This window comes from Phacochoerus africanus, chromosome 3, assembly GCF_016906955.1.
Source record: "Phacochoerus africanus isolate WHEZ1 chromosome 3, ROS_Pafr_v1, whole genome shotgun sequence".
Taxonomy (NCBI): domain Eukaryota; kingdom Metazoa; phylum Chordata; class Mammalia; order Artiodactyla; family Suidae; genus Phacochoerus; species Phacochoerus africanus.
The window spans coordinates 63,136,105-63,208,193 of NC_062546.1; the positions used below are offsets into that span (position 1 = coordinate 63,136,105).

General features: G+C 40.1%; 1 protein-coding gene and 1 pseudogene across 1 annotated transcript; one reads left to right on the forward strand and one right to left on the reverse strand.

Annotated features, from left to right (window-relative positions):
- Positions 1 to 42,836: 42,836 nt before the first annotated feature.
- Positions 42,837 to 49,295, reverse strand: LOC125121907 (casein kinase I-like). The gene is given in 3 exon segments (XM_047770212.1): positions 42,837 to 43,273; positions 43,275 to 43,520; positions 49,129 to 49,295. Coding segments are annotated over 3 exon segments (753 nt in total). The 3' UTR covers positions 42,837 to 42,933.
- A 6,237-nt stretch (positions 49,296 to 55,532) lies between these two features.
- Positions 55,533 to 57,455, forward strand: LOC125121908 (ATPase WRNIP1-like; annotated as a pseudogene).
- The last annotated feature ends 14,634 nt before the right edge of the window (positions 57,456 to 72,089 follow it).

Below are 72,089 nucleotides of genomic sequence, written 5' to 3' on the forward strand. Positions count from 1 at the left end.
TCTGTGTTCTCTGTTCTGTTCCATTGGTCTGTAGGTCTGTTTTGGTAACAGTACCACACTGTCTTGATGACTGTGGCTTTGTAATATTGCTTGAAGTCTGGGAGAATTATGCCTCGTGCTTGGTTTTTGTTTCTCAGGATTGCTTTGGCAATTCTGGGTCTTTTGTGGTTTCATATAAATTTTTTGATTGTTTGTTTTAGTTCTGTGAAAAATGTCAGGGGTAATTTGATAGGATTGCACTGACTCTGTAGATTGCTTTGGATAGTATGGCCATTTTTACAATATTAATTTTTCCAACCCAGGAGCATGGAATATCTTTCCATTTCTTTACAACTTTAATTTACTTGATTAATATTTTATAGTTCTCAGCATATAAGTCCTTTACCTCCTTGGTCAGGTGTATTCCCAGATATTTTATTTTTTGTGATGCAATTTTAAATGGTATTGTATTTTTGTATTCCTTTTCTTATATTTCATTGTTAGTATACAGAAATGCCACTGACTTCTGAATGTTAATCTTATATCCTGCTAGTTTGCTGAATTTGTTGATCATTTCAAGTCATTTTTGGGTTGAGTCCTTAGGGTTTTCTATGTATGGTATCATGTCCTGTGCATACAGGGACAGTTTTATCTCTTCTCTTTCTATTTGGGTCCCTTTTATTTCTTTTGTTTGTTTGATTGTTGTGGCTAGGACTTCCAGTACTATGTTGAATAACAGTGGTGAGAGTGGACATCCTTGTCTTGTTCCAGATTTTAGTGGGAAGGCTTTCAGCTTTTCTCCATTGAGTATTATACTGGCTGTGGGTTTGTCATAAATGGCTTTGATTGTGTTAAGGAATGTTCCCTCTATACCCACTTTGTTGAGAGTTTTTATCATAAATGGATGTTTGACTTTGTCAAAGGATTTTTCTGCATCAATTGAGATGATCATATGGTTTTTGACTTTTGGTAATGTGGTGTATGATGTTGACTGATTTGCATATGTCGAACCATCCTTGTGCATCTGGGATGAATCCCACCTGGTCATGGTGTATGATTTTTTTTATATATGTTGTTGGATTCGTTTGGCTAAAACTTTGTTGAGAATTTTTGTGTCTATATTCACCACAGATCTTGGCCTATAGTTTTCTTTTTTGGTGGTATCTTTGCCTGGTTTTGGAATTAGGGTGATGGTGGCGTCATAGAATGTCTAAAAAATAGTTTTAAATGATGCAACTGATAAGGGCTTAATCTCTAGAATATACAAGCAGCTTATACAAATCAACAGCAAAAAAGCCAACAACCCAATTGAAAGATGGGCAAAGGACCTGAATAGGCATTTCTCCAAGGAAGAGATACAGATGGCCAACAGCACAGGAAAAAATGCTCAACATCCCTGATTATAAGAGAAATGCAAATCAAAACTACCATGAGATACCACCTCACACCAGTCAGAATGGCCATCATTCATAAGTCCACAAGTAACCAATGCTGGAGAGGGTGTGGAGAAAAGGGAACCCTCCTGCACTGTTGGTGGGAATATAAGCTGGTATAGCCACTATGGAGAACAGTATGGAGGTACCTTAGAAATCTACATGTAGAACTACCATATGAGCCAGCAATCCCACTCTTTGGCATATGTTCAGACAAAACTTTCCTTAAAAAAGACCCATGCACCTGCATGTTCACAATAGCCAAGACATGGAAACAACCCAACTGTCCATCAAAAGATGACTGGATTAGGAAGAGGTGGTATATATACACAACGGAATACTACTCGGCCATAAAAAAGAACAAAATAATGCCATTTGCAGCAACATGGATGGAACTAGAGACTCTCATCCTGAGTGAAATAAGTCAGAAAGAGAAAGACAAATACCATATGATATCACTCATATCTGGTATCTAATATATAGCACAAATGAACCTTTCCACAGAAAAGAAAATCATGGACTTGGAGAATAGACTTGTGGTTGACAAGGGGGGGGTGGGAGGGAGTGGGAGGGATTGGGAACTTGAGGTCAATGGATGCAAGCTATTGCTCATGGAATGGATTTACGATGAGATCCTGCTGAGTAGCACTGATACTTATAACACAGCATGACAACGGGAGAAAAAATTATGTATACATGTATGTGTAACTGGGTCCCCATGCTGTACAGTGGAGAAAAAAAAGTGTGTTGGGGGAAATAACAATAAAAAAATAAATTAAAAAAAAGAAAAGAAAAAAGAAATGATCATGTTACTGATATTTTATTCCATTAATATGGTGCATTATATTGATGTACTTTAGATGCTAAACTAACATTTTGGATCATTTTCAGCCTATTAATAGTGATGATATTGGGGGCACACACCTGGGCTGTACCTGTACTACTTGTGGCAGCCCTTGCAAATAATTCCTAGACCAGAGCCAAGGTGTGGGTTTAATTATGATCACAGATGCACCTCAGCAGCAACTAGATAGAACTTTGAAAAGACAAAGTTTATTACTCACAGGTCCTAGAGGCAAGGTCACAGTAGAAAGGGTGAGTATGGACCTGGGGTTCTGCCTTTATTGAGGTTGGGGTGAGTCCTAGGGGTTTTGAAGGTTCATTCTAATTTTTTTCTTTTTAGGGCTGCACCCACAGCATATGAAGTTCCCAGCCTAGGCGTCAAATCAGAGCTAGAACAACACCATATCTAAGCCCTGTCTGTTACCTACACCACAGCTTATGGCAACGCCAGATCCTTAACCCACTGAGCAGGGTAAGGGATCAAACCCATGTCCTCAGGGACACTAGTCAGGTTTGTTACTGCTGGGCCACAGTGTGAACACCTGAAGGTTCATTTTTTATTGGTGAATTTTAAATATAAGAGCAGAAAATAAAGCACAGGAATGGAAAAGTAGAGTCACTCAAGAAGTCAATTATTTAAGTCACCCAGAGCTTTCTTTTTTAAAAAAATTTCATTTTACATGTTTTTTTTTAAGTATTGTTGATTTACAATGCTGTGCCAATTTCTGAAGCACAGCAAAGCAACCCAATCATACATATCTATACATTCCCTTTCTTATGTTATCTTCTGTCATGATCTATCCCAAGAGACTAGACATAGTTCCCTGTCCTACACAGTAAGACCTCATTGCTTGTCCATTCTAAATGTGGTAGTTTCATCTACTAAACCTAAACTCACAGTTCATCTCCCCTCCCACTGGACTCCCTCTTGGAAATCATAAGTCTGTTCTCTATGTCTGTGAGTCCATTTCTTTTCTAAAGATAGGTTCAATATTTTAGATTTGACATATAAGTGATAATGATATGTTTTATTTTTCTAACTTCATGTAGTATCAGACTCTTTAGTTGCATCCATTTGCCGTGAATAGCATTATTTCATTCTTTTATATGGCTGAAGAGTATCCCTTTGTATATATGTACCACTCCTTCTTAACCCTTTCATCTGTCAATGGACATTTAGGTTGTTTCCATGTCTTGGCTATTGTGAATAGTGCTGTTATGAACATAGTGGTACATGTATCTTTTTGAATCATAGTTTTGTCTAGATATATGTCCAGGAGTGGGATTGCTGGGTCATATAGTAGTTCTACATTCAGTTTCCTGAGGAACCTCCACACTGTTTTCCATAGTGGTTGTACCAATTTACATTCCCACCAACAGTGAAGGAGGGTTCACGTTTCTCCACATCCTCTTCAGTATTTGTTATTTGTAGATTTATTAATGATGGCCATTCTGACTGGTGTGAGGTGGCATCTCATTGTAGTTTTGACTTGCATTTTTCTAATAATTAGTTATGTTGAGCATTTCTTCATGTGATTATTGGTCATACATATGTCTTTGGGGAAATGTCTATTTAGGTCTTCGGCCCATTTTTTGATTGGGTTGTTTTTTTGTCATTGAGTTGTATGAGTTGTTTGTATATTTTGGAGATTAAGCACTTGTCAGTTGTCTAGTTTGCAACTGTTTTTTCCCATTCCATAAGTTGTCTTTTGGGTTATTTTATGATTTCTTTTGCTATGCAAAAAAGGTTGTAATTTGTTTAGATCCCATTGATTTATTTTTACTTTTATTTCTGTTGCTTTGGAAGATTGAACTGAGAAAATATTTGTGCAGTTGATGTGAGAGAATGGTATGCCTATGTTCTCTTGCGGGAGTTTGATGGTGTCTTGTCTTATAGCTAAGTCTTTAAGCCATTTTGAGTTTATTTTTGTGCATGGTGTGAGGGTGTGTTCTAGTTTCGTGGATTTTCATGCAGCTGTCCAGTTTTCCCAGCACCACGTGCTGAAGAGACTGTCTTTTTTTGCATTTTATATTCTTGCCTCCTCTGTCATAGATTAGTTGGCTGTAGGTGCATGGGTATGATTCTGGGCTTTCTATCCTGTTCCACTGATCTATATTTCTGTCTTTGTGTCAGTACCATATAGTTTTGATGACTTGCTTTGTAATAAAGTCTGAAGCCCAGGAGCCTGATGCCTCCAGCTCCATTTTTCTTCTTCAGGATGTTTTTGGCTATTCTGGGTCTTTTGTGCTTCTGAACAAACTTTAAAGTATTTTGTTTGAGTTCTGTGAAAAGTGTCCTTGGTAATTTGATAGGGATTGAATCTGTAGATTGCCTTAGGTAGTATAGTCATTTTGATCATATTAACTCTTCCACTCCACAAGCATGGTATATCTCTCCATCAATTTGTGTCATCTTTGATTTCTTTCATCAGTGTCTTATAGTTTTCAGACTACAGGTCTTTTGTCTCTTTAGGTAGGTTTACTCCTAGGTATTTTATTCCTTTGGATGCGATGGTAAACGTGATTGCTCCCCTAAGTAATTTATCTTTCTGGTCTTTCATTGTTGGTATGTAGAAATGCCATCGATTTCTGTGTATTAATTTTGTATCCTGCGACTTTGCCAAATTCATGGATGAGCTCTAACAGTTTTCTGGTAGAGTCTTGAGGATTCTCTAGGTATAGTATCATGTCGTCTGCAAATAGTGATAGTTCTTCCTTTCCAACCAAAAAAACAAACAACCCTATCAAAAAATGGGCAGAAGATCTAAACAGACAGTTCTTCAAAGAAGACATACAGATGGCCAAAAAACACATGAAAAGATGGCCAAAAAACACATGAAAAGATGTTAAACATCACTCATTATTAGAGAAATGTGAATCAAAACCACCATGAGGTACCACCTTACACCAGCCAGAATGGCCATCACCAAAAAGTCTACAAACAATAAGTGCTGGAGAGGGTGTGGAGAAAAAGGAACCCTAGTACACTGTTGGTGGGATTGGAAATTGGTGCAACCACGGTGGAAAGCAGTATGGAGATGCCTCATAAAACTCAAAATAGAACTGCCATTTGATCCAGCAATCCCACTCCTGGGCATCTATCCAGAGAAAACCATGACACACAAAGAACATGTACTCCGATGTTCATTGCAGCACTCTTTTCAATAGCCAAAACATGGAAACAACCTAAATGTCCATTGACAGAGGAGTTGATCAAGAAGATATGGTACATATACACAATGGAATATTACTCAGCCATTAAAATGAACAAAATACCAGCATTTTTAGCAACATGGATGGACCTAGAAACTATCATGCTAAGTGAAGTCAGCCAGACAATGAGACACCCACATCCAATGCTTTCACTGACATATGGAATCTGAAAAAAGGACAGACTGAACTTCTTTGCAGAACAGATGCTGACTCACGGACAGTGAAAAACTTATGGTCTCCAGAGGAGACAGTTTGGGGGGTGGGGGGATGTGCTTGGGTTGTGGGATGGAAATCCTGTGAAATCAGATTGTTATGATCATTATACAACTGCAGATGTGATAAATTCATTTGAGTAATTAAAAAATAAATGTTTGGATTGTTTTTTGTAGTTTTGTAAAAAATGTCATGGCTAATTTGATAGGGATTGCATTGCATCTGTAGATTGCTTTGGGTCATATCACCATTTTAACAGTACTGATTTTTCCAACCCAGGAGCATAGCCTGTCTTTCCATTTCTGTGAATCTTTAATTTCCTTAATTAATGTTTTATATTTCTCAGCATATAAGTCTTTCTCCTCCTTGATCAGTTTTATTCCTAGGTATTTAATTTTGGGGTGTGCAGTTTAAAAGGTATTTTATTTTTATATTCCTTTTCTAGTATTTCATTGTTAGTATACATAAATGCAACTGATTTCTGAATGTTAACATTGTATTGTGCTATTTTGCTGAATTTGTTTACCAGTGAGTAGTTTTTGTGTGGAGTCCTCAGGATATTCTATATGTAGTATCATGTCTTCTCTATACAGTGATAGTGTTACCTCTTCTCTTCCAATTTGGATACCTTTTATTAATTTATTTATTTAGTCTGATTGTTGAGGATAGAATTTCCTTTTTGATTTCTTGCTTTATTTGGGTTTTCTCTCCCCTCTTCTTGGTGAGTCTGGCCAGAGGTTTGTCCATTTTGTTTGCCCTTTCAAAGAACCAGCTCTTGGTTTTATTAATTTTTTTCTACTGTTTTATGAATCTCTATTTTATTGATTTCCTCTCTGGTATTTATGATTTCCTTCTTCTGCTAAATTTAGGTTTTGTTTGTTCTTATTTTTATGATTCTTTTAGATGATGGGTTAAGGTGTCCTTTTGAGATTTTTCTTCTTTTATGAGGAAGGCCTGTTTTTCTATGAACTTCCCTCTAATAACTGATTTTGCAGCATCCTATAGATTGTGAATGGTTTTTCACTATCACTTGTCCTGAGGTATTTTTAAATTTTCCTTTGATTTCCTCATTGACCCATTGGTTTTTTTGGTAGCATGTTTTTTAGTCTCCATGTAGTCAGTTTTTTCTCATTTCTTTTCCTGTGGTTGATTTCCAGTTTCATGCCATTGTGGTCAGATAAGATGCCTGAAATAATTTCTATACTCTTAAATATGTTGAGGTTTGTTTTGTGTCCCAGTAGATGGTCAATCCTTGAGAATGTTCCATGTGTACTTGAAAGGAATGTATGTTCTGATTTTTTTTTGGATAAAATATCCTGAAAATGTCAATTAAGTCTAACTGTTCTGTTGTGTCATTTAGTATCTCTTTTGCCTTACTGATATTCTGTCTAGAGGATCTGTCCATTGATGTGTGTGCAGTGTTAAAATCTCCTACTGTTATTGTATTCCCATCATTTTCTCATTTTGTCTGTTAGTATTTGTTGTATTAGGGGCATAATATCCTTTTTTTCAACAGATCCTTTTATCATTAAATACTGTCTATCTTTGTCTTTATATGGCCTTAATTTTAACATCTATTTTGTCTGATAGGAGTACTGCAACTTCTGCTTTCCTGTCTTTTCCATTCACATGAAATGTCTTTTTCCATCCCTTCAGTTTTAGTTTATATGTGTCCTTTGCCCTAAGATGAGTCTCTTATAGACAGCATATTGTACGCTTTTGCTTTTTTCTCCAGTCTGCCCTCTGCGTCTTTTGATTGGTGCATTCAGTCCATTGACATTCAAGGTTATTATTGATAAATATGTATTTATTGACATTTCAAAACTTCTTTTCCAAATGATTCTGTTATTCCTTTGTTCCTTTCTCTCTCTCTCTCTCTCTTTTTTTTTTTGGTTGGATGATTTACTTTTATTTTATGCTTGTGTCCTCTTCTCTTTTTCATGCTGTGGATGTAATATTTGGTTTTGATTTGTGGTTGCCCTGCTTTTTCAAGTATGTTAACCCTTTCCTGTATCTGTTTGTTTGAGCCTAGTCATGTAGGCTCAAATATATCCTAAAAAACAAAAGAATCTGGATTTTCTTACTTTCCTTCTCATTTTATGATTTTCATGTCCTTTTTTAACATCTTCAATTTTGCCCTTTTTATGTTCCTTGTGTTCATTGTTGCTTTTACAATAGGTTTGTTTTCCTTTTAGATCTGTTTACTGGCTTAAGTCATTACTTTCCAATTGTGATTTCCTCCATCCTGTTTCTTCTTACTCCTTTTTTTATTTAAAGGAGCCCTTTCACTATTTCTTTTAGAATGGGTGTAGTATTGCTGTACCCTTCGAGTTTTTGTTTGTTGGAGAAGTTATCCCTCCTATTTTGAATGATATTCTTGCTGGGTAGAGTATTCAAAGCTGCACATTGTTCCCTTTTAGAACTTTGAATATATCTTGCTACTCTCTTCTGGCCTGTAGTGTTTCTGTAGCAAAATCAGCTGATGGCCTTATGGGCCTTCCCTTATAATTAATGCTTTGTGTTTTTCTTGCTGCCTTTGGAATCCTCTTTAATTTTTGCCATTTTTATTATATGTCTTTGTGTGGGCCTGTTTGGGTGTAACTTGTTTGGGGCCCTCTGTGCTTCCTGTACCTTGATATCAGTTTCCTTTAGATTTGGAAAGTTTTCAGCCATAATTTCTTCAAATTTTCAATTCTTTTTTCTTCTCCTGCTGGAATTCCTATTATGTGTAGATTGGCCTGCTTTATGTTATCCTATAGGTCTCTTATATTGCTTTCATATTTTTCATTTGGTTTTCTGTCTATTGTCCTCATTAGGTTATTTCCATTTACTCTATCTTCCAAGTCACTTGTTCCTATGCATTATTCATTCTGCTCTTCAGTGCCTTTAACTCCTCTCATGTCTCTGCAAATGAATTTTCTAGTTTTTCTTGGCTCCTCCTCATATTTTCTAGTTCCTTTCTAAAGTAATATGCATTACAGTTCATATCTACTCTTAATTCCTTCAGTATTTTCACTATCTCTTTTTTGAATTTAGTGTCTGTTAGAACACAAAGGTCTGTTTTATTGTTTGCTCCTTTAGGTGAATTCTGTTTTAACTGGGAATGAGTCCCGAGCTTCTTCGTTTTGCTTATATTTTGCTTATTCTTTGAGATTAGGAAAAATAACTGCTGTTGTCTTGGAGGACTATTTACATGTGTGAGTGCCCCTGGGTATTTTGTGAGAGCTTACTTTTTATCTTTAGGGTTCTGTTCGAATTTCCACGTAGATGGAGACAGTGGGAAGGGCTAGTAGCTAGTGCCTGGTTGCTGGGCCCTTGGCAGTGGCAAGGACCCATGGGAAGATAGAGCAGGTTGCTTCTAGTTGCAGGGCTTTGGGAATTGACAGGGATCAGCCAGATGTACATGGCATCTGGGGTGTTCGTCAGTGGCAGCAGCAGGGAAGATGTGTTTGTAGGGGAGTGAGAGAAACAACAGGTGGTGCTTGGTTGTAGTTCCCTCTTCCTTGCCAACCTCTGAGGTGATGGAGCCACAGCTCATTCACAGAACCCTAGTGGTGGCAGGGTGTGCCCATCTCTGGTGTCTGAGATGACTGCTGTGGTTTGCCACACCACCTGCAGACCACGCAAGAGGTGCCATGTTGTGCTTAGCCCCCCACTGCTCTTAGCCCACACAAGAGGTGCCTGTCCATCAGCAGCCTGACTTTTGCTAATGTAGTTTATGATGTTGGTTGATTTGCTTATGGTGGACCATCCTTGTGAATTTGGGATGACTCCCACTTGGTCATGGTGTATATTTTTTATGTGTGGTTGCATTTGGTGGGCTACAATTTTGTTGAGAATATCTACATCTATATTCATCAAAGGTATTGGCCTATACTTTTCTTTTTTGGCCTAGAGCTTTCTGCAAAGGGGGGGAACTGCATGGCTCTTAGTGTAATTGCCTGGGGTAGTATGTTTTTTCAAGGCAGCAGCCATCCAAGTGGATACTTGGTAATCAAAAGGTTAAGGTCACGCACTTACAGTGCAATCAAAAGCAGCTAATTGTCAGGAGCTTACAGTATAACCAAACTTGGATTCCTGAGATAAATCCATCCTACTTGCTCATAAGCATAAATCCTTCTAAAGAAACATAGCATGATAAATGGAATAACCCCCTTCCAAATTGACTCACAAAAGCATGAATGTAGTTAGCACTATATATATGTGTATGTGTATGAACAGTGATCTAGTAAATTCTGTGATCATTGCTTCTGGGTGTTGGCAGAAGTTCAAAAATGTGCAATTAATATACGAATGGGGTAAATTGTGGTAAAGCTTAATACTTTAAAATTGATACTAGGATGATTTATTTGGTATTTTGTGCATTTTATTATCTAAGTAATTGTGGAATTTGTTAACTTATGTATGTTGTAAGCATAGTGAATCTCCATCAGTGAGTTGATTCACCAACACCTTATTTTCTCTCAGGCTAGTAGCAGAGAGTTATCTGGGTGCCCATGTGTATATCAAATGGCTAGAAGGAAGAAATGTTGAATGACAGTGTTCCAGGAGATATTAGTCTTAAAAGAGTTCAGAGAACAGGTGAAATTTAAGCAGCAATTTGAAAGAAAAAAAGAAGCCTGCTACAGAGGACCATTTATGCAGCAAGGCCAGTCTGTGTTAATTTTCATGACTATTGATTTAGCAGTGTGGCAAATGGAATTACTTTGAAAGAACCCATCTGTTTGAGTATAAATACCAGAGAATCACCTTTTTTGAGCCTCCCTTGCTGGTGTCCATCTGGGCCATCTGATGAACAGATTGCTCATATACTCTGGTCTGACATTAGATGTTTGGAAAACTGCTCCACTTGTCCCATCTAAGCGACAACCTGCTTCCAACCCCATTTCTGAGGGAGTCTCCATTCCGTGGATCTATTTGATTTTACTTCTTGCCCAAGTTTGTCATTTATGAATTCAGTGTAAAATGTTGCTCTGTTTCTAAAGTCATTAAACTGGTAAAGATAAGTCATCCTAACTCCCCTTGCTGTGTCTCCAAAGAGTATATCCCAGGGACTCAACCTGAGATTCAGAGCAAAAGATCTCAGAGTCAAAGAGTGTGAAAAAATAGCATGTGCCTTAGCAGTGTTTCTCTTATTGCACTGTTGTTCAGCTTTAAAAGAGTGGTGGCAAAGGTCAGCATGGAATCATCACCAGCCAGAACCACAAATGTAACAGACAGACAAAGACATCAGAGTCACAGCCATAGGTTTGGGGCCAGTGTTTGTGTCAGCGTGTTCTGTTTCGAATAAGAAAGACAAGTGACTTTCCTCTGTACTGTACTAACCTTTGCCTTGCTTGTTCAATCAGGTGTTCACCAGGCTCTGTAATCCCACCTGTGGTACCTGATTTCTCTCTCACCTCTGCCCCTCCTCCTTACACCCACTGGCCCCACCCCAGCTCTGCCCTCAGTGCCTCCCACATACCCTTCTTAGGTCCGTGATCAAAGTATTGGGGAGCCATTCATGTCTCTGTAACAGGCTACTCTCTGATGTGGCCACAAGTATTCTCACATTCCCTTTCACCTAGTTAAAGGTAGGGCTTGGTTTACTCATCAATTTTCCTTTTCTGCTTCTTTTTACTGAATACTGGAAGATTGTGACTAAAAGAAAGACATAGCTCTCTGGTTTTATTAGTTTATTAGCTATTTGATTTTGAAAGTGTGGCCTCATACGTGATTTACCAAATGTTCTTCCTCCCTCCCTCCCCTCTCCTTCACTTTTCTTCTTTTCTTTCTTTATTCTTTGTTGTTGATGGTAGTGGTGGGTTTTGTTGTTTTGATTTGGTTCTGGTTGTATTTGAAAATTAGTACTTTTTTGTTTACAAAACAACAACAAAAATTACTGCACAGTAAGCTGTGGAGAGTGAAATGAAGAAAGTAAGCAGTGGTTCAGAAATTCTTTTCTTGCCCTGATTCTTCCTCTATGATATTTATTAAGCTTCTTAACCTATTTGTTCATTTATAAAACCAGAGTGGAGAAAATATAAAGAAAGAGATAGGAATGAACCTGGCCTGGGATTTTATTATGTGAATAAGAGTGTCAGAGGGGAAAAAATCCACTGGATGAAGAAAAATTAATGTTCACATAAATTAGAAGAAAACTTCTGAGCCAAAGATTTGTTTCTATTAGAAAGTGCTCACCAATAAAATTAATTAGAAAAATTAATTAGAACAGACATATATGGCCACAGGTCACTTGAAATTTCTGAACCCCAAGGGTGAAGAAAATACAACATTTGGACAGAGAAAATAGGTACTTGCATAGAAAGAGAATATCAGCTAGCACCCAACTTGCCATTTGCAGAACTCTCACCTGTAGATTCTGTCCAGAAGTGTAGTAGTCAAATGTGAGGGCAAAAAGATATTTTGAGATGCTCAAACATTCAAAATTGTATCTCCATTATTCCATTACTAAGCAAAGCACACAATGTTGAAAAAAAGAAAAAATTAATTCAAATCTTAGATCTAATGACAGGGGAAAATTAAATATAAGCATTTGTGACAAGAAAATACATTCTTGTAAACTGTATAATTTAATTTGAAACTACATAATGCAAAAAAGCACAAAGTGCATATACTATATGTATATAATAAAGATAAGATCGTAAATGAATTAAATGGAAATTATAAAAAATAATAGAGAAAAATCAATGAAACTAAAATCTGGTTCTTTGGAATACTCAAAAAAATAAATGATAAAAAGTTCTGGCCAGACTCACCAACAATAAAAGAGAAGATACAAATTCCCAACATCGGGAGTGAAAGAAGAAGGGGGACCCTAAAGACCGTCTTCCCCCCTCCCATACATTAAAAAGAAGTCTTAGATGAAATGCAAAAATTCTTTAAGAAACATTATAAAACTCAAAAAGAAATTATTGAAATCATCCTTTATCAAAGAAATGGGCTTTGTAGTTTAAAACATTCCAGAGGGAAATAAATTCTAGGCCTCTGTATTCCAGGCCCCAGTGAATTCTACCCAATGTTTAAGGAAGAATTTTTTGTGTGTGTCTTTTTAGGGTCATACCCACAGCATATGGAGGTTCCCAGGCTAGGGGTTGAATAGGAGCTATAGCTGCTGGCCTGTACCACAGCCACAGCAATGAGGGATCTGAGCCACATCTGTGATCTACACCACAGCTCATGGCAAGGCCGGATCCCTAATTCACTGAGTGGGCCCAGGGATCGAACCTGTGTCCTCATGGATATTAGTTGGGTTCATTAACCCCTGATCCATGACAGAAACTCCTTAAGTAAGAATTTGATATCATTTCTATACAGTATCTCCCAGAATAACAAGTAGAAATAAAAAACAACACTAGCAACAACAAAAACCTACTGGAACCTGAGAGCTAACTGAAACGAACCTAATTGTACTTTAAATAAATATTATAACCAGACTGAAGGGAGGGAGGGAGGAAAAGGAGGAGGGAGAAAAAAAAAAGAGCCAATCCTAGTACTGTATGAACACTGTATTTGCCCATATAGCCTCATTTTGGGGACTAACAAGGGCCATTGAGATGGAGGAAGAATTTTAAGCAAGTCTGAACTTTTCATAGTAGTTTGCTTATCTCAGCAGCATGTACAAAGTAATTCTGAAATTGTTTTAGATGTATTTTAAAAATGAACAATTGTCTAAACATGCTAATACTCTTGGGATCCAAGTTCTCACTGTGAAAGAGGAACATAGGACCCCCTACTGCCAAATCTGGGCTAATCTGAGTACCAGGTATTTAAGAACAGTACCGAATTTTGAACCATTGAAAATATTGGGATGGGTCCATGCAGTAGATTCAGTAGGTAGGTAGATGGGTAGGTAGATGATGAGAAGGGAGGGCTCTTGTTACAGGAAAAGTACCAGGATCTGACTGGCAAATGTTCTGGGAATGAGAGAGAGTTGGAAAATCACTATTTTGCAAACATCATGGGTAATGATTGGAACAGAAAAGAATCATCAATGGTTAACCTAGGAGGGAATTTGATGGGAAGGGAAGTTGCATGCCAATAAAGTGTATGTATCACTCCAGACTGCTTATTAGTTGCAAGAGAGAAAAACAAAACCGTAATTGTAGAGTGGAGAAGGAGACAACAGCCTGGGTAGGTGATCAAAGTTAACATCCCCCATGGGAGGCAGCTGACATAACCCATGGAAGACGTGATCTCACTTGGTGAGGATGAGCTGGGAGCATAAACGGAATCTCATCACAATGGAATGCTCAGAAAAACACAAAATGGGAGTTCCCATTGTGACTCGGTGGTAATGAACCCAACTAGTATCCATGAGGTTGTGGGTTTGATCTGTGGCCTCCCTCAGTGGGTTAAGGATCTGGCATTGCTGTGAACTATGTTGGAGGTCACAGACATGGCTCAGATCTTCGTGGCTGTGGTTGTGGTGTATACTGGCAGTCGTAGCTCTGATTTGACACCTAGCCTGGGAACTTCCATATGCCACAGGTGCAGCCCTAAAAACATAAATAAATAAATAACACCACTGGGTTCAGAATCTTAATTTTTAAAAAAGAAAGAAAAACACAAAATGAACAGTCTGTTATTTTTTAAATGTCAAGGGGGACTATATTCTTCAAAAATAGTAATGTCATAAAATACTGAGAAAGGCAGTGGAGAGTTCTAGGCTAATGGAGGCTAAAGAGACATAACTCAATGCAAACTTTAACCCTGGACTTCCCTGGAGAGGGGTCACTCAATCCCTCCCCACCCCCTTGGCAACAGGTCTGTTTTCTATTTATGGTGAGTAAGGTTGTTTCATACAAGTTCATTTGTGAGATATTTTAGATTCCACATATAAGTGATATTATATGTATTTGTCTTTTTCTTAGTTCACTTAAGATGCTCCTCTCTAGGTCTATCTGTATGGCTGCAAATGACATTATTTTGTTCTTTTTGTAGCTGAGTAGCATTCTGTTGTACCACATCTTCATTCATCTCTCAGTGGACATTTAGGTTGTTTCCATATCTTGGCTATTGTGAATAGTACTGCAGTGAACATAGGGGTGCCTGCATCTTTTTGAATTAATGGTTTTGTCCAGATATGTACCCAGGAGTGGGATTGCTGGTTGTATGGTAACTCTATTTTTAGCTTTTTGAGAAACCTCCATACTGTTTTTCATAGTGGCTAAAACAACTTATATTCCCACCAACAGTGTAGGAGGGTTCCCTTTCTCCACAACCTCTCCAGCATTTATTTGTGGACTTTTTAATGATGGTCATTCTGACCAGTGTGAGGTGATAACTTATTGTAGTTTTGATTTGCATTTCTTTGGTAATTAACAGTTCTGCTCACTTTTCATGGGCCTGTTGGCCATTTGTATGTCTTCTTTGAAGAAACGTCTATTTAGTTCATCTGGCTATTTTTTTGGTCAGGATGTTTTTTGTTGTTGAGTTGTATGAGCTGTTTGAGTATTTTGGAAACTAAGTCCTTGTTGGTCGCATCATTTGCAAATATTTTCTGCCATTTCATAGTTTGTCTTTTCATTATATATATGGTTTTCTTTTGCTGTGCAGAAGCTAGTCCCATTTTTTTATTTTGGCTTTTATTTTTATTGCTTTGGGAGACAGACCTAAGAAAACATTGGTATGATTTATGTTACAGTGTTTCCCTATGTTCTCTTCTAGGAATTTTATGGTGTCATGTCTTAGGTAACAAGACTTAGAGCCATTTTGAGTTTATTTCTGTATGATATGAGAATGTGTTCCAACTGCATTGTTTTACACAAAGCTGCCCAAGTTTCACAACATCATTTGCAGAAGAGAATTTGTCCCATTGTGTATTCTTGCCTCCTTTGTGGAAGATAAGTCCAGTATGTGGACTTACTTCTGGGCTTTCTACCCTGTTCCATTGACCCATGTCTGTTTTTGTGCCATGCTATTTTGATTATTGTAGCTTTGTAGTATTATCTGAAGTCTGGGAGGGTTATGCCTCCTGCTTTGTTCTTTATCCTCAGGATTGCTTTGGCAATTCTTAGTCTTTTATGGTTTCAAATAAATTTTAGGATTATTCGTTCTATAGTTCTGTGAAAAATGTCATGGGTAAGTTGTTAGGGATCATATTAAATCTGTAGATAGCTTTAGGAAGTGTGGTCATTTTAACAGTATTAATTCTCCCATTCCAAAGGTATGGATATCTTTCTTTGAAGTGTCTTCAGTTTCTTTCTTTAATGTCATAGTTCTCAGCATGTAACTCTTTCACCTCTGTGGTCATGTTTATTCATAAGTATTTTGATTTGGTGTGATTTTAAAAGGTATTGTGTTTTTACATTCCCTTTCTCATATTTCATTTTTATTGTAAAGAAGTGGAAGCTTTCTGTATCTTATATCCTGCTACCCTGCTAAATTGATTTATCGGCTCTGATAGTGTTTGCATGGAGTCTTTAGGGTTTTCTATAAATAGTATCATGTCTTCTGCATATAATGACAATTTTACCTCTCCTCTTCCAATTTGTATACGGTTTATTTCTTGTCTGATATGGCTAGAAATTCCAATACTGTATTGAACAGAACTGGTAAGAGTGGCCATCCGTGTTCAGATTTTAGCAGGAAGGCTTTCAGGTTTTAAGCATTGGACCTTCTATTGAATGTGGGTTTGTCATAAACAGTCTTTATTATGTAGAGATATGTTCCCTCTGTACCCACTTTGCTAAGAGTTTTTATCATGAATGGATATTGAATTTTATCAAATGCTTTTTCTGGCACCAATTGAGATGATCATGTAGGTTTTGTCTTTTCTTTCATTGATGTGGTATGATGTGTATATTGAACCATTGTTATGAACTAGAGTGAATCTGACTTGGTTGTGGTGTATGATCTTTCTATGTGTTATTAAATTTGGTTTGCTAACATTTTGTTGAAAATTTTTGTTTCTATATTCATCAAAGACATTGTCCTATAATTTTGTTTTTGTTGGTTTCTCTAGTTTTGTTTTCAGGGTAATGGTGGCTTCATAGAATGTCTTGAGTATTCCCTGCTTGTCAATCTTTTGGGACAGCTTGAGGAAGATTGGTATACATTTTTCTATGTATGTTTAGTAGAATTTGCCTATGAAACCATCTGGCCATTGACTTTTTTTGTAGGGGGATTTAAAATTACAGATTCTGTTGAACTTCTAGTAATTGGTCTGTTCAAGTTACCCATTTCTTGATTCAGTTTTGGTAGGCTGTATATTTCTAGAAACTTGTCCACATCTTCTGTGTTGTCAAATTCATTGGCATATAATTGTTCATCAAGTTCTCTTATAGTTTTCTGTTTTCTGTGGTATTGGTTGTTATTTCTCCTTTTTCATTTCTTGTTTGGTTTATTTAAGTTCCCCTCTTGGTGAACCCAGGCAGAGGTTTGTCCATTTTGTTTACCCTTCCAAAGAACCAACTCTTGGTTTTATGTTTTTCTATTGCTTTTTAATCTCTTATTTATTTCTTCTCTTATCCGTATTATTTCCTTCCTCCTGCTAACTTTAGATTTATTTTATTCTTTCTTTTCTAATTCTTTTAGGTGGTAGGTAATGTTATTTAGTTGAGGTTTTTCTTGTTGGTGGAAGAAGGCCCTTATTGCTATGAACTGCTTTTGCTGCATCCCATAGATTTTGCATGGTTCTATTTTCATTGTCATTTGTCCCAAGGTATTTTTTAATTTCCTCTTTGACTTTGTCATTGAATCAATGGGTTTCTTTGTATGTTTTCAGTATGTGGATAGATACTTCTAACTTTAAAAATGATTTAAGATATGAGATATATAGTAAACTGAATTGCTTGAAAAGAGAGTGTGCAAGAAAATGAATTTTTAAAATTATCCTATTTAATCTGGAAGAAATTTATAAAAATAAAAAGTGGATACTAATAAATAGTAAATATAAAGTAAGAAGAAACATAGGAATTCAAACCTATGAGAAGAAATGTGAACAGGTTGAACACCAGTATCAAATGATAAGGACTCTGAGATTGGGTTAAATAATAACAAACCGTATACTCTCTACAAGAAACATTTTTTAAATTTCACAGAAATTTTAAAAACTATGGGATGAGTAAAAATAAATCACGCATATGCAAACCAATGATATCAGCTGTAATGAAATGCAAAAGCAGTGACTTTTATATTAGCTGTTGGAGAGCCAAATGGGTTTACAAGTGATAAGGAATCATGTTATTCCTCCCTGTCTCCTATCTACCCCTGGGAAGGTCTGACTTGTTTCCTTAGCAACTCAGTCAAAAACAGAGAGTTTGTTCCAGCATGAAAAACATGAATGATGGCTGTCAGGGCCATAATTTGGAAGATCTTTCTCATTAAATGTAAAAGCTAGCCTAATAAGGCCCTATTACTGAAAAGGACATTCTTATTTTTTTTAACTATGTGAATATGTGATTCTTTGATGATTCTACTAGTAATCTCAGATATCTGCATTCATGCTGAAGAACAGATAGGATGGCTTCAAATTGCCAGATATCCGAGGAGGTGGTTGTTAAGTCCACTAAAATGGCTGCTTAAAGCATTTAGATGTTTTTTGAAGTCACTATAAGCAAATAGAGGATCCACTATGAGATAATTCTGCAAACTTCGTGGGCTGGCTTTTTTCCATGCCTGAGTTTTTGCTGCCACCTGCAGTCTCAGTCTGGTCACAATGATTAGCCCAGAAAAAAGTGCTATTTTTCACATTTGCCAAAAGGTCCCTTAAATACTCTCTAGGTTGCGTATGGCACAATGAATACAAATATGACGGCTCCACAAATACGGTGAGTACCCCCACCAGGAATTTCAGGCACACATGCTGTACATGTCAGGGAAAGCAGTGAGATGATAATTCACAGGAAGAAAACCTTCCTTTGCCAGGCTCTGAGATGATCGTGGAGTGAGGAATCCCAGGATCACACAATCCTCCCAGCCTGGAAATTCAGTGTGGGCAACCCTTCTTCATGACACAAAAGATTTGATGTAATTTTTGCAGAGATGCCCACCTTTAAAAATAATCTATATTGTCAAATTTCCATAAGTTTTAATTGGAGAGAACAATCAAGTTATTTTCCCACTTGGAGCCTCACTTTCAGGAAACTAAATGAAGTAAAGCCCTGTCAATGACCATCATTTCAAACTTTCGTTTCAATGGCTGGGAGAAGCTAGGGTAGTTTTACCGGCCAATACCTGACATTGTGTCCCTGAAAAAGATTTCTACATGAATTTTTCTATCCTGTGACATGAGATTTTCAATTTCATCAGTTATAAATCATTATTGTTGACAGTTTATTCTGATCAGTATTAGAGATGTTGTCAGCAAAATGTTCATTTTACTGTTTTTTTTTCTTTCTTGTATATCATGACTAAAATTTAAGTAGCTTGGATTTTAAATAATAATTGAGCTGTAATTTTTAGCTTCCTGGTGTATGCCCACAGAATGAACAGCTTTCTCTCTGATACTTAACATGTACTGGAAGTCACAGGGTTAGAAATAAAGGGCCATGATACAGACAAGCTTAGATTAGCATCTTAATAAGTTACTTAGAAACCCTAAGAACAGCCACATGTTTCTTTAGTGATGGTCATCAAAATCTCTGCAATGGGTGGACTGAGACGCCAGACTCACTCAAAAATGGAAGGAGTAAGTGAAAGGTCTGTGTACTGAATCATGAAAACTCACCCCACCCAGCCCCTTTCTCTGCCCAGCTTCATAGATCTGCAGCCAGACTTGATACACTAAAGCCTACCAGACACTAGCCTCATAAGACACTGAGCTTACAATCAGTTCAGAAATATGCCTCACTCATAAATGGTCAGGTAGAATTTGCCACATATTTGAGATGGTCTACAATAAAAGTAATGTAAAAGAGACCAAACCCAATAAATGGAAACCAGAAATTCAAAAGAAATAGAATGCAGGGAGCAGAAAAGAAATCCCACAGAGATTATGAGTATGCTCAGAGAAATAAACAAATATGCATACATGGAACAAGGACAGTATGTCTGTCAAAACAACAGAAAACAAGCTTTGGAAATTAAAAATCTGAAAGCCAATATATTTTTTTAAGTCAGGGAAAGTATTGAAAATAAAGATGAAAAAAATTTCCCAGATGGGTTTTTAAAAAGATAATGGGAGGCAAAAGATAAGTAAATTAGATCATTGTGGTAGATGCAATGGCAAAAGCATCAGAATTCTAAAAGGAGAAAAGGAAGAAAAGAGTCCAAAAAAATGTAGATAATAGTGTGGAAAATTTATCAAAGGTAGAAGAAAACTTCCCTGCATTAAAAACACAGCTGAGATTCTGAACCCACTGAATGACCATGATAAAGACTCAGAACATGACACTTCCCTTTAAAATTCAGAACTGGAAATAAAAAGAAAAATCTAACATTCTCAGATTAACCAGGACAGAGATAATAAATGTGAATCCAAATCAGACTTCTAAGCTGTAACATTAGTTACAATGGAATGATGCCTTTAAAATTCTGAATGACAGTGATTTTTTATTTTTTAAAGTATTTATTTTAGTTGATTTACAGTGTTCTGTCAGGTTCTTCTGTACAGCAAAGTGACCCAGTCATACGTATGTATGTATATATATGTATATATATAACAAATATAGAATATATTCTATCATGTTATGTCACAGGTGGTTGGATATAGTTCCCTGTGATATGCAGTAGGGCCTCATTGATTATCCATCCCAAACGCAATAGTTTGTGTCCACTAACCCCAAATTCCCAGTCCATCCCACTCCCTCCCCCTTCCCCTTGGCAAACACAAGTCTGTTCTCTGTGCCCATGAGTTTATTTATGTTCTGTAGATAGTTTCATTTGTGCTATATATTATATTCCAGATATAAGTGATATCATATGGTATTTGTCTGTTTCTTTCTGACTTCTCTTAGTATAAGAGTCTCTAGTTCCATCCATGTTGCTGCAAATGGCATTATTTTCTTTTTATGGCTGAGTAGTTTTCCATGTGTATATGTAACACATCTTTTTAAAAATGATTTTTTATTATAATTGATTTACAGTGTTGTGTCAGTTTTCTACTGTACAGCAAAGTGGCCCAGTCACACATACACACATATATATGTGTGTGCATGCATATATATATATGTGTGTGTGTACATATATATATTCTTTTTCTCACACTATTTAGCATCATGTTCCATCACAAGTCACTAGATATAGTTCCAAGTGTTATACAGCAGGATCTCATTGCTTATCCATTCCAAATGCAGTAGTTTGCATCTGTTTACCCCAGATTCCTAGTCAATCCCACTCCCTCCCCCTTGGCAACCACAAGTCTGTTCTCCAAGTCCACGATATTCTTTTCTGTGGAAATGTTCATTTGTGCTATATATTAGATTCCAGATATAAGTGATGTCATATGGTATTTGTCTTTTTCTTTCTGGCTTACTTCACTTAGAATGAGAGTCTCTAGTTCCATCCATGTTGCTGCAAATGTCATTATTTTGTTCTTTTTCATGGCTGGGTAGTATTCCATTATGTAATTAGACTGCATCTTCTTAATACATTCACCTGTTGATGGACATTTAGGTTGTTTCCATGTCTTGGCTATTGTGAATAGTGCTGCAGTGAACATGCAAATGCATGTGTCTTTTTCAAAAAAAGTTTTGTCTGGAAAATGCCCAAGAGTGGGATTGCTGGGTCATATGTTAGTTTTATGTATAGTTTTCTAAGGTGCCACCATACTTTTTTCCATACTGGTTGTACCAATTTACATTCCCACCAACAGTGCAGAAGGGTTCCCTTTTCTCTACACCCTCTCCAGCATTGGTTACTTGTGGACTTATGAATGATGGCCATTCTGACTGGTGTGAGGTGGTATCTCATGGTAGTTTTGATTTGATTTCTCTAATAATCAGGGATGTTGAGCATTGTCTCAAGTCCTTGTTGGCCATCTGTATGTCGTCTTTGGAGATATATCTATTCAGGTCTTTTGCCCATTTTTCAATTGGGTCATTAGCTTTTTTTCTGTTGAGTTGTATGAGTTGTTTGTATATTTTAGAGATTGAACCCTTATCAGTTGCATAGTTTGAAACTCTTTTCTCCCATTCTATAAGTTGTATTTTTTAATGGTTTCCTTTGCTGTGCAAAAGCTTGTGAGTTTGATTAGGTCCCATTGGTTTTTTTGCTTTGGGAGACTGACCTGAGGAAACATTTTAAGGTTGATGTCAGAATGTTTTGCCTATATTCTCTTCTATGAGTTTTATGATGTCTTATCTTACGCTTAAGTCTTTCAGCCATTTGGAGTTTATTTTTGTGCATGGTGTGAGGGTTTGTTCCAATTTCATTGATTTATGTATGGCTGTCTAGTTTTCCCAACACCACTTGTTGAAGAGACTGTCTTTTTCCCATTTTATATTCTTGCCTCCTTTGTCAAAGATTAATTGACTATTGCTGTCTGGGTTCTCTATTCTGTTCCATTGGTCTGTATGTCTGTTTTGGTTCCAGTACCACACTGTCTTGATTAGTATAGCTTTTTAATGTTGTCTAAAGTCTCGGAGTGTTATGAATCCTTTGTTTTTTCCTCAGGATTGCTTTGGCAATTCTGGGCCCTTTATGGTTCCATATAAATTTTTGGATTGTTTGTTCTAGTTCTGTATTAAATATCATGGGTAATTTGATAGGGGTCATATCAAATCTGTAGATTGCTTTGAGTAGTATGGCTATTTTAACAACATTCTTCCAGTCCAGGAGCATGGACTAGCTTTCCATTTCTGTGAATCCTCTTCAGTTTCCTTCATTAATGTTCTCAGCATATAAGTCTTTCACCTCCTTAATTTTATTCCTGGGTATTGAATTTTGGGGGTGCAATTTTACATGGTATTTTTTATGTTCTTTTTCTAGTATTTCTTTTTTTTTTTTTTGTCTTTTTGCTATTTCTTGGGCCGCTCCTGCGACATATGGAGGTTCCCAGGCTAGGGGTCGAATCGGAGCCATAGCCACCAGCCTATGCCAGAGCCACAGCAACGCGGGATCCGAGCCACATCTGCAACCTACACCACAGCTCACGGCAATGCCGGATCCTTAACCCACTGAGCAAGGCCAGGGATCCAACCCGCAACCTCATGGTTCCTAGTCAGATTCGTTAACCACTGCGCCACAACGGAAACTCCTAGTATTTCATTGTTGGTATACAGAAATGCAACCAGTTTCTGAATGCTAATCTTGCGTCCTGCTATTTTGCTCAATCCATTGATCAGTTCAAGCAGTTTTTGTGTGGAGTGTTTAGGGTTTTTATATATAGTATCATGTCATCTACATACAGTGACAATTTTACAACTTCTTTTCCAATTTGGATACATTTTATTTCTTTTCTTTGTCTGATTGTTGTGTCTAGGACTTCCAAAACTGCAATGAAAAAAAAAACAGTGAGAGTGGGCATTCTTTTGTAGTTCCAGGTTTTAGAGGGAAGGCTTTCACCTTTTCTCCATTGAGTATTATGTTGGCTGTGCATTTGTCATAAATGGCTTCTATTATGTTAAGGTATATTCCCTCTATACCCACTTTGGTAATACTTTTTATCATGAGTGATGTTGGATTTGGTCAAATGCTTTTTCTGCATCTATTGAGATGATCATGTGGTTTTGGCTTTTCTTAATGTGGTGTATGAAATTGATTTGTGTACGTTGAACTATCCTTACGAACTTGGGATGAATCCCACTTAATCATGGTGTATGATCGTTTTTATATGTTGTTGGATTCAGTTAGCTAAAATTCAGTTGAGAATTTTTTGCCTCTGTATTCATCAGAGATAATGGCCTATGTATTTTTGTGTTTTTGTTTATCAATAGTGTCTTTGTCTGGTTTTGGTATTAGGCTGATGATGGCTTCATAGAATGTCTTTGGGGTTATTCCTTCTCAACCTTTTGGAAAAGTTTAAGAAGGATGGATATATATTCTTCTTTGTATGTTTGGTAGAATTAACCTGTGAGGCTGTCTGGTCCTGGACTTTAGTTTGTAGGGAGTGTTTTTATTACATACTAAATTTCATTTCTACTGATGGGTCTATTCAAATGGCCTATTTCTTTTTGATTCAATTTTGGTGGACTGCATGTCTCTAGAAAGTTGTCCATTTATTCTAGGTTGTCAAATTTTTGGGCATATAATTGTTCACAATGTTCTCTCTTTTTTTTTTTTTGTCTTTTTGCTATTTCTTGGGCCACTCCTGTGGCATATGAAGATGCCCAGGCTAGGGGTCCAATCAGAGCTGTAGCCACCGGCCTACACCAGAGCCACAGCAATGCAGGATCCGAGCTGCATCTGCAACCTACACCACAGCTCACAGCACGCCAGATCGTTAACCCACTGAGCAAGGGCAGGGACCAAACCCGCAACCTTATGGTTCCTAGTCGGATTCCCTAACCACTGCGCCATGACGGGAACTCCTCTTTTTTTTTTTTTTTTTTTTATTCTGTTGAGATTTCTCCTTTTTCATTTTTTTTATTTTGTTTATATGGGTTTTTTCCTTTCTTCTTGGTGAGTATGACCAGAGGTATGTCAGTTTTGTTTACCCTTACAAAAACTAGCTCTTGGTTTTATTGATTTTTTTCTACTGTTTTTTTGAATCTGATTTATTGATTTCCTCTGTGAGCTTTATGATTTCCTTTCTTCTACTGGCTTTATGTTTTGTTTTCTTTTTATGATTCTTATAGGAGGTAATTTTAGTTGTTGTTTTGATATTTTTCTTCTTTTTTGAGACAGCCCTGTATTGCTATAGGGGAGTTCCAGTTTTGTGGAAAATGCCATTGGTGATTTGATAGGGATTGCACTGAATCTGTAGATTGCCTTGGGTAGTATATTCATTTTGACAATATTGATTCTTCCAATCCAAGAACATGGTGTGTCTTTCCATCTGTCATCTTTGATTTCTTTCATCAGCATCATATAGTTTTCAGAGTACAGGTTTTTTGTCTCTTTAGGTATGTTTATTCCTAAGTATTTTATTCTTTTTGATGTGATGGTAAATGGGATTGTTTCCCTGTTTTCTCCTTGTGATCTTTCATTGTTAGTATATAGAAATGCAGTCAATTTCTGTGTATTAATTTCATGTGCTGCAACTTTGCCAAATTCATTGATGAGATTTAGCAGTTTTCTGGTAGCATCTTTAGGGTTTTCTAGGTATAGTATCATGTCATTTGCAAACAGTGATAGTTTTACTTCTTTCTTTTCAACATGGATTCCATTTATTTCTTTTTATTCTCTGATTGCTGTGGCTAGGACTTCCAAAACTATGTTGACTAGTAGTGGTGAAAGTATACATCCTTGGTCTTGTTTCTGACCTCAGCATGAATTCTTTCAGATTTTCACCATTGAGTATGATGTTAGCTGTGATTTGTCATATATGGCCTACCAACTATCTATTGGTGTAGGTTCCCTCTATGCCCACTTTCTGAAGGTTTTTTTTTTTTTATCAGAAATGGGTGTTGGATTTTGTCAAAAGCATTTTCTGCATCTGTTGAGAGGATCATATGGTTTTTATTCTTCAGTTTGTTAATGTGGTATACCACACTGATTTGTGGATATTGAAGAATCCTTACATCCCTGGAATAAATCCCACTTGATCATGGTATACAATCCTTTTTATATGTTGTTGAATTTTGTTTGCTAGTATTTTGTGGAAGGTTTTTGCATCTATGTTTATCAGTGATATTGGCCTGTAATTTTCTTTTTTGTGGGATATCTTTGGCTGGTTTTGGTAACTGAGTGATGGTGGCCTCATAGAATGAGTTTGGGAGTGTTCCTTCCTCTGCAGTTTTTGGGACTAGTTTCAGAAGAATAGGTGTTAGCTCTTCTCTAATTGTTTGATGGAATTCACCTGTGAAGCCATCTGGCCCTGGACTTTTGTTTGTTGGAAGTTTTGTAATCACAGTTTCCATTTCAGTGCTTGTACTTGATTCATCCATTCATCTTTTCTATTTCATCTTGGTTTAGTCTTGGAAGATTCTACTTTTCCAAGAATTTGTCCATTTCTTCTAAGTTATCTGTTTTATTGGTATATAGTTGCATGTAGTAATTTCACATGATCCTTTGTATTTCTGGTTTTTTTTTTTTTTTGGTCTTTTTATCTCTTTAAGGCCACACCCATGGCATGTGGAGGTTTTCAGACTAGGGGTCAAATTGGAGCTGTAGCTGCCAGACTATACCACAGGCACAGAAATGCAGGATCTGAGCCATGTCTGCGACCTACACCACAGGTCATGGCAATGCTGGATCCTTAACCCACTGAGCGAGGCCAGGGATTGTACCCACATCCTCATGGATGCTAGTCAAATTCGTTAACCACTGAGCCACAACGGGAACTCCCCCTTTGTATTTCTGTGATGTCTGTTTTAACTTCTCCTTTTTTGTTTATAATTTTATTGATTTGAGTCATCTCTTTTTCTTGAGGAATCTGGCTAAGGGTTTATCAATTTTGTTGATCTCAAAGAACCAGCTTTCAGTTTTACTGATCTTTTCTATGGTTTTCTTTGTTTCTATTTTATTTCTGCTCTGGACCTTTATGTTTTCCTTCCCTCTGCTAACTTTAGGTCTTGTCTGTTCTCTTTCTAGTTTCTATAAGGTTAGGTTTATTTGAGCTTTTTCTTGTTTCCTGGGATAGGCTTGCATTGCTATAAATATCCCTCTTAGAACTGCTTTTGCTGCATCCCATAGATTTTGGATCATGTGTCTTTATTGTCATTTGCTTCTAGGTGTTTTTTAATTGACTCTTTTACTTATTCAATGATCCATTTGTTGTTTAGTAGAATGTTGTTTAGTCTCCACGTGTTTGTGGGGTTTTTTTTTTGCAGTTTTTTTCTTTTTCTTGATTTCCTGTCGTGTAGCATTGTGATCTGAAAAGCTGCTTGATATGATTTCAATTTTCTTGAAGCTGCTGATGCTTTATTTGTGGCCCAGAATGTGATCAATCGTAGATAATGTTCCATGGGCACTTGAGAAAAATGTGTATTCTGTTGCTTTTGGATGGAATGTCCTATAAATATCTCTTAAGGCCATCTGGTGTAATGAATCATTTAGGGCCTGTGTTTCCTTTTTGATTTTCTGTCTGAATGATCTGTCCATTGCTGTAAGTGGGGTGTTAAAGTCTTCTGCTATTACTGTTATTATCATTTTCTCCTTTTAAGGTTGTTAGCAGTTACCTTATATATTGAGGTGATCCTGTGTTGGGTACATATGTATTTATAGTTGTTATATCTTCTTCTTGGATTGATCCATTGGATTGTTATGTAACGTCCTTCTTTGTCTCTTATAATGTTCTTTATTTTAAGGTGCTATTTTGTCTGATATGTGTATTGCTACTACAGCTTTCTTTATATTTCCATTTGGATTGAATATTTTCTTCCATCCTCTCACTTTCAGTTTCTTTGTGTCCCTAGAAGTGAAGTGGGTCTCTTGAAGACAGCATATGTATGGGTCTTTTTCAGTATCTATTCAGCAAGTCTGTGATTTTTGGTAGGGGAATTTAGTCTGTTTATATTTAAGGTAATTATTGATATGTATGTTCCTTATTGCCATTTTTTTTCTAAACTTTTATTTTTTATTCTACCACACAGCATGGTGACCCAGTTACACATACATGTATATATTCTTTTTTCTCACATTATCATGCCCCATCATAAGTGACTAGACATAGTTCCCAGTGCTACACAGCTAATTGCTAATCCATTCCAAAGGTAATAGTCTGCATCTGTTAACCCCAAGCTCCCCATCCATCCCATCCCTATGCCTCCCTCTTGGCAAAAACAACTCTATTCTCCAAGCCTACAATTTTCTTTGCTGTGGAAAGTTTCCTTTGTGCCATATTTTAGATTTCAGATATAAGTGATATCATATGGTATTTGTCTTTCTCTTTCTGACTTACTTCACCCAGGATGAGAGTCTCTAGTTCCATCTATGTTGCTGCAAATTTATTATTTTGTTCTTTTTATGGCTGGGTAGTATTCCATTGTATATATACCACCTCGTCCTAATCCAATCATGTGTTGATGGACATTTGGGTTGCTTCTATGTCTTGGATATTGTGAATAGTGTTGCAATGAACTTGCAAATGCATGTGTCTTTTTTATTTTTTTAAAAGGAAATTATTGTCTGGATATATGCCCAAGAGTGGGATTGCTGGGTCATATGTTAGTTCTATGTATAGTTATCTAAGTTACCTCCATTCTGTTTTCATAGTGGTTGTACCAATTTACATTCCCACCAACAGTGCAGGAGGGTTCCCTTTTCTCCACACCCCCTCCAGCATTTGTTATTTGTGGACTTATTAATGATGGCCATTCTGACTGGTGTGAGGTAGTTTTGATTTGCATTTCTCTAATAATCAGGGATGTTGAGCATTTTTTCCTGTGCTTGTTGGTCATTTATATATCTTCCTTGGAGAAATATCTATTCAGGTCTTTTGCCCATTTTTCAATTGGGTTGTTGGCTTTTTTCTGTTGAGTTGTATGAGTTGTTTGTATATTTTAGAGATTAGGCCGTTGTCAGTTGCATCATTTGAAACTATTTTCTCCCATACTGTAAGTTGTCTTTCTGTTTTATTTTTTGTTTCCTTTGTTGTGAAAAAGCTTGTGAGTTTGATTAGGTCCCATTGGTTTATTTTTACTTTTATTTCTGTGGCTTTGGGAGACCTGAGAAAACATTTGTAAGGTTTATGTCAGAGAATGTTTTGCCTATGTTCTCTTCCAGGAGTTTGAAGGTATCTTGTCTTATATTTAAGTCTTTAAGCCATTTTTAGTTTATTTTCATGCATGGTGTGAGGGTGTGTTCTAGTTTCGTGGATTTTCATGCAGCTGTCCAGATTTCCCAGCACCACTTGCTAAAAAGACTGTTTTTTTTTTCTTCCCATTTTATGTTCTTTGTCAAAGACTAATTGATCAATAGGTGTCTGGGTGTATTTCTGGATTCTCTATTCTGTTCCATTGGTCTATGTCTGTTTTGGTACCAGTACCACACTGTCTTGATGACTGTGGCTTTGTAATATTGCTTGAAGTCTGGGAGAATTATGCCTCCTGCTTGGTTTTTGTTCTTCAGAATTATTTTGGCAATTCTGGGTCTTTTGTGGTTCCATATAAAGTTTTGGATTGTTTGTTTCTAGTTCTGTGAAAAATGTCATGGGTACTTTGATGGGGATTGCATTGAATCTGTAGATTGCTTTGGATAGTATGGCCATTTTTACAATATTAATTTTTCCAACCCAGGAGCATGGAATATCTTTCCATTTCTTTGAATCCTCTTTAATTTCCTTGATTAATGTTTTATAGTTCTCAGCATATAAACCTTCAGCTCCTTGGTCAGTTTTATATCCAGGCATTTGATTTTTGGGGGGTACAATTTTAGAAGGTATTGTATTTTTGTATTCCTTTTCTTATATTTTATTTTTGGTATACAGAAATGTGAGTGATTTCTGAATGTTAATCTTAAATCCTGCTACTTTGCTGACTTTGTTGATAAGTTCAGGTAGTTTTTGGCTGGAATCTTTAGGGTTTTCTATATATAGTATCATGTCATGTGTATACAGTGACAGTTTTATCTCTTCTCTTCCTATTTGAATGCCTTTTATTTCTTTTGTTTGTCTGATTGCTGTGGCTAGGACTTCCGCTACTGTGTTGAATAAAAGTGGTGTGAGTGGTCCTCCTTGACTTGTTCCAGATTTGAGTGAGAAGGCTTTCAGCTTTTCTCCATTGGGTGTTATATTTGCTATGAGTTTGTCATAAATGGCTTTGATTGTGTTAAGGAATGTTCCCTCTCTACCCACTTTGGTAAGAGTTTTGATCATGAATGGACCTTGGACTTTGTCAAATGCTTTTTCTGCATATATGGAGCTGATCATGTGGTTTTTTACTTTTCCTTTGTAAATGTGTATGACGTTGATTGATTTGCGTATGTTGAACCATCCTTGTGTACTTAGGATGAATCCCTCTTCATCGTGGTGTATGACCTTTTTCATAGTTGTTGGATTTGGTTGGTTAATATTTTGTTGAGAATTTTTGCATCTATATTCATCAGAGATACTGGCATGTACTTTTTTGGTGGTGTGTTTGTCTAGATTGGGCATTAAGTTTTTAGGATATTAGGTGGCTTTATAGAATATCTTTGGGAGTGTTCCTTCTTCTTCAACCTTTTGGAAAAGTTTAAGGAGGATGGGTGTAAGTTCCTCTGTGTATGTTTGGTAGAATTCACCTGTGAAGCTTTCTGGTCCTGGGCTTTTATTTGTAGGGAGTGTTTTTATGACATACTCAATTTCATTTCTAGTGATCAGTCTGTTCAGTTGATCTATTTCTTATTGATTCAGGTTTGGCAGGCTATAAGTCTCTAGAAAGTTGTCCATTTCTTCTGGGTTGTCAAATTTGTTGGCATACAATTGTTCATAGTATTCTCTTATGGTTTCTGTATTTCTGCAGTATCCATTGTGATTTCTCCTTTTTCATTTCTTATTTTGTTTATTTGGGTTTTTTCTCTTTTCTTCTTGGTGAGTCTAGCCAAATGTTTCTCAATTTTTTTTTTATTTTTTCAAAGAACCAGCTCTTGGTTTTAGTGATTTTTTTTCTATTGTTTTTTGAATATCTACTTTGAGTTGCTCTCTTATCTTTATGATTTCCTTCCTTCTGTTGACTTTAGGTTTTGTTTGTTGTTGTTGTTTTTTTTTATTTCATTTAGGTTAAGTTATCAATTTGAGAGTTTTCTTCTTTTTTTGAGAAAGGCCTGTATTGATATGAATTTCTGTCTGAGCACCACTTTTTTGGCATCCCATGGATTTTGAGTGGTTGTGTCTTCATTATCATTTGTCTCGAGGTATTTTTTAATTTCCTTCTTGATTTCCTCATTGACCCATTGGTTTTTTAGTAGCATGTTTTTTAGTCTCCATGTAGTAAGTTTTTTCTCATTTCTTTTCCTGTGGTTGATTTCTAGTTCCATACCATTGTGTCAGAGAATATTCTTGAACTAATTTCTGTACTCTTAAATTTGTTGGGGTTAGCTTTGTGCCCCAGTATGTGATCAATTCTTGAGAGTGTTCCATGTGCACTTGAAAAGAATGTATATTTTGATTTTTTTGGATGTAATGTCCTAAAAATATCGATTAAGTCTAACTTTTCTATTGTGTCATTTAGGATTTCTGTTGCCTTACTGACTTTCTGTCTAGAGGATCTGTCCATTGACGTGAGTTGGGTGTTAAAGTCTCCTACTATTACTGTATTCCCATCAATTTCTCCTTTTATCTCTGTTAATATTTGTTGTATGTATCTGGGTGCTCCTATATTAGGGGCATATATATTGACGATTATAATAGCCTCTTCTTGAATGGATCCTGTTACTATTAAATAGCGTTCTTCTCTGTCTTCCTTTATGGGCTTCATTTTAAAGTCTATTTTGTCTGATATGAGTATCGCAACTCCTGCTTTCCTGTCTTTTCTGTTTACTTGAAATATCTTTTCCCCTCCCCTCACTTTGCTCTAAGGTGAGTCTCTTGTAGACAGTATATTGTCGGCTCTTGCTTTTTTATCCAATCTGCCACTCTGTGTCTTTTGATTTGAGTATTCAGTCCATTGACATTTAAGGTAATCATAGAAAAATACATATTTATTGCCCTTTTAAACCTTGTTTTCCAGTTGATTTTATGTTTCTCTTTTCTTCCTTTATTTTTTTGGTTGGATGATTTCCATTTATTTTTTGCATGAGCACTTTTCAATTTTTTGTGAATAATGTTTGGGGTTTTTTTGTGGTTGCTCTGTTTTTTTAAGTATGTTAATCCCTTTCTGTATCTGCTTGCTTTAGCCTGATAGTCATATAGGCTTAAACAAATTATTGAAATTTAAAAAAGAATCTATATTATCTTATTTCCTTGCCCACATTCTATGATTTTGAAGTCTTTTTTTTTTTTCTTAACATCTTCATGTTTAGATCTGTATGCTGGCTTTATAACTGATTGCTTTCCAGTTGTAGTTTCCTCCATCCTATTTCTTCTTTCTTCTTTTTTTATTTTATTTATAGGAAGCCTTTCAGAGTTTCTTTTAGAATGGGTTTAGTATTACTGTACTCTTTTAGCTTTTGTATGTCAGAGAAATTTCTTTATTTCCCCTTCTATTTTAAATGATATTCTTTCTGGATAGAGTATTCTAGGTTGCAAATTTTTTTCCTTTCAGAATCTTGCAACTCTCTTCTGGCCTATAGTGTTTCTGTAGAGAAATCAGCCAATAGACTTATGGGGGTTCCCTTATAATTAATGTTTTCCTTTTCTCTTGCTGCCTTTAGAATCTTCTCTTTAATTTTTGCCATTTTTATTATAATATGTCTTGGTGTGGGCCTGTTTGGGTTCAGCTTGTTTGGGGCCCTCTGTGCTTCCTGTACCCTGATGTAAGTTTCCTTTGGATTTGGAAAGTTTTCAGACGTCATTTCTTCAAACGTATTTTCAATCCCCTTTTCTTTTTCTTCCACTTCTAGAATTCCTATTATGTGTAAATTGGGCTGCTTTATATTATCCTGTAGACTGCTTATATTGCTTTCATTTTGTTTCATTTTGTTTCTGTCTGCTGTCCTGATTAGGTGATTTCCATTATTTTATCTTCCATGCCACTGATTTGTTCCTCTGCATTATTCCTTCTGCTCTTTATTGCCTTTAGCTCAGTTTGTATCTCTGCAAATGAATTTTCCAATTTTTCTTGGCTCCTCCTTATATTTTCTAGTTCCTTTCTAAAGAAAATCTGCATTGCTGTTCATATCTTCTCTTAATTACTTGAAATTCAGCCTTAATTCCCTCAGTATTTTTACTACCTCCCTTTTAAACTCAGTGTCTATCAGACCGCAGAGTTCTGTTTCACTTTGCTACTTCATGTGAATTCTATTAACTGGGAATGTTTCCTGAGCTTCTTCACCTTGCTTATGTTTTTCTTTTTCTGTGAGTTTAAGGAAGCCAAAGTGTAGTCTTGGAGGGCTACTTCTATGCAAGAGTGCCCCTGTGTATTTTGTGGGGCGTTACTATTTATTTTTGGCATGGGAATTTGAATATTTGCTCTTTCTTCAGTGTGAGCAGGCTGTTATCCCCAGGGTGCTGAGTGTGTTTCCTGGGAGAAGTAGACAATGGGTAAGTCAGTGCCTGGTTGCTGGGAAATTAACAGCAACAAGGACCTGCAGGAAGGTGGCACAGGCTACTCCTAGTTGCAGAGCTCTGGGAAGTTGTAATGAGCCTAGGCATATTTACAAGGTTCCCAGAGCATGTGGCAGTGGCAGCAGTAGGGTGTGTGAGTTCCCAGGGGAATGAGAGCAACAGGTAGTGTTTGATTACAATGCCCTCTGAGGTGACCTCAGCCACAAGTGGTGCCTATTCAGGGACCCCCAAAGGCAATGGGCCACGCCTACCTCTAGAGTCAGTGATAACTGCAGTGGCTTGCTCCTGTCACCTGTAGACCATGCAAGAAGCACCCCATCCCCCTTAGCACATGCAGGCGGTGCTGTACCCGCTGCTCCTAGTTGTAGGATCTTGGCAGTAGCAGCCAGTGGCAGAGCATTTGGCAGTGGCAGCTGCAGGGCGGGTGTCTTCCCAGGATGGTGAGAGCAACAACGTGTGGTGCTTGGTTGCAGTGCCCTCTTGTTTTATTTTTGCCGAACCCTGAGGTGACTGGGGACACAGGTGGAGCCCACTGACAGGCCCCCAGTAGTGGCTGGCCACACCTCCCTCTGGCCTCCGAGATGACCACCATAGTCCATCCATGCTGCCTATAGGTCACGTAAGAGGCACCACATTGCATTTAGCCCCGTACTGCCCCCAGCCCACACAAGAGGTGCCCGACCACCCACAGCCTGGACAAGAAGCACCTGGTCTCCCATAGCCAGAGAAAGTGGTTTATTGCAACCCATAGCCTGTGCCAGAGGTACTACACCCTCTGAGAACCTGAGTGCACATTCACAGGGAGATTCCTATCGTGGTCTGCCTCTCTTCCTCTTGCCCTCCCTGACAATGGTGCCTTGCTTCTCCTGCAGGCCCAGACCTTCTCCCAGGTTCCCTCTGCCATAGCGTTCCACTCCCCTACCCCAGGCTCACTGCTCCTTAGCCCCTCAGGCTGTCCCCACACAGCCAAGCCTAGTCCTCTCCCCAGGACTGACCTCTAGAACCTAAGTCTCAGTACCCAGCCCCTGCTCAAGCATCTCAGGCTTTGGTATCTGGGGCGGTGGTGCAGATGATCTGTGCAGCTGTCACTCTACTTTGTCCTCAGTCCAGCTGCTGTGCTTTTCTCAGTGACTTTGAGGTCCCTCTATCTCAGCTGATCTCCCAGTTGGTTAGTTAGCTTCCCAGGGCGTGGGTTCCTTTTCTCCTTCACAGCTCCCTCTCAGGAATGTTAGTCCCATCCTGATTCCCTTTCTCTCTCTCTCTCTTCTTTCTTTTGTTCTACCCAGTCATGTCAAGGGTTTCTTTGCCCTTTTTGGAGGTTTCAGTTCTTCTGCCACCATTCAGTAGATGTTTCATATGAATTGTTTTACATGTAGATGTGTTTTTTTTTTATGTGTTTGTGGGAGAAGGTGAGCATGACATGTTACTCTGCCATCTTAATTTCTTCAATCTTTTTTCTCTTTTCTGTTCTGCATCAGTGATTTCTACTAGTCTGTCCTCCACCTCGCTTATTCATTCTTCTGCCTCCTGTATTCTACTGTTGGTTGCTTCTAATGATTTTTTTATTTCAGTTATTGTATTTTGCATCTCTGCTTGCTTAATACTTAAATCTTGTATTTCTTTGTTCAGTGTTTCTGGTAATTAACAATCTTTGCCTCCAGTTTATTTCCAGTGTCTTGAATCATCTTCACTATCATCAGTCTGAAATTGTTTTTCATGGAGGTTGATAATTTCCAGATCTCTTAGCTGTTTTTCTGTTTTTTTTTCCCCTTGATTATGAATCCCTTATTCTGAGTCATAATTCTCTGCCTTTTCATTTTGTATAGATTTTTGGTTTATTCTCCTTTTTCCAGAAAATAGAGTTGTAGCCTCTCTTGCTTCTGATGTTCGGCCCCCTTATGGCTGAAGTTGGAATGGGGGCTTGCTGGAGGCTCCGTGATGGGAGGCTGCTGGTGCCTCCCCACTGCTAGGAGCAGATGATTCTTTTTTTTTCCCCCACTGTACAGCAAGGGGATCAAGTTATCCTTCCATGTATACATTACAATTACATTTTCCCCCACCCTTTCTTCTGTTGCAACATGAGTATCTAGACAAAGTTCTCAATGCTATTCAGCAGGATCTCCTTGTAAATCTATTCTAAGTTGTGTCTGATAAGCCCAAGCTCCCGATCCCTCCCACTCCCTCCTCCTCCCATCAGGCAGCCACAAGTCTCTTCACCAGGTCCATGATTTTCTTTTCTGAGGAGATGTTCATTTGTGCTGGATATTAGATTCCAGTTATATCATATGGTATTTGTCTTTGTCTTTCTGGCTCATTTCACTCAGGATGAGATGCTCTAGCTCCATCCATGTTGCTGCAAATGGCATTATGTCATTCTTTTTCATGGCTGAGTAGTATTCCATTGTGTATATATACCACATCTTCCGAATCCAATCATCTGTCGATGGACATTTGGGTTGTTTCCATGTCCTGGCTATTGAGGATAGTGCTGCAATGAACATGCAGGTGCACGTGTCTCTTTTAAGTAGAGTTTTGTCCGGATAGATGCCCAAGAGTGGGACTGCTGGGTCATATGGAAGTTCTATGTATAGATTTCTAAGGTATCTCCAAACTGTTCTCCATAGTGGCTGTACCAGCTTACATTCCCACCAACAGTGCAGGAGGGTTCCCTTTTCTCCACACCCTCTCCAGCATTGGTTACTTGTGGACTTATGAATGATGGCCATTCTGACTGGTGGGAGGTGGTATCTCATGGTAGTTTTGATTTGCGTTTCTCTTATAATCAGCGATGTTGAGCATTTTTCCATGTGTTTGTTGGCCATCTGTATATCTTCTTTGGAGAACAGTCTATTCAGGCCTTTTGCCCATTTTTCCATTGATTGATTGGCTTTTTTGCTGTTGGGTTGTATAAGTTGCTTATATATTCTAGAGATTAAGCCCTTGTCAGTTGCATCATTTGAAACTGTTTTCTCCCATTCTGTAAGTTGTCTTTTTGTTTTCTTTTGGGATTCCTTTGCTGTGCAAAAGCTTTTCAGTTTGATGAGGTCCCATGGGTTTATTTTTGCTCTAATTTCGATTGCTTTGGGAAGCTGACCTGAGAAAATATTCTTGATGTTGATGTCAGAGAGTGTTTTGCCTATGTTCTCTTCTAGGAGTTAGATGGTGTCCTGTCATATATTTAAGTCTTTCAGCCATTTGGCGTTTATTTTGGTGCATGGTGTGAGGGTGTGTTCTAGTCTCATTGCTTTGCATGCAGCTGTCCAGGTTTCCCAGCAATGCTTGCTGAATAGACTTTCTTTTTCCCATTTGATGTTCTTGCCTCCCTTGTCAAAGATTAATTGACCATAGGTGTCAGGGTTTATTTCCGGATTCTCTATTCTGTTCCATTGGTGTGTCTGTCTGTTTTGATACCAGTAGCACACTGTTTTGATGACTGTGGCTTTGTAGTATTTCTTGAAGTCTGGGAGGTTTATGCCTCCTGCTTGGTTTTTGTTTCTCAGGATTGCTTTGGCGATTCTGGGTCTTTTGTGGCTCCATGTAAACGTTTGGATGGTCTGTTCTAGTTCTGTGAAAAATGTCAGGGGTAATTTGATAGGGATTGCATTGAATCTGTAGATTGCTTTGGGTAGTATGGCCATGTTTACAATATTGATTTTCCCAATCCAGGAACATGGAATATCTTTCCATTTCTTTACATCTTCTTTGATTTCTTTGATTAAAGTTTTATAGTTCTCGGGATATAGGTCCTTTACCTCCTTGGTCAGGTGTATTCCGAGGTATTTGATTTTGTGAGGTGCAATTTTAAAAGGCATCATATTTTTGTATTCCTTTTCTAATATGTCATTGCTGGTATACAGAAATGCAACTGACTTCTGAATGTTAATCTTCTATCCTGCTACTTTGCTGAATTTATTACTCAGTTCAAGGAGTGTTGGGGTTGAGTCCTTAGGGTTTTCTATGTATAGTATCATGTCATCTGCATACAGTGACAGTTTTCTCTCTTCTCTTCCTGTATGGGTGCCTTTTATTTCTTTTGTCTGTCTAATTGCTGTGGCTAGGACTTCCAAAACGATGTTGAAGAGCAGTGGTGAGAGTGGGCATCCCTGTCTTGTTCCAGATTTGAGGGAGAAGGCTTTCAGTTTTTCCCCATTGAGAATGATATTTGCTGCGGGTTTCTCATAAATGGCTTTGATTATATTCAGGAATGTTCCCTCTATACCCACTTTGGCGAGGGTCTTGATCATGAATGGATGTTGGACTTTGTCAAATGCTTTTTCTGCATCTATTGAGATGATCATATGATTTTTGACTTTTTTTCTGTTAATGTGGAGTATGATGCTGATTGATTTGCGTATGTTGAACCATCCTTGTGAACCTGGGATGAACCCAACCTGGTCATGGTGTATAATTTTTTTGGTATGTTGTTGGATTCGGTTGGCTAAGATTTTGTTGAGAATTTTTGCATCTATATTCATCAATGATATTGGGCGAAAGTTTTCTTTTTTGGTGATATCTCTGTCTGGATTTGGAATGAGGGTGATGGTGGCATCATAGCATGTCTTTGGGAGTATTCCTTCTTCAACCTTTTGAAAGAGTTTAAGGAGGATGGGCACCAATTCCTCTTTATATGTTTGATAGAATTCACCTTTGAAGCCATCTGGTCCTGGACTTTTATGTGTAGGGAGTGATTTTATGACCTCTTCAATTTCATTTCTAGTGATGGGTCTGTTCAGTTGGTCTGTTTCTACTTGATTCAGTTTTGGCAGGCTCTAAGATTCTAGAAAATTGTCCATTTCTTCCAGATTGTCAAACTTGTTGCCATATAGTTGTTCATAGTATTCTCTTATGGTTTTTTGTATTTCTGCTGTATCCATTGTGATTTCTCCTTTTTCATTTCTAATTTTGGTTATTTGGGTTCTTTCTCTCCTCTTTTTAGTGAGTCTGGCCAGGGGTTTGTCAATTTTGTTTACCTTTTCAAAGAAGCCAGCTCTTGGTTTTATTAATTTTCTCTATTGTTTTTTGAGTCTCTGTTTTATTGATTTCTTCTTTGATCTTTATCATTTCCTTCCTTCTGCTGACTTTAGGACTTTTTTGTTCTTCTTTTTTCTAATTCATTTAGGTGGCCGGTTAGGTTGTCCATTTGGGATCTTTCTTCTTTTTTGAGAAAGGCCTGTATTGCAATAAATTTCCCTCTGAGCACTGCTTTCGCAGCATCCCATAGATTTTGAGCGGTTGTGTCTTCAGTATCATTTGTTTCAAGGTAGTTTTTAATTTCCTTCTTGATTTCCTCATTGACCCATTGGTTTTTTAGTAGCATGTTGTTTAGTCTCCATGCAGTAGGTTTTTTCTCTTTCCTTTTCCCATGGTTAGTTTCTAATTTCATGGCATTGTGGTCAGAGAACATACTTGAGATAATTTCTATGCTCCTAAATTTATTGAGATTAGCTTTGTGTCCCAATATGTGGTCGATTCTTGAGAATGTTCCGTGAGCATTTGAGAAGAATGTGTATTTTGCTTTTTTTGGATGTAGTGTCCTGAAGATATCAATGAAGTCTAACTTTTCTATTGTTTCCTTTAGGATCTCTGTTGCTTTATTGGTTTTCTGTCTAGAGGATCTGTCCATTCATGTGAGGGGGGTATTAAGGTCTACTACTCTGATTGTATTCCCATCAATATCTCCCTTTATGTCTGTTAATATTTGTTGTATGTATCTGGGTGCTCCTGTATTTGGGGCATATATGTTGACGATAGTAACATCCTCTCCTTGGATGGATCCCTTAATCATTAAGTAGTGTCCTTCTTTGTCTTTCTTTATGTCATTTGTTTTCAAGTCTATTTTGTCTGAAATGAGCGTTGCGACTCCTGCTTTTCTGTCATGTCTATTGGCGTGAAATATTTTTCCCCACCCTTTCACATTCAATCTGTATGTATCTTTTGTCCTAAGGTGAGTTTCTTGTAGGCAGCATATTGAAGGTTTTTGCCTTTTCATCCACTCAGCCACTCTGTGTCTTTTGATTGGGGCGTTCAGTCCATTGACATTGAAGGTGATAATTGATAGATGATTATTTATTGCCATTTGAACCTCATGTTCCAGTTGATTCTATGGTTCTCCAGTCTTCCTTTCTTTTTTTTTTTTTTTTGGTTGGATGGTCTCCTGTTATTATCTGCTTGAGTGTATTTTTTTTTCCTTTTTTGCAAATGCAACATTTGCGTTTGGCTTGTGGTTGCCCTGTTTTTTAAGTATGCTAACTCCTTCCCATAATTGTGTGTTTTAGCCTGATGGTCCTGTAACTTCAAACACTTCATTACTATATTAAAATTAAGAAGAGAAACATACAAACAAACAAACAAAAAGAGTTATTTACTTCCTAACATCGCTTGCCCACATTTTATGGTTTTGATGACTCTTTTTTATTTTTTTCTTTTTAATTTTATTTTGTTTGAAGCATGTTCATGATTAAATCTGTATGCTGGCTTATTTGAGTGACTGCTCTCTGATTGCGGTTTCCTCAGTCCTAGTTCTTCCTCTTCTTTTTTTTTTCTTTTCTTTTTTCTTCCCTTTCCTTCCTTTCTTTTTGGTTTAGAGAAGCCCTTTCAATATTTCCTTTAACCTGGGTTTTGTGTTGCAGTATTCTTTAAGTTTTTGTTTGTTGGGAAAAATTTTTATTTCCCCTTCTATTTTAAATGATATTCTTGCTGGATAGAGTATTCTAGGTTGCATATTTTTTCCTTTTAGCACTTTAAATATCTCTTGCCATTCCCTCCTGGCCTGTAGTGTTTCTGTAGAGAAATCAGCTGATATTCTTATGGGGGTTCCCTTGTAGGTAACATTCTGTTTTTCTCTTGCTGCCTTTAGGATCCTCTCTTTATCACTACCTTTTGCCATTTGTATTATGATGTGTCTTTGTGTGGGTCTATTTGGGTTCAGTTTGTTTGGGGCCCTCTGTGCTTCTTGTATGTTGAACCCAGTATCCTTTAGATTTGGGAAGTTTCCATCGATAATTTCTTCAAATATATTTTCCATCCCCTTATCTTTTTCTACTCCTTCTGGCATTCCTAGTATGCGTAGATTGGCCCGCTTTATATTATCCCATAGGTCTCTTATATTGCTTTCCAGTTTTTTGATTCGGTTTTCTGTCTGCTGACCGGATTGAGTGATTTCCATTATTCTATCTTCCATATCACTGATTCGTTCCTCTGCATTATTCATTCTGGTTTTTACTGCCCTTAGTTCAGTTTGCATCTCTGCAAATGAATGTTCTAGTTTTTCTTGGCTCCTCCTTATATGTTCTAGTTCCTTTCTGAGGGTATCTGCATTACTGTTCCTATCTTCTCTTAATTCCTTCAGTATTTTCACTATTTCTCTTTTGAACTCCAGGTCTGTCAGACTGCCGAGATCTGTTTCATTGTTGACTGTTTTGGGTGAGTTCTCCTGTTGGTTTGACTGGGGGTGGTTTCTCAGCTTCTTCATCTTGCTTGTTGTTTTCTTTCTCCTGAGGGAGTTGTACTCTCCGTTATCGGGCAGTGTTTGCCTTGTCACTGCCGTGGAATGTTTCCTGAGGGCTGGTGTTGTTGGTCAATCTTTTTTGAGGCAGTGTGGCGTTTCTGGAGTGTTGATGGAGCTAACAGTGTTTCTTTGAAGCAAAGGAGGACTTGCTGAGGGCAGACAGGACTGGGAGGTCCACACCACGATGGTAGCAGATTTCCCTTGGTCATGCAGAGCTTGCTCTGGTGTTTGTAGGCTGTGGGGTTCTTGCAGGGGGTTGGCGGTGTTGGGCAGCTGTTCCTCAGGAGTGCAGCACCCCCTGGGGGCTGGAGCAGCTATCTGGGTCACTGAGAACCTAAGAGGCTCTTCCCTAGGGCAGCCCATCTCAGAAGGACGGCCTGCGAATGTAGGCGGATCTTTTCACAGTCTGGCCAAGCTTGTTGCAGCTTTTCTGGGCTGCAGGGTCTCTTCCATGGGGCTGGTGGTGCTGAGCAGCTATTCCGCGGGAGTGGGGCACCCCCTGTGGGTTTGGGCGGGTAGCAGGGCCACTGGAAACCCAAGAGTCTCCTCCCCAGGTCAGCCCGACTCAGAGGGACCATCTGAGATCTTTTTCTGGCTTGGCCAAACTTGTTGCAGCTTTTCTGGGCTGCAGGGGGTCCTGCCTGGAGATGGCAGTCCTATGTAGCTGATGCTCTAGAGCTTGGCACGCCCTGGGGGCTTGAGTGGGTAGCAGGGCCGCTGGAAATCCAAGAGGCTCCTCCCCAGGGCAGCCCAACTCAGAAAAACTGTCCGAGAATTAGGTAGATCTATTCACGGCCTGGCTAGGCTTTTTCTAGCTTTTCTGGGCTGCAGGCCTTTTCTCAGGGGCTAGTGGTGTTTGGTGCTGCTCTGCGGAAGTGTAGCCCCTCCAAAGGGCAAGCACGTCTGTGCAGGGACAGCCCCTGCAGTGGTAGGCTTCTGGAAATTGTTGAGGCCAGCCCTCCTGGATGGCAGGCAGCCCCAGGTTCGGCAGAGCGTAGGGGGTGGTGGGGGTGGGGGGAGGGGATGCACTGGGAAGCACAGCTTTCAGCTAGCTAGCGGGCCTGTAAGCTTGCTGTGGCGTGGGGGGTATTCTATGGGGACCCACCCCTTCTTCTCTCCCCTCCCCAGCACGGGCGCAGACCAGGGTCTTCTCCCAGGTTCCCTCTGATGCGGCTTTCCACTTCCCCGCCCCTAGAGTATTGCTCCCTTCCTCTGTGACAGCTTTGTTTTTTTCTAATCTCCCAGGCAGTCTCTGCCCCGTCAAATGGTTTCTAGACCTCCGAAGCAGTTTCCACTCCGCCCTGCCCCCCCCAGCCTGGGGACTATCCTCTGGAGCGGAGGTCTCGGTGCCCAGCCCCCACCCAGGCGTCCCCTGGCCCTTTCTGGGGGACTAACCTTCGGAGGCAAGGTCTCGGTGCCCAGCCCCCACCCAGGCGTCCCCCAGGCCCTTTCTGGGGGTCTAACCTTCGGAGGCGAGATCTTGGTGCCCAGCCCCCACCCAGGCGTCTCAATTTTTGGTGACTGTGCCCGTAGTTCAGATGGTCCGTTCAGTTCTTGATCGGCTTTTCCGTACTCCAACTTACTGCTACACTCTTCTCTGCATCTGGAGATTCCTCCGGTTCGTTTGATCTTTCCCCCGTGTAGGTGACTTTTCAGGGTGCGGGATCCCTTTCTCCTCCGCAGTTCCCTTTCGGGAGTGCCCGTCCCACTCGGATTCACCTTCTCTCACTCTCCTCTTTTCTCCCGTTCTGCCCAGTAATGTCACGAACTTCTTGCCGTTATGGGAGTTTAGGTTCCTCTGCCAGCGATTGGTTGCTGTTCTGTGCGAGTCATTTATTCTGTAGATGTGCTTTTTTTGTTGTGTTTGTGGGAGAGGGCGAGCGTGTCCCCCTACTCCTCCGCCATCTTGTCCTCTCTCTGCTTTTTTTATTTAAATACCAAGAACGTTATAGAGTTAATGCAGAGTCCTATGGATAATCTAGTAGTCACTAATTTTTTTTAAGTCTTCACTTTAGATGCTGTTATTTCTGGCACAGGTAAGCAGGCAGTCTTTCATATGCTCAAACATTGGAATCTTTGGTTGCTACCATATCAGCTGGCTTGCAAACAAGAAGCCAACCATTTTAAGAACGTTTTAAGTGAACAACTTGCACACCCCAGGGATGAAGAAGCTCTAAGAATGCACAGTGGTGAGCATTTACAATCATCACAACTGTGCCTGAAGACTGTTCATGCTGTTCTTCTGAAATGAGATCTCAAAGTAGTATAGTTCAAAATAAAAGTTTTTAACAAAAAATTGGCATGTGCACAGTTTGTCCACCATTTTGTGTGTGTCAACCACTTAGTTAACTTTTCCACTTGAAAAAATGCAATAGAAAACTGGACACCATGTTTCACTATCTCAGTTGATAATCACAACTACAGCAGCTACAACTCAGGATACAGCATCACCAGTGCTGCCTAGACCCAGTTTATCCTGAAATGAAGTTCTTTACACCAAGTAAATGGTTGTCCACAACTACTGGCTAGTGTACATATGAACTAAAATTTCTAGATTTGGGGAGAAACAAATGCTGCTCCGATCATCTGCTCTGCTTCTTCTGTTCCTCAATTCATGCTTAGAAACCTGTGGGGGTTTGGGCCTGCTGACCCTGCCCACTTGAAGAGGCTGTCTGCTGTGCTGCTTTCTGCTTTAACATTGCCCAATCAAATGTGTAGTCATATTGGTGATTCAGGGTCCTGACAAGAATGTGGAAGAGCTGCCTCAGGTACATGTAATCTGGGGCTTCCTCAAAGCGCAGTCCACCACAAAAGTACATGGCAAATTCTGCAGGAAACCCCTTACATAAAACCTCAACAGATGTGGACATCTTCATTTTGCTAATTTTTTCATATTTTTGCTTCTTTGTTGCAGCCTTTAGTCCTTGCAATGGCAGACTGGTTCCGTGAAAATACATCGAAATAGCCTAATGATTCCATGTCGTCTCGGTGACTCTGTTCAATACCAAGATGTGCATTGATGCTAGCATATTGGGCAGTGCCAGTGAGATTTTTATCTTCTGTGTATGGTATGTGTTGCCTTGTCCTGTTGTCTCTGTACTTTTTGGCCAAACTAAAATCAATAAGGAATAACTTATTACAGTGAAGCCCACCACCCATTAGGAAGTTATTGGGTTTAATGTCCCTATGTATAAAATTCCAGAAACTGCGTTTGTGTTCATAGTCTCTCTTAATTCCTTCATATCATTTCTTAATTTCTTCAGAATTTTCGCTGTCACCTTTTTGAACCTGGGGTCTTTTAGACTGCAGAGGTCTGTTTGAGATGGCTGTGGCAGTATGCCCTCGCCACCCATAGCCCACGTAAGAGGTGCCCTGCCTCCATGGGCTCATGCAAGAGGGCCCCACCACCTGTATCCTTTGTATGAGGCACCCTGCCTCCTGAGAGCCCATGCATGCACAGATGAAGACATTCCTATGGTGGTCCTGCTGGTCTTCTCTCACCCTTCCCAGCAGCAGTGACTTGCTTCTTCTGCAGCCCCAGGTCCCTCCTTGCTCCTTTGGCTGTGCCACTCTGCTTCCTAACCCCTCAGGCTGTCTACACCCAGCCAACCCTAGTTCTCTTTACAGAACTGACCTGCAGAGCTTGAATCTCAGCACCCAGCCTCCTCCCAAGCATCTCAGGCTAAGGTTTCCCAGGGCAGTGGTACCCCACTCTACTCTCAAGGCTGTATCCTTGTCCCTCCTATGCGAGCAATTCTTGGGCTCCATTGATCATTTAAAATGTGAACCTCAAACTTTTTTATTCACAGAATAGAATTTGGTAAAATCTTCCTACTTCTTTGCACTTGGTGAAGTTTATCAATATTTTTAATCACATTTAAATGGCTACACAACATGTCATTTGTGATGTATTTCTAAATATATTAGAAATAAAACTCCTGCCAGTCTTTTAATCTATTCAGTAGAATCCAAGTACTTACAGAGATTTAATAGCCATCAGCATCCATTTTAAGGATATATACACTAGCTCTCTTTCATAAGGTATTTGATATTATTTATTTTCTTCTTGACTCTTACTTCATTTGTTGGTGCCAGAATTTTATCCTTTAGCAATCCTTTAGCAATGCTATTTTTAGTTGAAGTATAGTTGACTTACACTATTGTCTTGATTTCTGCTGTATAGAAAAGTGATTCAATTTTATGTATATGTATGTGTACGTGTGTGTATATATATATATATATATATATATATATATATACATACATATATATATACACATTCTTTTTTGATATTCTTTTCCACTAGAGTTTATGACAAAGTATTGAATATAGTTCCCTGTGCTATGCAATAGGTCTTGTTTATCCATTCTCTAGTAAATGATTTGCATCTACTAACCCGTCATTCCCATTCCAAACCTCCCCACCCCCCACCTCTACCTTGATGACCTTTTTATCTATGTATGTGAGTCTGTTTCATAAAAATTCATTTTTTGCCATATTTTAGATTCCACATATAAGTGATATCATATGATATTTGTCTTCCTCTTTCTGACATACTTCATTTAGAGATTTTCATAAATCTTAGGTCCATCTATGTTGCTGCAAATGGCATTATTTTGTTCTCTTTATGGCTAAGTAGTATTCCATTGTATCTATGTACCATATCTCCTTAGTCCATTCATCTGTAGATGGATGTTTAGGTTGTTTCCATGTCTTGGCTATTGAGAATAGTGCTTCTATGAACATAGGAGTGCATATATTTTGGGATTGTAGTTTTATCCCAATATATGCCTAGGAGTGGGATTGCTGGATCATATGGCAACTCTATTTTTTGCTTTTTGAGGAACCTCCATCCTGTTTTCCATGGTGGCTACATCAACTTACATTCCCACCAACAGTGTAGGAGGGTTCCCTTTTTTTTCCTCACCCTTTTCAGCATTTCTTATTGTGAACTTTATGAAGATGGCCAGTGTGAAGTCATACTTCATTGCTGTTTTGATTCTCATTTCTCTAATACTTTGTGGTGTTGGACAGCTTTTCGTATGCCTTTTGGCCATCTAGAAGTGTTTGTTTAGTTTTTCTGACAATTTCAGATTGGGTTGTTTGTTTTTTGTTGTTGTTGAGCTGTGAGCTGTTTGTATATTGTAGACATTAAGCCTTTTTTGGTCTCATGGTTTGCAAATATTTCCTCCCATTCCATAGATTGTCTTTTCATTTTGTTTATGCTTTCCTTTGCTGTGCAAAACCTTGTAAGTTTGATTAGGTACCATTTTTTGCTTTTTTATTTTATTTCTGTTGCCTTGGGATACTGACCTAAGAAAACTTTGGTACAATTTATGTCAGAGAATGTTTTGCCTGTGTTCTCTTTTAGAAGTTTCATGGCATCATGTCTTAAAACATCGAAGACTTTAAACCATTTTGAGTTTCTGTGTATGGTATGAGGATATGTTCCAACCTCATTGATTTCCATTTGGCTATCCAGCCTTCCCAAAACCACTTGCTGAAGAGATTGTCTTTTCTCCATTGTAAATTCTTTTTTTTTTTTATTTCTATGGCTGTACCCATGGCATATGGAGGTTCCCAGGCTGGGGGTCTAATTGGAACTACAACTGCCAGCCTATTTCACAGCCATAGCAATGCCAGATCCAAGCTGAGTATGTGACCTACCACAGCTCATGGAAACCCTGGATCCTTAACCCACTGAGCAAAGCCAGGGATCAAACCCACAACCTCATGGTTCCCAGTCAGATTCGTTTCTGCTGTGCCACGAAGGGAATTCTTCCATTGTATATTCTTGCCTCCTTTTTCGAAGGCCATAGGTGTGTGGGTTTATTTCTGGGCTCTCTATTCTGTTCCACTGATCCATATGTCTGGGTTTTTTTTTAGGTTTTTAATGAAGTAGAGTTTATTTACAGGGTTGTGATAATTTCTGATGTACAACAAAGTGACCCAGTCATACATATACATATCCATTCTCTCTGTTTCTTTTCCCACTTAGATTATTGTATAATACTGGATAGAGTTCTCTGTGCTATACAACAGGTCCCCATTGGCCAGTCATTCTGTATACCTCTGTGTGCTTATGTCTGTTTTTTTTTTTCCATATGTCTTTTTTTTTTTGCCATTGCCACGCTTTTTTTGATTATTATAGCTTTGCAACATTGTCTTAAGTCTGGGAGAGTTATGTCTCCTGCTTGATTTTTTTCCCTCAGGATTGACTTGGCAATTCTGGATCTTTTTTGGTTCCATATAAATTTTAGGATTGTTCTAGTTCAGTGAAAAATGAGTAATTTGATAGGGATCACATTAAATCTGTAAATAGCTTTAGGTGGTATGGTCATTTTAACAATATTGGTTCTCCTAATCCAAGAACATGGAACATCTTTCCACTTCTTTGAATTGTCTTCAGTTTCCCTTTTTAATGTTCTATAGTTCTCAGCACATGATTAATCCTAGAGAATGTTCATTGTGCCCTGGAAAAGAATGTGTATTCTGGAGTTTTTGATGTAATGTCCTGAATCTATTAATTAAGTCTTAACTGTTTCATTTTATCATTTAAGGTATCTGTTGCCTTGCTGATGTTGTTTAGAAGATCTGTCCTTGATGTGAGTGGGGTGTTAGCCTCCTACTATTATTGTAGTTCAATTTCTCCTTTTATAGCTGTTAGTATTTTGTATTTGAGTGCTCCTATATTAGGTATGTATATGTTGATGAGAGTAATATCCTTGTATTGATCTTTCTTTTATCATTAGGTAGTATCCTTTTTTATCTTACTTTATGGGTTTTGTTTTAAAGTCTGTTTTGACTGATAGCAGTATTTTGATCCCCGCTTTTTTTGTCATTTCAATTTGCATGAAATATCTTCTTCTATTCCTTCACTTTAAACTTTTTTTTTCTTTCTTACTATTTTTAGGGCTGCACTTGCAGCTTATGGAAGTTCCCAGGCCAGGGGTCGAATTGGAGCTGAAGCTCCCAGCCTATGCCACAGCAGCGCCATATCCAAGCCATGTCTGTGATCTACACCCCAGCTCACGGCATCACTGGATCCTTAACCTCCTGAGCAAAGCCTGGGATCAAACCCACATCCCCATGGATACTAGCTGGTTTCATTACCACTGAGACATGAGGAACGCCCATTCCCTCACTTTCAATCTGTGTGTGTCCTCTGCCCTAAAGTGGGTCTCTTGTAGGAAGTATATTGTAGGTTCCTGTTTTTTATCCAGTCTGTCACTCTGTCTTTTGTTTTTGTGTTTTGGCTCTGTCCACGGCATGTGAAAATTCCTGGATCAAGAGATTGAACTTGTACCACCAGCAGTGACCCAAGCCACTACAGTGGCAATGCTAAATCCTTAACCCGCTGCACCACAAGGGAACTCCAGAACTCATTTTTTTCCCCACTCTGTGTCTTTTAATTGGAACGTTTAGTCCATTGACACTTAAGGTAATTACTGATAAGTATTGCCATTTTAAACCTTCATTTCTAGTTGATTCTGTGTTTCTTCTTTGTTCCTTCTTTATTCCTTTTGTGGTTTGATGATTTTATTTTATGCTTGTATTCTCTTTATTTTGGTTTTTATAAATCTGCCTTATGTTTTTGACTTATGGTTGCCTTGTTTTTCAAATATGTTATCCCTTTCCTACATTTACTTGTTTTAGACTGAGTCATATAGGCTCAAACCTTTTTAAAAGGTTTTTTTAAAAACCTGCATTTTCTTTCCCACATTTTATGATTTTGAAGCCCTTTTTTACATCTCCACATTTATCCTTTTGCTGTTTAGTGTGGTTATCATCACTTTCGCACACACAAATTTTTTCCTGTTTAATCCGTATACTGACTTATTTAACTCATTTAATATCTGATTGTGATTTTTCTCTTTCCTATAGCTTCTTGCTTCTTTCTGTCTAGGGAAGACCTTTCAGTATTTCTTTTAGGATAGATTTAGTATTGCTGTATTCTTTTCGTTTGTCTGAGAAATTCTTTATCACTCCCTGTGTTCTAAATAATAATCTTGCTAGGTGGAGTACTCTAGGTTACAGATTATATTCCCTTTTAGGACTTTATTTTACCACTCCCTTCTTGCCTGCAACATTTCTGTAGAGAAACCAGCTGATAGACTTATGGGGGTCCCTTATAACTTACTCTTTGTTTTTCTCTTGCTGCCTTTAGAATCCTGTCTTTTGCCATTTTAATTATAATATGTCTGAGCGTAAGTCTATTTGGGTTCATCTTGTTTGGCAAACTCAGTGCTTCCTGTACTGGGATATCTGTTTTATTTAGGTTTGGGAAATTTTCAGCCATAATTTCTTCAAATACATTTTCTCTCTCTCTCTCTCTTTTTTTTTTTTTTGCCTTTTTGTCTTTTAGGGCCACACTGGTGGCATATGGCTAGGGATTGAATTGGAGCTGTAGCCACCAGCCTATGCCAGAGCCATGGCAGTGCAGGATCTGAGCCATGTCTGTGACCTTCACCACAGCTCACGGCAACACCAGATCCTTAACCCACTGAGCGAGGCTGGGGATCAAACCCTTATCCTCATGGATTCTAGTCAGGTTCATTAACCACTGAGCCACGATGGGAACTCCTCTTCAAATACATTTTCAATATCCCTTTCTCTTTGTTTTCCTTCTGGAATCCTTATTATGCCTAGATATTGGCTCTAATACATTGTAGACCCTTAAGGCCGTTTCCACACAGCCAACCCCAGAATTCTCCCCAGGTCTGACCTCCAAAGCTTGAGATTCATCCCCAGGCCCCTGCTTGCACCTACAGAAACACATCTCAGTCTGAGGAGTGAAGAGCAGCAGCACAGACCATCTGTGCAGGTCCGTCTTCATTCTGCAAACTGGTTGCCGAGCTCTCCTCCGTGGCTTCAAAGCTCCCCATCTATCCTGGCTGATCTTGCAACCAATGAGGGGGCTCTCCAGGGTGCGGGAACCTTTCTTCTTCCATAGATCCCTCGTAGGGGGCACAGGTACCATCCTGACTACCCTCTTCCATCCCCTCCCCTGCCCTTCCCCTCTCCCTCTCACTTTCTCTCACTCTCTTTTTCTTTTGACCTATCTGGATACATGGAGATTCTTCTTACCCTTTCAGAAGTCTGAGGTCTTCTGCCAATGTACAGTGGGCATCCTGAGGGAATTGTTCCACATGCAGATGTATTTTCAATGAATTTTTGAGAGGAGGTAAGTCCACTTCCTTCTACTCTGCCATCTTGGTCCCTCTCTGGTAGTGGTTTCTTTGTAAGCTCAAGAGTCTGTTTTCAACTATGCTTCATATTTGTTGGTCACAAAAATATACAAACCTAAATAGAATTTTTAATTTGTTTTTGTTCTTGCTTTTTATGCTTCTAGACCTCTATGAGTTAAAAAATTTCCCTTTTGGATTTATTATCTTTATAGGTAGTGGTACATAATTTCAATCAAAACAGCATAAATATTTTTCAAATTATTACAAATATTAATAAGTGAAATTGCACCAAAGTGTATCATTTAAATAAATGAATGTGGATTTATTACTAAGGTCATGTATCCGTAGATTAGAGTTAGTTCTAATTAGATGAGGTTCAGCATCCAGTTTCTTCTTTTCTTCTAGTGGAAGATTTTAGCCATGAGAAACATCATTTACATAATAATAAGTGAAATGGAAGGTATGTTATTACTGCAATATTCTCCAACTCTGTACATTCCTTTGGAATGAGAAGCTAAGAGCTGACAGTGTGACCTATCGTAAGTTATTTCCCATTATCTATCAACTGACAAATCAATTAGATCCTATTTCAGTTTGCTCCTGACTTGCAAAAGCATTTGTTACCAGGACATTAGAGTCCATAATATATAACTGATGCTTTGCTGGGCCTCGAAGAGTTCTTTACACTCCAGCGCCTGCTACTTGTAGGCCAATCAGCTCTTCCTCCTCAAGTGCTCCTTCTACAGGTGTGTTCTGCTTGGACGGGTGGAGGTTCCCCCTACCAGAGCAGGATCAGAGAGGGCTCCCTTGCTTTGGGCCCAGGATGAACTCTGCCTCAGTTAATTTGTGATTATGATCAAGACTACAGTGTAGTTGATCACGGAGGATTTTTTTCCCAAGCAGAGCTGTAGTCCTCTGTCTCCAGTAGAGAATCTGATGGTGGAAACAGGCTGCACTTTGCAAGGTGAAGGAATAGAGGGGATTTTTTTCAGGTGGCCTAAAAGTCTGATGACTCTCTTTTTCTCTAGGTCATGGCTCCAAGGAATGAGGCACATGTGAGGCCTAGAGAACAGGCATGGATGGAACAGAACATCATCATCTGTGCCATCAGCAGAGAGACGGGGATATTGACATATTGAGAGATTTAACATCCTGGCCAGGAGAGGGCGCCTGTTCTTCTCCAAATACCTGGTTCTTAGTGTCCTACTCTGTCTTCAGAGGCTGGCAGGTGGTGACTGAAGGTCTCCTTCCTTCTGTGTGTGAGGCTCAGGTGGAACCTGCCCACATTCTTCCCTGAGGCCAGGGGATGTGTTTTTCTCTGGACAGAAGGAGGACCTGCCTCTGTGGCTTTGGGCCACGTGCCTGTTATGGCCCCATGTGCAGAAGAGGCTGCCCCTGCCTGCTCCCAAGGTCTGCAGAGGTCCTTGTAGACACTCACCCAGTGCAGAGCCTTCCTTCCCTGTGCCATCCCATGATTTCCTCTCCACTTTCCAGGTGACACCTTAACAGGGCTTATTTTACGGCAGGATCTGGTCTTTAAGGGAAGGGGCTTGGGGGGAGGAAGTGCAGGCTGTTGGGGCTTATCACCGACACTGGCTGTTTTGTGGGGGGAAAGCTTGCATGGATTCAGACATGGAAATGTGTGTGATGGTGGAAGGAGGACATATGGTACAGGGAATCCTCGTGTCTGGCCAGTCGGATGAGCTGGGGACCCAGGGACGAGCCTGGTGAGACATACAAAACCCCTGGGTGAGGGTTTCCTACTAACATTATGAGCATCGATCTTGGCCATTTTCTTGCTCATCTGTTTTATAATGGCAAGTAACTGGAATTGCCAGGAATTTTTTTTTTGATGTCTTTTTGTCTTTTCTAGGGCCGCACCTGTGGTATATGGAGGTTCTCAGGCTAGGGGTCTGATGGGAGCTGTAGCTGCTGGCCTACACCAGAGCCACAGCAAGTCGGGATCCAAGCCGTGTCTGCGACGTACACCACAGCTCATGGCAATGCTGGATCCTTAACCCACTGAGCAAGGCCAGGAATCGAACCTGCAACCTCATGGTTCCTAGTCGGCTTCATTAACCACTGAGCCATGACGGGAACTCTGCCAGGAATTTTCTATAGTCACTTGCTCATTTGATAAGAATTGGTTTCTGTGAACCTATAGGATAGAATCAGTATGTCCTCCTTCCACCAATACACACGAGTTTCTGTGTCTGAATTTGTGCAGGCTTTCCCCCTGCAAAACAGCCAGAGTTAGTGACAAACCCCACAGCCTTCTCTTCCCCCAACCCCGAGCCCCTTCCCTTACAGACCAGATCCTGCTGTAAAATAAGCCCTGTTAAGGTGTCACCTGGAAAGTGGAGAGGAAACCATGGGGTGGTGCAGGGAAGGAAGGCTCTGTGCTGGGTGAGAATCCACAGGGGTCTCCCCGGACCTCAGGATGTGAATAAATGCTGCGTGTGGTTGATTGATACCAACAGTTACTATTATAAGGTTGAATTGACTTGAAGTACAGAAAGCAACATTTGTTTTCATATCATTTTGAGTTAGAGCGCAGATTGCCATCAGTGGTGTGGTGATAGTGCCTAGTTACAGCGGTCGTGTTTGAGTAGTTATACTACTTTCTATCAGGGTTGGAGATGGATTAGTAGGAAGATACCTGTTGGTAAGAGGACAACTATTGTACTTGAATGAAATTGGGCTGAGGCAGGTGCAGGGCTTTCTATGGCTGGGAAAAGTCATGAGTGAAGGCCAAATTAGACAGATTTGTCAGCAGTAGTTAAAAAATGTCCAGTTAATAGAATATTTAATGTCCATCATACGTATGTGTGTGTGTGTGTGCGTGCACGTATAAATCTCACATCCCCTTTATCCATTCATCCATTGACGGACATTTAGGTTACTTCTATATCTTTGCTATCATAAATAATGCTGCTATGAATGTTACGGTGGGTGTATCTATTCAAATTAGTGTTTTCATTTTTTCAGATATATACACAGGAATAGAAATGACCAATAATATGGTAGTTCTATTTATATTTCCTCTTTTTGGTCATGCTTACGGAATGTGGAAGCTTCTGGGTCCAGGGACTGCACCCAGGCCACAGCAGCCACCCAAGCTGCAGCAGTGACAAAATGCTAGATCCTTACCCCACTGAGTCACAAGGGAACTTCTATTTTTAATTGTTTGAGGAAAATCTGTGTGATTTTTCGTAGTGTCTGCACCAATTTCCTTTTCCACCTTGACTAGGGTTCTCTTCACATCTTCCCCCACATTTTTTATTTGTTGTCTTCTTCCTCATCACCATTCTGAGAGGTGGGAGGTGATACCTCATTATTTGCATTTCCCTAATGATTAGGAATGTTGAACATATTTTCACAGGCCTGTTGGCCATCTCTATGTCTTCTTTGGAATAAATGTCTACTAGAGGTCTTATCCAATTTATTAAGGGAGTATTATTTGTTTTTTGATATTGAGTTATATGAGCTCTTTGCAAATTTTGAATTTTACTCTCATCAGACATATCATTTGCAGATAACTTCTCCCCATTCAGTTGGTTGTCTTTTCATGTTGCTGATGATTCCACTCACTATGCAAAATCTTTTCAGTTTAATTATGTCCATTTTTTAAAATTGTTATTTCCCCAATATTTTTTTTCTACTGTACAGCATGGTGACGCAGTTACACATACATGTATATGTACTTTTTTTGTCATGTTATCATGCTCCATCATAAGTGACTAGACATAGTTCCCAGTGCTACACAGCAGAATCTCTTGCATTTTTGTTTTTACTTTTATTTTCCTGGCCTGAGGAGTCATATCCAAAAAAAAAATGCGTACACATATCGAAATGTGCACTGCCTATGAATTCTTCTCAAGAGTTTTATAGTTTCTGGTCTTACCTTTAGGTCTTTAAACTATTTTGAATTGATTTTCATATTTAACATGAGGAAATGTTCAAATTTTATTCTGCTTTTTATTAGCTGTCCAATTTTCCCAGTATCACTTGTTAGAGGAGTTGGTCTTTTCCCCATTGTCTATTTTGCATCCTTTGTCATAGAAAAAAAAATTGTAGTTCCATGAGTTTGTTTCTGGGATATCTATACTGTTCCATTTGTCTGTGTGTCCGTTTTTATATGATACTATATTGTTTTCATTACTGCAACTTTGTGTTAGTCTGAAGTCAGGGAGCATGATATCTCCAGCTTTATTCTTTTTTTTCTAAAGACTGCTGTGGCTATCCAGGGTCCTCTTCTGGTTCCATGCCAATCTTGACACTTTTTCTGGAAAAACTATTTTCAGATCCAACCCATAAGAATTTTATCCTATGATTTAATAAGAGAAGTTCAACTTAATGAATAAAACCAAAAGAATCCCTTTTGTATGAATACAATGAGTCAACCTTAGAGAAAGGAGCATATCTGCACACTTTCAACAAGGGAAAGAGAAACCGAATGATGATAGAGTTTCATTCAAAATTATCTTTGTAAATCCAGACAAATTCAAGGTGTCTTGTCAGGGATATGTGTATAGCTAGCAGCCTTGGAAGATAGAAAGAGTGGCAGCCACTAGAGCAGAGGGCTGAGTTGCTCTGTCTTTGATATAATACAAATACCATCTCTTTCCCTCTCTCCAGGACAAAGGTCAGTAGTCTTATCACCGCCATAGAAGATTTGGGTCACTTACGCTCTAGGATTTTCTCCTGTAATGCAAACCCCTGCCTAGAGCAGAGTTACCTGGCCCACTGGGCGTCACCTTGCAGCAAGTGGGACTTCATGAACTGGTGCCAATGCTGATGCTCTGGCCACTGCAAATGCTGTGAGTAACTAAGTCCTTCATCTCTGACCCAAGAGTCTCATGTCCATTGCCAGCATCCATGAGACTCTGGTAGGCTAAGTTGTTAGCTTGTAAGTAAGGTAAAACCACAGCCCTGTCAAGCAGTTCCTGACAAGCCCTTAAAACAAGTAGTAGTGTTAGGAACACAAACTCCTGACAGAATGTCCATGTTGTGGGGAAAACACACTGGAGTATTTGGTGTGAAGTGTCAGATGTGAGTATTTGAGTCCAGCTGCTGAATATTTTCTAGACGTTTGGTATGACTGGAAAATAAATGACCTTTGAAAACAACCCTGCCAATAAAAGGATAGAAAGGATGAAGGGACATCAAACTTGGTTAAAGAGGCCAAGTCCTCCCCAGATCCTGCTCACCCAAAGTGATGATGCAACTTGCCCTAGTAGGACTACATGGGTTTTTAAGGGGCACTGTGGGGAGACTGTATGAGGAACCATGATGCCTTGGGTATCATGGATGCTTGGATGTGGTAGAAACAGTGAAATTTCCAATTCCAGCACAACAAACAGCCACAAAACTCTTAGGAATAAATCAATTCATGGAGATGGCAGGATACATAGTTAATAGACAAAAATCAGTTGTGTTCCTATAAACTAATAATAAACCATCAGAGCAAGATATTAGGAAAACCATCTCATGGACAATAATGTCCAAAGAACAAAATACCTAGGAATTCAAAAACAATGAAAATAGTAAGATCTGGAATTCCTGCTATGATACGATGGGATCTGGGGTGTCTTAGGAACAGTGGGCTGCAGGTTTGATTCCCTGGCCTGGCACAGTGGGTTAAAGATCTGGCATTGCCGCAGCTGTGGTAAAGTTCAAAACTGTGGCTCCAATCTGATCCCTGGCCCAGGAACTTCATATTCCCTACGATGGCAAACAATGGAAAAAAATTGTTGCCATTGTGGCTCAGCAGCAATGAAAAGAACTAGTATTAAGGAGGATGCAGTTTTGACCTCTGGCATCATTCCGAGCTGTGCTTTAGTATGTAGTGGCTAAGGCTTGGATCTAGCATTTTTGTGGCTATGGCGTGTCCTCCAGCTAAAGCTCCTTTTTGACTCCTATTCTGGACATTTCATTGCATCTTCAATTTTTTTTTATCCCCATCTTATCCTTTTCATTGTGCAGGTTCTTTCACGTCCTTGAATTCTTAGGATGTTATTGGTGATGAGATGATGCAGCAGGTGTTGGAGGGAAAGCCATGGATCAACCTCCTGAGGAACCCCCCCCACCACTGCAGGACTACAGTGGGCAGGGCCGGGCTATGGGGACAAAGATGCTGCTGAGCTCCCTGCTGGAGGCCAACTGGGTGCCCTCACTCATCCTGTGGGAGTCCCAGGCTGAGGCAACACTATGCAGGCCCACATCATCGCCAACAACAGCAAGAAACCCAGCATAAGAGCCCTGACATTGTTGGAAAACAAGGCCAGTAAGACAACCAGCATGGACAATGTCATCAAACTAGCTCAGAAAAAGAACTTCCAAGAGGAAAACCATCCTTTGTATTGACTGGATTCATTAAGCCAATAAATCAGAGCAGGACACGTTGCATCCTCAGGTGGAGTGTGGGATGATCAGGCTGAGTGGGGTGACCATGGAGAACCCCTCCTTCCAGGATCTTGCATCTCTTATGAGCCCCTGGGTTATGTTCTTGAGAAGCTTCTAGTGCAGGCCATAGTGACTATCTTAATGTGGCCGTCAACTCTCTGGGAACCCAAGTCCTGGGCACCAACTACCCTGCCCTTCTCTGAGGCACAGCAGCAACAGCAGTTCTGAGCCCTCCATGTTCATAGAGGACAAAGTAGTGGACACACTGGCCCATCTCAGTGACAAGGACACCTGGGGATACCTGGACTGGACTGAACAGACTGAAGCTGGTGGTGCTGGCCAGGCTTCATGCAGAGAATAAGGTAATAAGGAATTATCTGTTCTATCATAGTATTTAAGTCAGTGTTTCTTTCAAAATTCATTTCTGTAGGTTTCCTTTTCCTCTAAAAACTGTATATTCTGAGTTTTTTTCAATTGGTTTACAAAATGTAACTCTGATGTAATAATGATTAGTGTTTAGGGTGTTGCTTTTTTTTTTTTTTTTTTTTGCTGAACTTGCAGGATGTGGAAGTTCCCAAGCCAGGAATTGCTTACAATTGGGAACAACTGTGGATCTTTAACCTGCCGACACACCAGGGAACACCTGAGGCTTAGAAGTAGAGTTAAGGATCTGCAAATCAGAAATACTTCCTGGAGTTCCCATTGTGGATCAGCAGGTTAAGAACTGAACTAGTATCCATGAAAATGCAGTTTCGATCTCTGGCATCGACAGTGGGTAAAGGCTCCAGCATTGCTGCAAGCTGCAGTGGTGGTCCCAGATGCGGTTTAGGTCTGGCATTGTTGTGGCTGTGACATTTGTGGGCAGTTGCAGCTCTGATTCGACCCCTAGCCTGAGAACTTCCATATGTCACAGCTACAGGACAAAAAGTTAAAGAAATGCTTGCTAAACATTTTAAAAGGGCTGTCAGAATATAGCTCTTGATGAAATATTTCTCCATTATTTATACTGTGCTCTCATCTCTACAGACCACAGTACTAGAATGTATATAAATGCATAATCATGAGCTTCAGAGAAAAGTCAGGCTCAAATGTATTGTGTGATATTGGCTCTGTTTTGGAAATTTTCTGTTGGGAGTCCCCTGGTAGCTCAGCGGGATAAACTCCATCATTGTCGCTGCCGTGGTGTAGGTTTGACCCCTGGCCCTGGGAACTACCACATACTCCTGTGGGAGCCAAAAAAAAAACCCAAAAAAAACAACATAAAATATTCTATTGATATAAATATTATTCCAATAAATAAAATGCAGAAGATTTTACAAATGGGAGATTCCATTTTGGCATAACTATTTTGTACATTAAAATAAAATAAAAAGCAAATCTCTCTTCATTGCTAATTTTCTTTTCATTGCTAATAACCAGTTGAGGGCCTGTTTCCCTCCTTTCAGCCTCCCCAGCTTGCCCCAGTTTTTGTTCCTGTCACTCTGCCTGCTTTAGACCCAGCCCAGTCCCCTGCCCTTCCTGTGTCAGCCCTCACCTCATGGAAATGACCTCTCCCTTCCTGGTTCACGCTCCCAAGGAAGAGAATGTCCTTAGTCCTAGAAAGCTGACCACTCAGTTTAAGGGGAAGCATATGGCCTCAGTGCTGGGGACTCTGGGGCTGGGGATCAATCCCAGTCCAGAAAAGCTGTAACCAAGGGCTGGGGGCAGGGTCTCTAGGTATAAGTCACAGCCTCCTGGGCAGGAGAGAATCTAGCAGGAAAGGGATGTACATTCAAAAGAGAGTCCCCCCGACCTGGAGTCACGGAAGCCCCAACCCTGAGCCCTCTCCTCTGGGAGCTGCCAGGCCTGACCTGCCAGGCCTCTCAGACAACTTTTTGCCTGGTCCTAAGCTGAGCACTCGCTATTTAGATGTTACCACTTTTTGATGGTGAAGGGACACTTCATCCTCTCTTCTGAATTTGTCTGGATGTCATTTTGTCTCTGAGGTTATGAGCTGATTTTTAAAATACATATCAAGAATTCTAAATGTACTATTCTCCAGCTTCTCTGTATTTTCTGGAAATTTTCATGATTCTCAGAATCTTTTCCAATAATTGACCCACCTCCCCAACTTTTTGTTTTGTTGGATCCCAGCCAACCATTTTCAGATCATACACCTCAGTCAACCTTGCTTTCCTGATCCTCCTGGAGGTTATTTTCCTTTTTTTTCATTCCTCCAGTGGTACTGCCTTTAATGTGTTTCATTTATATCCATAACCGTCATGTATCCTTGTTGTGTATGTGTGTGTGTGTGCCTGACCCCAGAGAAATACAGCTCAATGTATAGCCTGAAAAAATATTCAAAATCATCTTAAAAAACCTATTTTTTCTTTTTATTTTTTCTTTTAGTTTTTTTATTACTCAAATGAATTTATCACATCTGTAGTTGTATAATGATCATAACAATCTGATTTCACAGGATTTCCATCCCACAACCCAAGCACATCCCCCCACCCCCCAAACTGTCTCCTCCGGAGACCATAATTTTTTCAGTGTCCATGAGTCAGCATCTGTTCTGCAAAGAAGTTCAGTCTGTCCTTTTTTCAGATTCCACATGTCAGTGAAAGCATTGGATGTTGGTGTCTCCATGTCTGGCTGACTTCACTTAACATGATAATTTCTATGTCCATCCATGTTGCAAAAATTTCTGGTATTTCATTCTTTTTGATGGCTGAGTAATACTCCTGTGTATATATACCACTATTCTGGATCCACTCCTATGTCAATGGATATTTAGGTTGTTTCCATGTCTTGGCTATTGTAAATAGTGCTGCAATGAACATTGGAGTACATGTGTCTTTGCGAGTCATGGTTTTCTCTGGATAGATGCCCAGGAGTGGGATTGCTGGATCAAATGATAGTTCTATTTTGAGTTTTCTGAGGAATTGCCATACTGCTTTCCACAGTGGTTGCACCAAGTTCCAATCCCACCAACAGTGTACTAGTGTTCCTTTTTCTCCACACCCTCTCCACACTTACTGTTTGTAGACTTTTGGATGATGGCCATTCTGGCTGGTGTAAGCTGGAAACTCATCGTGGTTTTGATTTGCATTTCTCTAATAATGAGTGATGTTGAACATCTTTTCATGTGTTTTTTGGCCATCTGTATGTCTTCTTTGGAGAACTGTCTGTTTAGATCTTGTGCCCATTTTTTGATGGGGTTGTTTGGTTTTTTGGTATGGAGCTGCAGAAGTTTTTTATAAATTTTGGAGATTAATCCCTTGTCAGTGGATTCACTTGCAAAGATTTTCCCCATTCTGTGGGTTGCCTTTTTGTGTTGTTTAGGGTTTCCTTTGCTGTGTAGAAACTTTGAAGTTTGAGTAGGTCCCATTTGTTTATTTTTCTTTTTGTTGTCAATACACTAAAAGGGGGATCTGAGAAGATGTTGCTGTCGTTTAGGTCAGAGAGTGTTTGGCCTATGTTATCCTCTAAGGGTTGTATAGTGTCTGGTCTTATATCTAGGTCTTTAATCCATTTGGAGTTGATTTTTGTGTATGGTGTTAGGGAGTGTTCTAATTTCATTCTTTTTCAGGTAGCTGTCCAGTTTTCCCAGCACCACTTATTGAACAAGCTGTCCTTTCTCTACTGTATATTCCTGCCTCCTTTATCATATTAGTTGGCTGTAGGTGCGTGGGTTTAATTCTGGGCTTTCTATCCTGTTCCACTGACCTATATGTCTGTCTTTGTGCCAGTACCACACGGTTTTGATGATTGTTGCTTTGTAGTATAGTCTGAAGTCCAGGAGCCTGATTCCTCTAGCTCCATTTTTCTTTTTTAGGATATCTCTGGCTATTCTGGGTCTGTTGTGCTTCCAAACAAACTTTAAAATATTTTGTTTGAGTTCTGTGAAAAATGTCCTTGGTAAATTGATAGGGATTGCATTGAATCTGTAGATTGCCTTAGGTAGTATAGTCATTTTGATCATATTAACTCTTCCACTCCACGAGCATGGTATATCTTTCCATCGATTTGTGTCATCTTTGATTTCTTTCATCAGTGGCTTATAGTTTTCAGAGTACAGGTCTTTTGTCTTTAGGTAGGTTTACTCCTAGGTATTTTATTCTTTTGGATGTGATGGTAAACGGGATTGCTTGTCTAATTTATTTTTCTGCTATTTCATTGTTAGTATATAGAAACGCTGTTGATTTCTGTGTATTAATTTTGTATCCTGCGACTTTGCCAAATTCGTGGATGAGCTCTAACAGTTTTCTGGTAGAGTCTTGAGGATTCTCTAGGTATAGTATCATGTCATCTTCAAATAGGGATAGTTTTACTTCTTCCTTGCCAGTTTGGATTCCTTTTATTTCTTTTACATCTCTGACTGCTGTGGCTAGGACTTCCAGAACTATGCTGAAGAGTAGTGGTGAGAGCGGACATCCTTGTCTTGTTCCTGATCTCAGTGGGAATTCTTTCAGCTTTTCACCATTGAGAATGATGTTCACTGTGGGTTTGTTGTATATGTCCTTTATCATGTTGAGGTAGATTCCTGCTATGCCCGCTTTCTGAAGGGTTTTTATCAGAAATGGGTGTTGGATTTTGTCAAAGACTTTTTCTGCATCTATGGAGAGGATCGTGTGGTTTTGATTCTTCAGTTTGTTAATGTGGTGTATCACACCAATGAATTTGTGGATACTGAAGAACCCTTGCGTCCCTGGGATAAATCCCACTTGATCATGATGTACAGTCCTTTTAATGTATTGTTGGATGTGGATTGCTCATATTTTGTTGAGGACTTTTGCATTGATGCTCATCAGTGAAATTAGCCTGTAGTTTTCTTTTTTTGTGGAGTCTTTGTCTGGTTTTGTTATCAGGGTGATGGTGGCCTCATAGAATGAGTTGGGGAGTATCCCTTCCTCTGCAATTTTTTGGAATAGTTTCAGAAGTAGAGGTGTTAGCTCTTTTCTAAATGTTTGATAGAATTCGCCTGTGAAGCCATATGGTCCTGGACTTTAGTTTGTTGGAAGTTTTTTAATCCCAGTTTCAATGTCAGTTCTTGTGATGGGTCCATTCATCTTTTCTATTTCATCTTGGTTTGGTCTAGGAAGATTGTACTTTTCTAAGAATTTGTCCATTTCTTCTAGGTTTTCCATTTCATTGGCATATAGTTGCATATAGTAGTCTCCTATGACCCTTTGTATTTCGGTGATGTCTGTTGTTCCTTCTCCTTTTTCATTTCTAATTTTATTGATTTGAGTCCTCTCTCTTTTTTGCTTGATAAGCCTGGCTAGGGGTCTATCGATGTTGATATTTTGCAAGAAGCAGCTTTTCATTTCATTGATCTTTTCTATGGTTTCCTTTGTTTCTATTTCATTGATTTCTGCTCTGATCTCTATGATTTCTTTCCTTCTACTCACATTAGCTCTTGTCTGTTCTTCTCTCTTGAGCTGCTTTAGATGTAAAATTAGCTCATTTATTTGAGCTTTTTCTTGTTTCCTGAAGTGGGCTTTTCTTGCTATAAACTTTCCTCTTAGAACAGCTTTTGCTGTATCCCATAGGTTTTGGAGTGTCGTATCTTTGTTGTCATTTGCTGCCAGGTTTTTTAATTTCCTCTTTGATTTCTTCAGTGATCCATTGTTTGTTTGTTAGCATGTTGTTTAGTCTCCACGTGTTTGTGTTTTTTGCAGTTTTATTCTTGTTGTTGATTTCCAGTCATATAGCATTATGGTCGGAAAAGATGCTTGATATGATTTCAATTTTCTTAAAGTTACTGAGGTTGGATTGTAGCCCAGGGTATGATCAGTCCTAGAGAATGTTCCATGTGCACTTGAGAAGAATGCATATTCTGCTGCTTTTGGATGAAATGTCCTATAAATATCTATGAAGTCCACCTGGTTTAATGTGTCATTCAGGGCCTGTGTTTCCTTATTGATTTTCTGCCTGGTTGATCTGTCCGTTGCTGTAAGTGGGGTGTTAAAGTCCCCCACTATGATTGTGTTATATTCAACTTTTCCTTTTAAGGTTATTAGCAGTTGCCTTATATATTGTGGTGAAACTATGTTGGGTGCATAGATATTTCAAATTGTTTTATCTTCTTTGTGGTTTTATCCTTTGATAATATGTAATGTCCTTCCTTGTCCCTTAAAATATTCTTCATTTGAAAGTCTATTTTGTCTGATATGAGTATTGCTACTCCAGCTTTCGTTTGATCCCCATTTGCATGAAATATTTTCTTCCATCCCCTCACTTTCAATTTGTATGTGTCCCTAGAAGTGAAGTGGGTTTCTTGAAGACAGCATATATATGGGTCTTGTTTTTGTATCCATTCAGCCAGTCTATGTCTTTTGCTTGGGTCGTTTTGTCCATTCACATTTAAGGTAATTATTGATATGTATGTTGTTATTGCCATTTTCTTAATTGCTTCGGATTTTTTTTATTGCTCTTATTTCTTTCCTTCTTCTCAAGTTCTTTTCTGCCTAGAGAAGTTCTTTTAGTATTTGTCATAAGGCTAGATTAGTGTTGCTGAATTCTCTCAGCTTTTGCTTCTCTGTGAAGGTTTTGATTTCTCCTTCAAATCTGAATGAGAGCCTTGCTGGGTAATGTAATCTTTGTTGGAGGTTTTTTCCTGTCATCACATGAAGTATATCATGCCACTCCCTTCTGGCCTGCAGAGTTTCTGTTGAAAAATCTGTCAATAAGCTGATTGGGGTTCCTTGTATGTTGTTTCCTTTCCCTAGTGGCTTTCAAGATTTTCTCTTTGTCTTTAACTTTAGTCAGTTTGATTAATATGTGTCTTGGTGTATTCCTCCTTGGGTTTATTTTATATAGTACTCATTGTGCTACCTGGATTTGAGTGAGTGATTCCTTCCCCATGTGAGGGAGGTTTTCGGCTATTATCTCTTGGAATATTTTTTCTGTCCCCTTCTCTCTCTCTTCTCCTTCTGGCACCCCTATAATATGGATGTTGGTGTGTTTAACATTGCCCCAGAGTTCTCTGAGATTCTCTTCATTTGTTTTCAATCTTTTTTCTCCTTTCTGTTCCACATTCGTACTTTCTACTCATCTGTCCTCCACCTTGCTTATTCGTTCTTCTGCCTCCTGTATTCTGCTGTTAGCTGCTTCTAGTGAATGTTTTATTTCATTTATTGTATTTTGCATCTCTTCTTGTTTAAGTTTGATATTTTTTAATCTCTTTGGTCAGTGTTTCCTGTAAGTTATCCATATTTGCCTCCAGTTTCTTTTCAATGTCTTGCATCATCTTCAGCATCAACAGTCTAAAGTCTTTTTCCTGGAGACTGAGAATCTCCTCATGGCTTAGCTGATTTTTGTGGTTTTTCCTTTCTCCCTCATCTGAGTTATACTTCTCTGTGTTTTCATGTTTATACGTTTTTGGTGTGGTGACCTTTTGACAGATAATAGAATTGTAGCCTCTCTTACTTCTGATGTCTGCCCCCTGTGGCTGAAGTCGGTATGGGGGGCTTGCTGTAGGCTTCCTGATGGGAGGGGATGATGCCTGCCCACTGTTAGGTGGTGCTGATTCTAATCCCTCTGGTGGGTGGTTCCTAGTCTCTGGATGGGATTAGAGGCAGCTGTGTGCCTGAGGGGTCTTTAGGTAGCCTGTTTACTGAGGGGCTGGGGCTGTGATCCCACCTGGGTTGTTGTTTGCCCTGGGGTTTCTCAGCAGCTGACTGAGGGGTGGGGCCAGATTTTCCCAAAATGGCCACCTTCAGAGAAAGGCATGGCTGCTGAATATTCCTAAGAGCCCTGCTTTCAGTGTCCTTCCCTCATGACAAGCCACGTTCACCCCTGTTTTCCCAGGATGTGGTCCAAGTACTACAGTGAGGTTTGACCCAGCTTCCCATGGAGACTTTGCTTTGCCTTGGGACCTAGTGCACGTGAAAGTCTGTGTGTACCTTTTAAGAATGGGTTCTCTGTTTTCCCCCAGTCCCGTGGAGCTCCTGTGCACAAGCCCCACTAGCCTTCAATGCCAGATGCTCTGGGGCTTTTTCCCCGTGCCGGATCCCCACCCGTGAGGGTTTGGTGTGTGGCTCAGAACTCTCACTCCTGTAGGTGAGTCTCTGTGAACCAGTTAGTTTCCAGTCTGTGGAGCTTCCCACCCAGGACTTATGGTGTTGTTTATATAGCTAAATCCCCCCTCCTGCCTCTTGATGTGTCCTCCTCTTTTTCTTCTGGAGTAGGATATCTTTTTTAAGGTTTACGGTCCATTTGGGTGAAGGGTGCTCAGTCTTTAGTTGTGAATTTTGTTGTTTTTAGGAGAGAAGTTGAGCTCCAGTCCTTCTATTCCACCATCTTAATCCCGTCTCCAGATGCACAGTGAATTGAACACCACCATCCTGTGTCTGGACTCACTGAGGTTCAGGTTCTTCATGTCTCCTCACAGAAGGAATTCAGCAAAAGACAGAATGATAGGCAAGAATTAGACTTAAGATAGGACACTTGTGAAAGGTGCAAGTGGGCAGGCATGGAAGCTCTTAAAAAACCTAATTGAGTGAAAAGACATTTCAGAGGGAGAACTAGAACAATTAAAGCAATACGTAATTGGAATAAGTTCAAAAGACTGAGAAACCATCAAAATGAATCCAACCATACATTCTAGAGCAAAGAATGCAATGACTGCACTAATGAGCTTAAGGACTCATGCACTAATGACTGCATAAGGAGCTTCCAAAGCAGACTTGCACAAGCAGAGAAAGAAACTGTGGACTTGAGGACAGGTGATTTGAATTACTCAGAGGAGCAAACGTCAAAAGGAATGACAAAGAGTCCATGATACCTACAGGAATTCTAGGGCACTATCAGGAATAACAGTATACAATACAGTGGAAGTTCCAGAAGAAGAGAAAGGAGATGGGTTTATGAAAGAATTAATGGCTAACTTTCCCACAAATCTAGGAAAGAAAAAGGACATCTAGATTCACAAAGCCAAAATACCACAATGAGGTTGAACCTAAAATAGCCTGGGGGACTGGCACTGGAAGGAGGAGTTCCCCCCCACCCCCCGAGCATTTGGTATGGAAGTCCAGTGGGCCTGGGGGAAACAGATACTCCATTCTTGGAAGGCGCACACAGGGTTTCATGTGCACTGGGTCCCAGGGCAAAGCAGTCACTTGATAAGAATCTGGGTCAGACCTACTTGTGGGTCTTGGACGGTCTGCCAGGAAAGGAGTGGTGACTCTATCTTGCTGTGAGGGTGGCACTTTGGAGGCAGAATTCCTAGGGAATTATAATCAGCATGAGCTCTTCTGGAGGCTGCCATTTTAGAAAAATCTGCCCACATATTTTTCAGCCAAATCATGGCTGAGAATCCCTAGGCCCAACAGCAAACAGGCTGTGAACAAGGCTGCCTAAAGTCCTCCCAGGCACACAGCCACCTCTAATCAAACCCAGTGACAAAACTCACCTGCCAAAGGGACAAGACAAAGTTCCACCAACCTGTGTGCAGGCACTAGTCCCTCCCATCACAAAACCGGCCCACAAGCCCCTCTATGGACTTCGCCCACAAGGAGGCAGACACCAGAAGAAGTAAGACTACAATCCTGTAGCCTGCAAAAAGGTGGACACACATAAAACTAGACACAATGAAAAGACAGGAGTTCCTTCATGGCTCAGTGGTTAACAAACCAGACTAGGAAACATGAGGGTGCGGGATTGATCCCTGGGCCTGTTCAGTAGGTTAAGGATCTGGCATTGTGGTGAGCTATGGTGTAGGCCAGCAGCTGTGGCTCCAATTATACTCCTAGCCTGGGAATTTCCACATGCTATGGATGAGGCCCTATAAAGCAAAAAATAAATAAACAAATAAATAAAACAATAGCCATGACATGAAAACGACATAAATATCCATCAACAGATGACTGGATTAAGAAGATGTGGTCCATATATACAATGGAATAATAGCCTTAAATTGCCAAAATCATGCCATTTATAGCAACATGGATACAACTACAGATTCTCGTGCAAAGTGAAGTAAGTCAAAAAGAAATGTAAATACCATATGATGTCACCTACATGTGGAACTTAATATATTGCACAAGTGATCCTATCTACAAAACAGAAACAGAACATGGGCATGGAGAGTAGATTTGTGGTTGCCAAGAGGGAGGGGGAGGGAGTGGGATGTATGGGGAGTTTGTGGTCAGTAGATGCAAACTGTTACATTTAGAATGGATAAGCAATGAGATCCTGCTGTATAGCATAAGGAACTACCTCCAGTATCTTGGGGTGACCATGACAGAAGATAGTGTGAGAAAAAGAATGTAGGAGAAGGATCAAGATGGCAAGGAGTAAGATATTGCACTTACCTTCTCCCACAAACATCAAAAAAACTTAACTATGTGGAGAGGAGGTACATCGTGGCTCAGCGGAAACGAATCTGACTAGCATCCATGAGGATGTAGGTTTGATCCCTGGCCTTGCTCAGTGGGTTAAGGATCTGGCATTGCTGTGAGCTATGGTGTAGGTCACAGACATGGCTCGTGTCCCACATTGCTGTGGCTGTGGTATAGGCCAGTGGCTACAGCTCTGATTTGACCCCTAGCATGGCAACCTCCGTGTGCCGCAAATGTGCCCCTAAAAAGATAAAAAACAAAAACAAAACAACCAACTACACTTAGAATGATTCACACAGAACATTTACTGAGTGCTGGCAGAATAACTTAAACCTCCAAAAAGGGCAAGAAACCCTCCACATAACTGGGTAGAAGAAAAGAAAAAAGAGAAAAAAAGGAATCAGGACCAGACTAGCACTCCTGAGAGGGAGCTGTGAAAGAGTAAAGGAACCCACACCTTGGGAAGCTACCCACCAAGAGGAAGATCAGCCAAAATGGAGGGACCTCAAAGGCTCTGAGAAAAGTGCAGCAGCTGGACCTAGGAGGGCAAAGCAAAGTGAGAGTCACGCAGATTATCTGCACCACCGCCCTGACACCATAGTCTGCAATGGGAAGTTTATGGTCAGTAGATGCAAATTGTTACATTTAGAATGGATAAACTCAGGCTCTGGAGTTCAGTTCCAGGGAGAGGACTAGGGGTTGGCTGTGTGGAGACACACCAAGGGCCTAGGGAGCAGTGTGCCATGGGGCTCAGGAGCAGAACACCACAGCCAAGGGGACCTGGGAGGAGATCTGGGCCCACAGGAGAAGCAAGGGGCCATTGTTGAGGAGGACAAGAAGAGGAAGGGGGGACCGCCATAGGAATCTCTTTTCTTATGCATGCATTGGCTCTGAGAGAGTGGGGCACCTCTGGTGCAGGCTATGGGTAGTGAGAAGCCACTTGCTTGGGCTACAGAAGACTTGGTGTCTCTTGTGTGGGCTTCAGGTGACCCAGCACCTCTTTGTGTGGGCTAAGGGCAGTGGGGTGGGTGGTTAAGTGCAATGTGGCGCCTCTTGTGATCTATAGGCAGTGGGGACAAACCATAGCAGTCATCTCAGAAACCAGAGGGAGGCATGGGAGGCTATCACTAGGCTTCTGTGAATAGGCTCCAACTGTGGCCCCAGTCATCACAGAGGACAGCAAAAAAGAGGGTACTGAAACTGACCACCACCTGTTGTTGCTCTCACTCCCCTAGGAACATACCTTCCCTGCTGCTGCCACTGCCAAATTCTCTGGGCAATGCCCACACAAACCTTATCACTGTCACTCCCCAGGACCCTGCAGTTAGGAGCAGCCTGCGTGGGCTAAGTGGGATGAAGTATTTTGTGTGTGTTCTATGGGTGGCAGGGGCAAACCACCACAGTTATCCCTATATCCAGACATGGGCATGGCCTGCCATCACTAGGTGTCTGTGAACAGGCAAGACTTGTAGCCCCACTCACCTCAGAGGTCACAATAGAGGAAGGCACTGCAACCAAACATCACCTTCTGTTGCTCTCACTCCCCTGGGAAGATACACACATACCCTGACATAGCCATGGCAAGTGCTCTGGGCACTTCCTAAAACTGCCTAAGTCTCATTACCACTTCCCAAGGCCCTGCAACTAGGAGTAACCTGTGCCATCTTCCAGCAGGTCCTTGCTACTGTCAAGAGCCCAGCAACCAGGTCCTGACTGCTAGCCCTGCCCATTGCCTCCTTCTCCCTGGAAACACACTCAGGGGAGTAACAGCTTGAGCACACAGAAGAGAGAGACAGCAAATATCCAAACTCCCACACCAAAAATAAATTGTAACCCCCCACAAAATACAAAGGGGCACTCTTGCTTAGAAATAGCCCCCCCAGACTACAGTAGTTGGTTTCCCCAAACTCAGAAAAGGAAAAATGTAAGCAAAATGAAGATGCTCAGGAACCATTCCCAGTTAAAAGAAAGGGAGAATTCACCTGAAGCAGCAAACAATGAAACAGACCTCTGGAGAAGAATAGAGAGTTCAAAAGGGAGATAGTGAAAATCTTGAAGGAATTAAGGGTGAATATGAAGGAATTAAGAGCAGATATAAACAGCAATACAGATGATTTTACAAAGGAACCAGAAAATATAAGGAGCCTAGAAAAAATATAAAATTCACTTGCAGAGACACAAACTGAGTTAAATGAACTAAAGAGCAGAATGAATAATGCAGAGGAATGAATTAGTGACCTATATGATAGAATAATCGAGCTCACCCAATCAGGAAAGCAGACAGAAAACCAAATGAAAAAACATGAAAGCAATTGAAAGGATCTATGGGGTAATATAAAGTGGGCCAATCTATGCATAATAGGGTTTCCATGAGGAGAAAAAAAGAAAAGCAGGTTGAAAATATATGTGACGAAATCATGGCTGAAAATTTTCCAAATCTGAAGGAAATAGATATCTAGATACAGGAAGCATGAGGGCTCCAAACAAGTTGAATCCCAAGAGCCCCACACCTAGACATAATAAAAACAGCAAAAGTAAAAGAGAGGGTTCTAAAGGCAGCAAGAGAAACACAAAGGATGAATTATAAATGAACCCCCAGAGGGCTATCAGCTGATTTCTTTACAGAAACACTCCTTTTGTGAGGCAGTGGCAAAAAAATGCAACTAGTAAAGATGAAATTGCAGGTTTGATCCCTGTTCTCACTCAGTGGGTTAAGCATCCAGCATTTCCATAACCTCTGGTGTAGGTCACAGACGTGGCTTGGATGCTGTGTTGCTGTGGCTGAGGCATAGGCCAGCAGCTATAGCTCTGATTGGACCCCTAGCCTGGGAACTTACATATGCTGCAGGTGTGGCCCTAAAAAGCCAAAATGGGAGGGGGAACCCTACATGAGATAATATTTGCAAATGATATATCTAGTGAGTGATTCCTATCCAAAGTAGACCAAGAACACAACCCAACCTCCGAAAAACTAAAAACCTAGCTAAAAAATAGGCATACTACCAAAATCTTTCCCAAAAAATTATACAGAAGGCCATGAAACACATTAAAGGATGATCCATATCACTGATCCATGAGGCAGTGTACATCCAAAGGAGGAGATGGTGACCTCCCACCTGAAAGAATGGCTGTCATCCAAAAGACAACAAATAAAATGATTTGACCTGGATGTGGACAAAAGGGAAACCACCTGCATTTTTTCAGGGGTGTTCTTTAGTACAGCCACTATGGCAAACATGGAAGTTTCTCAAAAACGTCAATACACAACTTCCATAGGATTCAGAAAGTACACTTGGGGATATCTTTCTAAAGAAAATAAAATCATACATTCAAAAAGATATATGCCTCCATATGTACATGGAAGCTTTATTGACAAAAGCCAAGATAAGGAAGCCACCAGAGTGTCAATTCAATAATGACAAAGGAGATACAGGAACACACATATACATATATGACATACATATATACATAACATATATATATAGCTACCCACATTCACAATGGAATATGAGTCAGCCATAAAAGAGAATGATATCTTGCAACAACATGATTGGACCCCTAGAGGCTACTGTACTCAGGGAGATAGAGCAGACAGGAAGAGCAAACCTTATGATGTCACTTCTCTGTCACATCTATTTTCAAAATGATCAAACACATCCAAAAACTCACTCACGGATCCTGAGAAGGAACTCGTGGTTGCCAGAGGGAAGGGGAGGAGAGGATGAGGGCAATGGTTGAGAACAGCAGTTTGCAAAGCCCTTTAACTGGGGTTTGGGTTCAGATAGGAGGAAGAACACGTTTTTCTGACATGAAAGGGCAGGGCAGGGCAGTCAGGGAAGGAGAAGAAAGGTGTGGACCTGAGCCTGTTCCTTCCTCATGTGTGGGGAAGATGATTCAGCTTTTGCCAGAGAGGCTCTCATTGCTCCACAAAGGATCTAACCAATCCAGCTGAAAATAAGCGCCAAGGTCAGGAGGATGGAGGGAAGATGGAAGATGGATGCTATTCCATAGGATACTAGGCCATGGGGTTTCCAGGCACTGGAGGTGTTCCTAGGACTACAGACCTGCTTGCCTCCCTAGGAGAGAGATCCCAGATGTCCCCCTTCTATGCAGATGGGGCACTGGGGAAACTGTGAGACACGTGGCTTGCCCATGGTCACATCACGGTGAGGAGGAGCTGGGTCTGAGCCAGCTGTATCCGCAGAGCTGGGGCCCTCACTGTGCTTAGGCCTCCTCAGAGCTGTGGGCTGGGTTGTGTTGGTTTCACTTTGCTTAGACTTGGCATGGGATTGGGGAGTGTGCTGAAGCAGCCCAGAGGCACCCTTGGAGAGATTTGTGTAAGGAAGAAGACTGGCTAAGCTGATCCCAGCAAGTGACCTCATTTCCTGGGCAATAGAGCCCAACAGAACTTGGAACCTGGGTAGCCAGGCACCACTTCTCCAGGAGAGGAAAGTGGAGGGATGGACTTGCACTGCTGTGTCCCATTCTCCCAAGGCTGCAAGGAGAGGGCGCAGCAGAAAAAGTACCTGTAAAACAAGCAGAAAATGGATCAGATCTCAAGAAAGATGCCTATGGGCCTTTGCCCACAGGAACCCAGAAGTAACACAGGGAGAGGGACATAGAGCCAAACACAGGTCCCACACAGTAGCCCCGTGTCCCCTCCTTGGATGATTGTGTGTAGAGGTGGGTTGTGAGGGGTGGGTCTGCCTCAAGCAAGAGCAGGCCTATGTGGATTGATGGCTGCTGGGTGGGTCATGTCCACACCCCAGAACAAAGCTGGCTGGGGAGAAGGGGGGAGTGTTTGGAGAATCAGGGCCAAGCCCTGTGCAAGAGCTGTATTCCAGCCCTCTATGGGTGTCTCATTCCTCATGGGTGGTGGGGGGTTATCTGAGCAGACAAGGCCTCACCTGATCTGGGAGCAGAAGGTCAAGGGGGCAGAAGAAGCAGCAAGAAGATAATGGCCCAACAGGGCTCTGACACCTCATGGCCGGGCCCTCTGCTGCTCACTGTCATTACAGAGCCACTGGCCTGAGCTATGCCAAGAGCTGGGAGAAGAAGGCAGGAGGCCTCCAGATGAAATGCTACCCAGGCCACTCCCTTGGGTCCTCTCCCAGGTTCATGGGGAGCTCAGCACATCCAGCTCTGGCACAGAGGACAGAGACCACCTGGGCCCAAGTCCATTGGATGAGCTGCCCCCACTGAGGCCCAGCCTGAAAGTGAGAAGAGGGGGATAGGGACCTGTGAGTGTGGGGGGATCTGAGTTTGGGCCACAGAGCAGGGAGTGCCCAGAGGATGGTGTTGGGCCAGAAGCAAAGACTAACCCCCACCACCCACCTGGTGGACTGCAGACACAGAAGTTGCTGGGCGGGGACTGGTCTGGAAGGTTCTGGGGAGACTGCTATCCTTGGAAGAGCACATGGAAATACAGGCATGCAGGGAAGCTTTTCTTGTCGCAGCTCCAGTAGGAAACCTGGAGCCAGAGGCCAAGACAGCATCCAGACAGGGAAAACCTGCAGCTGCTCCTGCAGGAGGCCAAAGTCCACATGAGGACTCACCAGCCCTTCAGGGAGAAACTTCAGCTGCTCTGGCAGCAGCCCCACACACTGATGTGCATTTCTTTCCCCTAGAGGGAAATGTTGCACCAGCTGCTGCAGGAGACCAAGGGCCAGAGAAGTCACCAGCCCTGCAGGGAAAGCCTGCACTGACTGCTCCAGCCCCCCTTATACTAGGTCTTGCAAGAGCCCTGGGACAATTTGCAAAAGCACCTTCCCCAAGGTCCTCTCTGCCCCTGCAAGCACCCTCCCCATCAGCTCCCCAAAAACCCCATCCACCTGCTCCCCCTCCTGAAATTTATGC